The sequence below is a fragment of the Pagrus pagrus genome, assembly GCF_965226575.1.
Source record: "Pagrus pagrus genome assembly, chromosome: 8".
In the NCBI taxonomy this organism is placed as follows: domain Eukaryota; kingdom Metazoa; phylum Chordata; class Actinopteri; order Spariformes; family Sparidae; genus Pagrus; species Pagrus pagrus.
In genome coordinates this window covers 8,749,691-8,820,237 of record NC_140192.1, presented here as the reverse complement: position 1 = coordinate 8,820,237, position 70,547 = coordinate 8,749,691, and the positions used below count along the sequence as shown (strand labels likewise).

Sequence of the window (70,547 nt, the reverse complement as noted above, 5' to 3'; positions counted from 1 at the left end):
GATAGGATCGTTTATTTATTTTTTATTTTGACAGTTTCAGTCCTGCACATCATTGATTGCATCCCCAAGATGAAAAACTGAGCTTACAGGTTTTCTTCCATTCCTTCGTCGATGACACTGCACGAGAAAAGGTCAGTCCGATTTATAAAAAGTTTATTATTATAATAGAGGTCCAGACATGTATTATACATAAAGAGTTCAAATGTACAGAGGAGCTACAATCATTTAAGCATATTTACATTCCCTTCTTGGACTATGTCAAATGTCAGTGCATTTGTTCAACATGATCAACATTTAAAATCTCAAAAAGCAGTTCCAATACCATTTCGATTCCACAGTAACGGAAGAAATACACAAAAAAGGAACAAAAATGCCTCACTGACAAAACAGGTCATTACATTTTTGAGTATATTTTACTGCAACACTGTTTACTGAGCATATATCAAACCCCTTACTCTGTGCACAGGTGTGAAGGTATTTCAGACGTGTTTATAAAGGTAAGAACTGTCCCGTGAAGTTCAAAAAGAGGAGACTGAGGGGTAGACCGGGGTTGGCTAAAGCGTTTTGTTCTATAAGTTTTTTCTTGCTTTACTGTACAACATAAATACAAAGCATTCCAATAAAAATTAAAAAGGAGCATGGATACCCTTGTTACAAGGGGAATACTAACAAACTTTACAAGTCCTCTAAATGGCCAAATGTCCTGCAATGGCTTAAGCGTTACGTGGTCAACCACTTTGATCAAGCTTCATGAAAAACAAGCAGCCTATCTTCTACTAAGCAATGGATGTTTCTGGCTAGTTTGCTGTGGACTACTTCGTCTCACAATAATTTACCGTTGGGGAGTCATCCATGATCTGCTGGAGGTAATCAGACAGACTGGAGTCAAACAAAGCTCCCCCTAGAATTTGGCGATAAATAAAAATGCTTTCAAGTCATCTACTTCCGGGTCATTTTAGATCCTCCTGTGGTGGTGCCCACACATTTTGGTAAATGGCACCACTTTGTACAATAAGGTGAGAGCCTTCAGTGCTAAGCAGCATGTGGCTTACACTGCTGAAATATGGAAATCTCTCTCCAGTTCGTTTTGCCCACTGGAGGAAGGAAATCAGGAAAAAGTGCAAATAAAGTAACAGTAGTAAATCAGAGGGCAGTTAGAGGGGGAAAGTGGGGACAGACAGACGATCATATATCTTGATTATTACTGATATTTTCCCTTCCTCCTTATTTAAGCTTCCCTGTTACCTAAAAGATTAGGAATATGGCTCCCTCTGCTGGTTATATTGTTAAACATCTCCCTACTACATCTCATCTGAGCGGTGTTGCTGTAGTATGACAGACGGGGGGTTTCGATCTATCCAGTTATCCTTGGATCCTGCGACCTCGTACGCTACAGCAGACGCCACTGCAGCGTCGATGGATCCTTCCTGTAAGGCCCCGGCCGGTCCCGGTGCTATCTCTTTAGCCTGAGCGGGACTGGGGAAATCTGCCGAAGAGTTGCTGTTGACTCCTGTTTCTGAGTCAGCCTGCTCCACCCTCTGGTAGTCGGGGGTGTGATTCTTTTGACCGCCGGCGAAGATGGCTTTGTGGTTCTCCACCTCTGCTTGGGGGACTAAGAGAATCTCCTCTTCAGGCTCAGGGTAGGATATGGCATCTGTGCTCTCTGGTCGCAGCGAGCGCAAGTTCCGGGAGACAACTGCGAAAAATGAACGACAAACGAAAGCTGAGCCGAGAAATCTACATTGTTGATAAAGAGCTTCATGAAATCACACAATAAAGATAAATATACTAGCATCACAATGACAAGTGTTTAAGGGAAGCTTTTCACCTAAAAAAATCAATAAGACATGAAGAAGACAGGCTGAAAAATAACAAAGGAGATAGTTGTTTTTATCTTTTCAGATAACTTACAGTCAGAGGGTGTGTAGAGTTCCTTCTGTTCTGCGTTTCTGCCAAATGGGTTGACTGACGGGAAGATGATGAGACAGAAAGAGAGCAGGAACACCTGGAGGACAAAGCCAAGGAGAGAGTGAATCCGGAGAGAAAAAGAAGTACACATAATTTTCGTTTCCATCTAATCGTCAAGTGAATTTGAAGTGAACTTTGGAAATATCGGAAAAAAGAACCAAAATGCAAATTAGGCACTTTGCCATCAATTGATTTGGAGCAAATAAATTAGACCACGAGAAGTGTAGTTCCATCAGAAGATGGCGGTATGGGCTACATTATGCATGGCTGTGAAACAAAAAGAACAGTTTGCCAATAAACCTGAAATAAGAAGAACAAGAAGAAACAAAACCAGTCAACTGATCTATGAGGTAATGAGGAGTGTAAAGTCCACTTAAAAATATGTTGACAAAAAAACTTACCATAACACAAGTGCTGGTTGTGCTGGCCTTCATGGTCGACATCTTCACCAGAGCCTGTAGTTTCCTCAGTTGTTCTATCAGGGACCTGTAAGAACAAAGAGGAAGCATTTAGTTTATAACACTTCATATATACACGTTGTAACATATTAATGTAGACAATATCTCAGAGTGCTTACATGTTCTGTTTCTGAAGCAGTTGGACTTTCTTCTGTAGTTCCAGGTTGTGTGCTGTGCAGATGGCGACCCTGCAGGAGACATTTCATCAGTGAGTAATAAGTACATTTATCCAAACATCGTAGATAGTTTGACCAACCGTACAAAAATGATTTTTATATTTTCAGCTACAGTTATCTGAGATGTCTTGCTATACAGGGTACAGTAGAAATAGACTGCTGTCTTGAAAACCGATAGACATTTCTGCATCTATTTTCAAGAATTTAATGGAGAGAATTAATCTGGCGTCTTTAACTCACCTGTTTTCCAGTCCGTCAACATACACCTTCTTCTTCTTGCGGCTCTCCTGAGCAGACTGCTTGTTGCGGATCTTCCTCCTGACCCTCTTCAAGGTCCTCTCCTCTGCCTGTTAAACAGAGAGGAGGCTTTCAGCAGAATGTTGACATGACGGATGATGATGTGTATATAACAGCCCTCAGCAGCTGCGTTGCAGAGAGACCAAGTAGAAAATCCATTTGAATATTCATCAAGCAAAAACAGGGTTGAAGGGCCAAAAAGCTATCATGTTCACATACTAGAAAAGACAGTAATTCTGATGTATCAGCAGCATGTTGTTTGATTATGCTCATACATACATAAACATTTACAACATCTGGCAGATGTTCTTGGCCTGTGCAGCTTACAGCATCATGACAAGACCATCATCTCAAGTAAATAACAATTTGTAACCATCAGTTACCTTTGTGAGAGGCATGTGCGTGGGAATAGTTGCTCCCTCTTTGTTCAAGAGCCGCTTCTCCTCCTCAGTGAGCACTATCTCTTTAAACTGGAACTGCAGCGAGAAAAGACAAAAGTACTTTTAATCTCCTGTATCAAAGTGAAACTAATTCAGTCTTCTTCAAGCAAACCCTTGGATTGACCAAAAAAGCTTAAAAAAACGGACCTGGTCTGTGTAGTTGAGTTCAGTTGAATCCTGTGTTGAGTCTTCTATGGCCAAAGTGCAGGGCAGTTCACTGGTGATGTCCTCCTCCATTGCCTCAGTCACCAAGTCATCTGACACAAGAGAAATACATTTGAAATAAATTGTATGATCTGCTTGACAAGCAAGTACCACTATTTGATTATGCATGCAGCATTCTGCCTACAAAATGTCCACTAAATCCGAGTGTTTTGAAGGGATTTAAGTGGATAAAGAGGTTCAGTGAAGTTATAAAATATTCAAGAACCTAAGCCTATAAAACTCACAAATTACATCAGAATCACAGAGTTCACGAACTACACATACCCAGATCAATGAAGACATCTGTATCTGGCTTCTCTGCCCTCACACTCTGCAAGATATCCATGTCTCTGTCTCCACTCTGCAGCAGAGAGTAGCTGTGATCCGCCTGGACAGTTAAAGCCTCCAGGCTCTCTGTCTGCACCTCTTCAAGGCCCAGGGCAGGGTCAGAGTGCACCGGGCTGGGCTGGGAGTAGCTGGGACTGGGCACAACGTCAGTATCACTGCCCTGAGGACTCGGGCATCCCAGTATGTTGTTGTTTCCAACTCCAGTGCTGCTGTCGTCTGAAATACCGCTGTCGCTGCCTGAGGGAGAGTGAGAAGGACAGATGGTCCCCATGTCGTCCTCTTCCTCTAACAAGCTGGACAGGAAGTCTTCAGTATCCATACCTTTCAGCATCTGGAAGAGAAAAACAACTGTGTTACACTCCAATATGCACACATAATTGTAAAGTAATCAGACTCATGTGCTTTTAGATACTCTATGGTGTTTATATAATTGTGTCCAACCCTGAAAATTTACCATAACAGCTGAAGTTAGTAATATAACCATATATACAGATGAGGGAATCCCCATTTTAAGCAAGTGCTTTAACACCAAGATTACATAAAGTTTGAAAATACACAGCAGTAGCATTTTGAGTCATCCAAATATAAAAGAGGAACAATATCGTTAAATGTTGTCTTTGACAGAAATCCAACCAATTGTGTCCTGAGTTCTTACATCTTGTTCAGACAGCCAGGATTCAATGAGCCCGTTCCCATCAGGAAAGAGAGGCTCAGCAGACCCGTCCTCTCCGCCGTGGAACAGCAGCCCCAACAGCTCTGCTCCATCCATTTCTGGAAGTTCCTCAGTGACCGACATCTGGAGCAACACAGCAGCACACAGACAGCAGCAGCTGTTTAATATTTGTCAACAAAGGCATTAATGTTCATAGAATATCAGTATGATGTTGATGTAATACAAGATGCATGATGTCAGGCAAGACTTAGTTTGGGATGATGTCATTTTGTGGGATAGCTTAAATGCCACATTGCATATAATGACCTATTGATTTATAGATGAATCAATAGGTCGTTTTCAAGAAATCTACCTATTTTAAAGACATCTATCTGGCTGTAACAATTATTGTTATTATCCATTATTCGGTTTGTTTATAAAATGTCAAAAGATTGTGAAAATTATCATCACGACTTCCCAGAAACAAAACTGACATCCTCTAACAGTGCAAAACCCCCGCACTCTTCAGTTACTATCATAAATGACAAAAAAGCAGAACATCCTCAAAATCGCGAAGCTAAAATGAGCAAATCTTTGACATTTTTGCTTGGAAAAATGGCTGAAACATTAATTCATTTTCTTTTAATCAACTAATCATTGCAGCTCTACCTGATGGCTTCTCTTTGTTTTTAAATCAATCTAAATGAGCAATTTAAAAGAAGTCACTCTTGGAAGTTATAATGAAAATGAAAACAGACTGACCAATAATGAAAAAAAGCGGTAGTCAGCTGTGGAGTCACTGGTTTTCTGAACTAATCTGACTAGCTGACTGACATGAACAGTGAATTCCTCTACATTCCTGACTATCATATCAAACCGCACACCTCAGCAATGACTTGAAATAAAAGTCCCAGTAGTCATATGAAATTTTAGATATCATGTCAAAGTATTGAGCTGAATGTTGCTGCAGTGGTTCATGTGTCACAGGACAACAGACAGGTTCAGTACTAGCCTGCCCCCCTCCATGTGGAGGCTGCAGGTGCATGTGGGATACTATGTTGACTGGAAGCAGTATCATGACCTCAGCAGCCAAAATATTAGGTGTAAAGCACGACAGATTAAACTTCCTCATGAATGGATGAATGAATAACATGTATACTAACATGCAGTGTAAACAGCCTCTTATTGCATCATTGCCACACTCCCAGCATGACATCATCTTGAACTGAGCCCCGCCCCCCACACGCCTTTGTCACGAGATCTGAATACAGCATCCAGTGTCAAAACAAATAAAGACCTTTAGCCTTTAATTCATTCAAGGAAATGATCTTTTTTTGTGATGCATTGCGTGTAAAAAACACCAAAAAAAATGGGAAAACATGAATGCAGTCTGGATTTAGGGTGCCTTCGTTGTCTTGCAAAATAAGAGCATTGTCTTGCAGTATAGGCATGTAAGTCACAATCGACCTGGTTAACGTGGCAGTGAACACAACAACAAGATTGGTGAGCTTTTGATTTAACAGGCTGCGAGACAGCATGGCAGGAAGAAACAAAGAAATGTCTTGAGGCCAACATCCACGAGCCAGCTAGCTAGTTAGTTAGTTATCTTAATACTCCTGTCACAATGTCGAGAGGGCGTGGTCCCTCGTGGCATTAAACACACTGAGAAACATTAAACACAGTAAATGTTGATATTAATGTTCTTACCATTAGATGACAGGAGATAAAATACCAGTCGACTGAGTCGTCCGGGTGTCTTTTGGTTTGTCTCAGCGTTTCTTCGCTGCTGCCGTCTAGCCGTCACAGCACTTCCTCCTGAAACCACCTTCCAACAAGGCAAAAATTGCGTCATAGCGTAAAGGCGGATGTGAGTACGTGGTCTTCTTGGGTGCTTCTGGGAAGTGTAGTACAGCGCCCCGTGTACTGATCTCATGATCGCCATGCTTTCTACATGCACATACCGTAGGTGGCAGCAGTAAAGAAAGCTAATTACAATTCAAGATGAAAATGATTCATTATCATAATTAATATCATTATTATTAGGCCTTTACATAATTTTAAAAAGCTGCCAGACTTAAGTATCTCGAGTATAGTAGCTCATTTCTGCTAGTTAAACAATAAATAAGATTAAAACTAAGCTTGATGAAATAAAAATATTCCCATGGTTAGTCATTATTATGAGACAAAAAAGTCAAAATTATAACATTAAAAATTCATAATATTTAGTTTATGAAATAACAGTCAAAATATTGGATTAAAGAGAAAAGGTGAGAATTATGAGATAAAAAGTCAAAATATGGGATAAAATGTCACAGTTATTAGATACAAAAGTTATAATTAGAAGATTAAAAAGTTCATTTATATCCTAATAATTACTGGTGGAAATGGGCTTCCATACTTATGATACACTGGGGTCTGTATTGTACTGTGATACTATTTTGCTGGCAAATATAAGTAAATCTGCCTTTAGAGTGTATTTAATGTTTAACGTCTGTTGCACATAATATGGCTGTTCATTTACAAAATATATTCCTTTTTTGAAAGATTGCATTTCCTGAATACGTATCAGTGATCAAGCACATACACTGCATTGATCCAAATGGTTTGATAAGACTTCTTTCACCCATATAATGGATATGTTCCTTGAAAAACACTGACCAAAACCCTTATTTTAAAATTTTCATTTGAGCGCAAATACTTCTCAGAAAAGTAGCCTAACTGCACAATGTTGCCTGATGACGACAAAGAGAAAACCCCTTTATTACATGTCAAAAACCTATCAAATGTGTTCCTTTAGGGGTTCATACACATGTGCATAATTCTTAAAGTTATCTCTATTTAATTATGCAAAAGAGTGAAGTGTATCTAGCACTTCCCAAAAGAAGCTAATGCATCACGCTCAACATAAGACATATCACAACACAGTGCATGTGTATGCATGAAAAAAAAAGCGGTATGCAGTACAAACGTACACAGAAACACAAAGGCATCATAATCTTCATGGAAAAGACTGCTGGGTTTCAATTTCAAATTTATTTGGATTAACACATGAGCGTTAAAATGGCATCAGATAATTAAAAAACCTAATCACTGAAGCTCAGACTGAAACCGCCTGAGTCTAAACTGAAAACCGATTTTGCCACATGAACAGCTATAACTTTGGTGATAGGTGTGTTGGTTTTTTCATAGCTTAATGACATTTATTGGCTTTTTCTTCAGGCCACAAATAAAACAGAGTGAGGTCATTCAGGTCAATCAGTCTAACATCTCATTGAGATACATCACACTGAAGTGTGTGACATTTCTTTTCATCCCATCACAAAGGTTAAGGAGTATAATGAAACCAGTTTGATTTCATAACATGATAGAAAACTAAGGCATCCGAGAAAAGTGCAATTAAACATTTGAGACACCGTATTGTATGTATTGACTGCATGTTCCAACACTTTATCCTCTCAGCATAACGTTGTGTTTGTGAAGTCTTTTCCTTAATTTATGCTACATTGATTTCTCATAGGGCTTATTGGTGTTCCAGCACAACTAAGCACAGGATGGCTGTGGGCTACAAATATCTGGCCTGCACGACCCAAAATAAAATGTTATGTCTGCCATCTATCCGTCATTATATGTACTTAAATAAAATATATTTCATAACATTTCCCATATCTCATGAGGATTACAGGTCCCTGTCAAAAGAGGAGACAATAATGATTCACTGGCAGCAACATTCTCACAGAGACTAATTTTACTGACTAGAAGAAAGATAGTAAAGTAAGAAATCCCAGATTTCAGGAGCTGAGTGGGGTTATACGCCATGATTTCAATTTAAACTGCTGGATTGAAAAGCACTTTTTTGTTATTTGTAATGGAATCCATGCAATCTCATCCCAGGATATCAAGTCGTTTAATTTCCAGAGCGAAGGGAAAGCATTATGTCACAGAATCACGCAGAGTTTAGATGTGTGCCTCAAACTACGGTACACTTTTAGTCGTTCCTTTTTACTCGTAGATGGTCCGACTGCCTTTGTGACTGCGGGTATGCTCTCGACAGCCCGTCTCTTGTGAGCACGGTGTAGCAGGATCCTGTAGACCCCTGTGATGGAGCTCCTGCAGTCTTTCCCCTGGTTGTTGAGGATGTGTTCTGAGGTGATTCCTAGTGTCTCCAGCGCCGCCTTTACCTCCTTCTCTTCCTCTGCCAGTTCAGGCGGTTCACTCTCTGCTAGGTAGGACGGGTCGAGTTTAAAGGGCTCCATGGCACGCGGCAGGTCCACAGGGAGAAGCCACTCACAGCCCATCATCTGCTCCACTGTGCAGCGGTCTGACGGTATGGGTTGGAGGATTCCCCTGATCAGCCTCTGGCAAGCCTCTGGCACCCACGAGGGCAGGACGAAGGCCCCGTCCAGGATGCATCGTTTCAGTTTGGCCACAGTGTCAGCCCTGAACGGCATGGTGCCCGTCACCATGAAGAACAGCATCACCCCCAGGGCCCAGATGTCTACAAAGATGCCAACATAATGCTCATCCCGAAAGAGCTCAGGTGCGGCGTAAGGCGGTGAGCCGCAGAATGTGTTGAGCGTCTCGCTGCGGCGGCTCAGCGTGCTAAAGCCAAAGTCCCCCACCTTGACACAAGAGCTGCTGGTGTAGAAGACGTTTTCTGCCTTCAGGTCGCGGTGGATGATGTTGTTTTCATGCTGTGTTAGAACAAGGAGAAACTGCATTATGAAATCTACTTTCAGCATCTGCTATGGCATGTAAATACTTGATCCATCAATATTAAACATAACACATAGAATTTTCTGTCAGAAAAAAACAACTTAAAAACAAATTTTGTTGGTGATTCATTCTGGTAGTGAGGACACGGGGAAACTTTTTGCGACTTTGCAACATCACAACAAGCTTAGAGATGTGTCTTTAAACATGTCTGGCTTTAAGAGTTAAATCTTAATCATCTTAATTGTCAGTATTGCAGTTATTTGACTGTTCAGACTATAATTAAATCTTATATAGGTTATATTCAGATTGAAGTTAATCATACCACTACAATCTAAACGTACATGTACTGACCATGTGTTTAACAGCAGAGAGGATCTGAGCGAAGACGATCTTGCTCTCAGTGTCAGAGAGTTTCCCCTCTGTAGTAATCTTGGTGTAGAGCTCCCCTCCCCCTGCGTACTCCATCACCAGGTGTAACCGTGTCAACGTCTCCACCACCTAAAGAAAAAGTTACAATGCATGTCGGCTGGATGTATCCATCATTAAGAAACCCACTTGGCCTCAGATTGAGTTTGCTATCTAAATCGATATGAGAGCATGTTGTGGGTCAAACCTCATAGAGGCGTATGATGTTGGGATGGTGAAGCTTCTCCATGCTGGAGATCTCTCTGGACAGCAGCCTCTGGGTCTTCTGATCCAGCTTGGTTTTGTCTAGGATCTTTATGGCCACTTTGTCTGGTGGCACAAAGGAAGAAGATTAAGATCAATGCAATCATTTGGTAAGATAGTAGATCCTAAGAGCTACAGAGTTGCAGCACAGGACAGTATGAGAAAACTGATGTGTTTTTTGAGCATTAAAGCGTCAACCTATTGTAGGAGTAACCCAAACTAAAATTATGAACCTTAAAATTAGCATATATGTCTCCTTTGAAAGCATGCAGAGAAAATACTTCAAAGTGGCCTTTCATTTCAACGGAAGCTTGATGGGGAGAAAGAAAGCTAAGAAAATTAAGATGCAAGTGCTCCCATTGTGTCAGTCATCATTAAAATAAAAGTCCACTTTACTCAGAACTAAAGCATTAGACGTGTTACGTCAATCTTCAAGTGAGCCTCGTTCCTCCTTGCACACGGAGAATTGCCCCTAAAGTGACCAAGCCTGATTCTCTGCTCCAGATAATTTGATGGAGGATTAGCTGCCCTGAGAAACCAATTTTCTTGATTATGTTCTCCCAGGAGGTCGATTCCCACTTTTAGCCTTATAGTGGAAAGAAATCTGCTTTTGCAAAATGAGAGAAAATGGCTCTTTTTCTGTCATACTGCAGTGAAGATACGGAGGGTAAAGTCAGGGACACGGGGTGCTGAGTTAGCCACACTGACCAGGAGTCAAATGTACCCTACCACCCGATGGACTGAGAGGAAAATATATTGCACATTTCAAAAAGGTTTTACAGTCAGCAAAGATCAAAATACTTCACGTATATCAAATTCGAACAACTGATATCTTTACTGTATTCTGTTCAATGATTCATAAAGCGAAGCAAAATGGAGCGGAGGTAACTGAATACAGAAAAGATCTTAAGTGGCAAAATGGTGTTGAGATATCTAATTGTGCGTCAGTATGCATTATTCAGGCTGGCATTAGGCTCCCTTTCAGCTGTGACATAGCTTTCAATAGGAGCATTCAAAATGCATCGCAGCTCAAATTGTTTTTTGGGGCACTAAATGATACCACTTACATGCACACACACACATCATGGAACAGACGGGCATACAGTAAAGTATGCCACGAACAGAGCACACGCACACACGGAGCTACACACTCGTTCTCCTCCCTCTCTCGAGCCTTTGATGAGGCATGCAGCAATTTTAGCCGTCGCTAAGGAAACTGGAGATCTCTAATCAATCCATCTGCTCAAGGGCAGCAGACAGTCTGTCTCTTTGTGGCTGAATCAGCCCCCTGGCCGGGCACCCATCGCCTTGTTAGTGAATTGCCACATAAGGACACACTTGTTAGTGTTGCAGTCCGCTGATGGAAACCAAAATCAGCCAAATCATCACTTAAATCTAATCGAGAAAAGACAGAGTAGAGGGAGCTTACGGAAGATGTTTATCTTTAAAGATGGATGTGTTTACACTTTTGTCTGTTATCTTTGCGGGCTGCAACTAATGATGATTTCCATGGTTGATGAATCAGTCAATTATTTTCTTGATATAACCGATTAGATGTTAGAAAATGGTGGAAATTGTCCATCGGTGTCCAAGATATTCAGTTTATTGTCAAATGGGAGTAAAGAAACCAGAAAATATTCACTTTGAAGAATAGCCTTTTCCATTAAAAAAATACTCAAATCAATTAATTAATCATCAAAATAGATGGTGATTAATTTAATAGTTGGCAATTAATCAATAAATCGATTAATCATTAATGCATGTTTTCTAACCGTGTCAGTGATTTCATTAGCTTACCTTTTGTGAGAGCATGGATTCCGAGCTTGACATGTGAAAAATTCCCACACCCGATCTCTCCTCGAATTTTGTAGAAGCCGATCCTTCTGCCCACTGTTAGCTCACGGACCACCCTGTGACCAGATAACATAACAGAAGATTGTAACACTAAATATTCTCTGTGATATCCAACAGAGGAGCCATAATACGACTTTCACCTCCTGCCTGGTTAGTCAAAAAGCAACAAATCTTGATAAAACAGAGCTCATTGCTTCATCTCTTGACCCCTACCTCTCATCCTGGCACATGTCCAGGTTCAGCCTTTCCAGCGGAGTGAGGCGGCGGATGGTCGCCCCCTCATCGTCCGTGTTGATGTCTGAGCTGTCCTGGCGGCTCCAGCGGCTGTACCGTTGGCCGGCGACCACGGCTGTGCCTCCAATAGAACCCCCGACAGAGTCCCCATTGGACTCCCTGGACTCTGCCCCAGAAACTGAGATGCTCCCAGCAGTGCCTGCTGCCCCCGACGCCCTGGAGCCTGCTGTTGCGGCCCCAGCTTCAGCCCCTTCTGGGCTGCTCTCAGAGGGGCAGACAGCAGTCATCCTGCAAGGGACGCCCAGGTCGGCATGGGCTTAGCTCATGGCTGGTGGAGGACTGGATGCACAATAAGAAAAAAAACGTTATTATATTTTTGGTTTGTTTCTTGCTTTATATATATATCCATATATATATATATATATATACATATATATTTTATCATTCATGCATGATAGCAACAGTAGTAACATCAGTAACCATCCTGATCATATAAAATGTGCTATATCTTCATTGTGAGTTGTATTATAAGCACAAAAAATATCCCCCATTTTTACAGTGTGCACAGAGTGGCTACAGTATTAGCCTCTCACACATACAGAGCAATATATAACAACAAAAACAAAAACCTTGACTTACCTTCAGATATGTGAGCCATTTAGAGGGTAGATTCTTTCAGTGTCCTTGCCAAAATCACATAGCTATTTATAGACAATTTAGTCGAGAAACAAATCTAATGAAGAAATGTTATCCTCTATTTCAATGAAACAGGAAAGAACCTCCAGTCCGTGCACCAAAGCACATGCTGCATCCACAATTTCCCCAAAACTGTCCTCTCCACGATGAAAGATCAGGGACAATTTGTCATCTGAAGCTTGACGCTGTCGCAGTCTTGTCACATCTCAAGAATTTCCAGCGGTTGAGGCCTTAGTTTTTCTTATTTGTAGCCACTGAAGTGAAGGTGAGGAGGCTGATGATCAGATCGACCATGTGTTATCGGATTCATGCTCACTGTTGTCTCATGCTGAAGAGGTCTGTGGAGCTTTAATGGGCTCTTTTGAGTCTCCAGGGTATAAATAGGCCACAGGTTGAGGAGGAGGGGAAGAGGAACTGAACGGGGGGGTTGGAGGAAAGAGGTTGAACAGATGATAGTGTCAGGGCACAGCCCAGGTGCGTTAAGTGAGACAACCTGGAATGAAGCACAAGAGAGAAACAAAAATGAATGTAATTTGTCTTTAGTGCTCATGGTAGCCCTCTATGGTAAAGAGTTTGTGCGCCGATGTCAACACAAGTGTGCCTGCACAGTATGTGTCCGTTAATACGTATCTTAATCCTTACTTAATTCTGTGCTTGAGTCCGGCTCCAAGGGCACCGCAGGCTGAGGTTGTTTTCACTTTCTACCAAATAGAAGATACTAACAACCCCTGATTAACCTGTCAGTTCTAATGGAGAGTATGAGTGATGACTAGCACTCCCTTGTGTATGTATGTGTGTGTGTGTGTGTGGGTGTAGCACAGGGCGTGAGGGCAAATAAGTAATTGTAATTAGGTGATAAGTGCATGCTGCTCAGAAAACAAAGCTCTAACAACATCCCATGAGCGTAAACACAAGAGGTGCATCTGAGGTTAAGGTGAACCCTGAAGAAATATATGACATTTAAACTCAGCAAAATGAAATGAACAAACTATAATGGTACTCAGTAGAGCGCATACCTCTGCCATGGCCAAACATTCCCCTTTTATTCAATCAAGCCCAAACCAATTCCAGACTGCATAGCCCTGTATCAGTCTAAATTTTACACCACCCATAACTGCTCACCAGATCTAGGATCTGCATCGAATTGTATGCACTCATAGATCAAGATCCACGCATTATTCCCCGAGAAATCAACAAAAATATCTCAGAATGTTAAAGAAAGTGAGAAAAAGTTCCTGGATCTGTCCTTTTATCCAGATTCACACCAAAAATGAAGGAGGTCTATTCTGGGGCGGAGACCCGTCCACCGTCCAAGTTTGGTGGAAATCTGCTCAGTTGTCTTTGTGTAACCCTGCTGACAAACCAACCAACAGACGGACAGTGATGTCACTCAGTGGCAAAGTTGCATTGTGGGTAATGTAGGCACCAGGTTTGTGTAAGCTCTGTGATCTGATCACAGCTAGACTGGACTGAACTGGATTGGCTGGTTCGCCATCATCTCCTTGTACACACACTCAATACTAGCTTAAGTCAATTGTTCAACACTCAACCTGACACCTGAATTGTCTTGTGAATGACAATGTACTTCACCCAAACAATCTACATGAGCTGTCGTAATGTTGCATTAAAGGACCACATTATATAAAATACATAAATTAGTCACATCATTACACTGGATGTTTATGTTCCTCGTCGCTGTAGTTAATTCCAATTCAATCCCAAATAAACAGCCCTGGTGCTGTAAACTCTAGATAACGTATTGACCCACAGCTGAAAATAATCCCCAACATATGCAATAATTACTCCAGTTTACTCCAGTATTTCTTTTTATAAAAACTAGTGTCCAGCTGTATTTGTATTTGTTATCTACAAATAAAAAGACAGAGATATAGAAAGATATAGCAAAGATGACTTAGACATAATGACATTACATGTTTTGTGTGTAAAGCAGGAGTAGAAATGGTTAACTGTGTGATACATTAGCAGGGGTTCTCTCATCCCTGTCTATGTTAAGATAAATGAATCTATGTCGAAGCTTCGCTTGCTAATCAAAGCAATTCTCTTTTCTCTACCAGCCTTCAAACACCTTCCTGCCATCGCACCATGAATATCTAAGCATTGATCTCAGGCGGCCTAAAAGGACTTGCTAAGAGAGGAGAGGCCTCTACTTTACAGCACAAAGCGACAAGCCATGAAAACCAGCCTTTTATGTATGTAAATAAAAAGACTAGAGGACAATCATGCATGAGATAAACACATCAAGAACAAGAGGAGAGCCGTAAGAGTTTTAGGACAAAATCATCATCAGGATATTGAATTTTCAATTGCGGATGAATGTTTGCTTGATGGTATAATTTGCTGAATAATACTTCTGATCTTCACAAATGTATTCCTCAAAAATCGCATTAACAGGGAGTACCAATGAGTTTAATAACCAACTGGCTCTATCGATAATTACTTCAAGTGGACAGTATCCCCGCGGTGCGTCTATAGCTCAGTAATAGTTACCCAGATTGCTTTGTGCTTTGCTTCCTCTGGAAAACAGATCTACCTGGTTGCTTGGTGATGGACGCTGACCGAGTGTGCTTGTCTGTTTTTCATGCTGAGGATTAGGCATTAACCGGCACTGATTGTCAAGAAAGAGAGCACACAGTGCCATGTTTACAGTTTGACAGTGCTGCATTGAGTGTAGAGTCAGAGTATCCCTGTCAGTTATGTACATAAGCAGACTGATGGATGAATACACTAACACAGAGCACAACAAAGCACAAGTGGAAGAGTTGGAAACATCTGATCTTTCTTACCTTAAAGGCTTATTGGACCTTAAAAGGGGCATTATGTAAGAATTTTAGCTGAAAACATTAAAATGAACTAAAATTATTAACAGAATTTGAGTAAATAGCAGTTTTGAAATTACAATGTTTATGTATGTACAGTATATGTATGTATGTATGTATGTTGCAGAGATACCTACTGCAGTTAGCATGCTAAACAGGTAGCTCTAGCCTGTTCTGGTCCAAACCTCCCGTGCTAGTGATGTAAACATTAACACTCCCCTGATCCTTGAGCTCCCGCTAGCTGCATGGCTAACTGAGCTAACCAGGTAAGTGATATACGGTGATATGCTGCCCCCTATTTGTTTTCAGTCTTAATTTTACAGGTGGCCAGTTCTTACATGTTGATCCTTTAAGTCACCACAGAATAACTGGTCCCAGTTTAATAAAATTTTTCTCTTTTCTTTTTGAAGTTAAGGCATCTATGGTCACGAGCTTTGACAAGGCCCTGAAAGAATGAGATTGCGGCTAAGTGGGATTCAAATAAGCTTCCTCCGTAGGGTAGCTGGCCTCATCCTTTGAGATGGGGTAAGGAGCTTTGACAACTGTAGGGAGCAGCTGCTCCTTCATGTCAAAAGGAGCCAGTCGACATGGTTCGGGCATCTGATCAGGATACTCCCTGGGTGCCTTCTTGTGGATGTTTTCCGGGCACATACAACTGGGAAGAGTTGCCAAGGTAGACCCAGACCAGGCTGGACAACTTATATATTTCATCTGGCTTGGAAACACCTCAAGATCCCCCAGGATGGGCTAGAATATGTTACTAAGGAGAGAGACGTCTGGACTACCTTGCTTAGCCCGCTGCCAACAGGAGCCAGCCATGGAAAAAGTCAAAAAATGGACGGATTGATGTTTGTATGCAGTCCGGCCAACTTTGCTTTTTCAAGTTCAGATTACAGACAAATGTACCATTCACATACTCACTCAATTAATACGGTGCACTGCTTACCACAAACAGGTTTATGAGTCTGGGAACGGCCAGCTCTTCATCAGCAAACACTATCAGCTTTGCCAAGTACGTGTCCTTACTCACCACACAGTCAATCATTTGTCTGAGGATCCCCAAAGACAAGGAGGAGGGCTTGCCCGGCGCACTCTGCTGTTGATCGCGCTGCTAGCATCAGCTGCCTCTTCACACACTTCAACAACGGAAAACCCGAGAGCCCATCCACAGCAGCTGTGGATCAAGAATTAGACACTTTTTCCGAAACGCCACTCTGTGCCCGTAGTTAGGGGAGCTAATAAAACAGAAGAGCTGTTTCTCACATCACAAGCTATGAAACGGTCTCTCTGTAAAAGAGTTCCTCCTCTCTGTTTTCTCCTCACTCTGCCTCCTGTTCACTTTACGTCCATCCCCTCATTCTGCCTGTGCTTGTGGCCCATTCTCTCTTTTTCACTGCTGTTATGCATTCAGGCACAAAGACAAACGCACACACACATTCACAGACCCTTTGCTTCAAGCACACTCGTGTAAATACACACACACACACACACACACACACACACACACACACACACACACAGGCAGCGAGCTCTCTCCACACAAAGCTCCCCAGTGTGTTAATTGAGACGCACGGCTGACAAGAATAAAGAGCTCAACGGTGAAAGAGCCCCGACAATGAAGACTGCGGGCCTTAGGAACAGAGAGGCAGGCCTCTCTGGAATCCATGGGGCAAATATTTCACATTTCCAAAAAAAAAAACAAAAAAAACAGACTGACCTCACACAGTCCAAACCAAAGCTGCACAGGCCTCTTTGGATGCACTAAAACTAAACTAAAGAATTCCATCACCTATACCTATTTTGCTGTAGCTATAAGTAAAAGTGTTATTCCCCATGCCTGACAATAGTGCTAATCTATAGCTCCCAGTACATGTCAGAGAGAGACAGAGAGAGTCTCTGTGGCCTTAACTAAGTTACCATGACACTGTGTTCAGGGAGCACGCTGACATAATGCAGAACACACCGTAAATCCATGCATGCATGCGGTGGTTCAAATCGAAATCTTCTCGGTCAATGATTTCCTCCTGCTCTAAAAAGCCATCCGAGTTCACGCTGTTCACTGTCAGCGCTTCAAAGAGCCTTGCATCAAAGAAAGAACATGCGGAGCAGCAGTGTTTCATGTGTCTGACTGATTGACCATCAAAAGAATAGAAATCAGGAACACGTTTCAATCGGGCGGGTGTAAACAGACGCCGAAAAGGGCTATTTTTGCTTCAAAAATATGGAAATACATTCAGCGTCTAATCCAAGTCTACACTGAGAAGAATGGTGAACGCAGGCTTGAAAAGATTACATTTGTACTGCAATACATTAAAGGCTACCTGCTTCATTTTGCAATTAAGAGGGTTTTTTTGTTTTATTTTTACTTCTTGATATAGGCCAGATGTTAAAGGTGCATTATGTAGTTTGAGGAAGAAATTTTAATCAGAAGAGAAAGATCTTCATGGACTTTATATGCCTTTTGTGACTGAATAAACAAACTGGCAAGACAGTTACATACTGTTTTGTTTTGTTTATATATGCCGGACCCTGCCACCTTTCTGGCATCAAACCTTATTTTACCCTGAGAACAGCTTGTTTATTCACTTATGGAACAAATAAATACTTCTAAGCTTGCATTATTAGATCATTAATGACGCAAATATTAAAATTCTGAGTTTAAATTTCTTCTCCAAAACAACACAGTGCCCCTTTAAAGGCACAATATGGGGCATTCTGATGGTTCAGTTTGATAGGACGTGTGATGTAGGGTATCCAGATCTGGCTGCTGAGTCATTTAATTCTCTCCCCTTGCTTTGCTGCTGGCAAAGACAGTAAGCGTACGCTGTAAACACGTCAGTCGAAGTGTGTGACCACAACAATCTGACCACAGATTGCTGTTCTTCTTCTACGTAGCCTAAGCCTTTGCTGACTCTGTGATGTAGCCTACTGTAAGATGTACAATGTATTGCTCCCCAGTCTTCAGCACAGAGCAAGATGTTAGAGATGCCCTATACAGAGACAGGTAAGCCCCCATCAGAGTGCAACAGGTGCTGCAGCTCAACTCCTCCATTCTCCACCTGATTCCATGAACTTTAAAGCAGCCAAAGAGGTTAATGAGAGTCTCAGAGCTCCCAAGTTTATGTCTTAAGCATTGCGTGTGCGTGCGTTACGTGCGTGCGTTGCTGCCAAGCGATGCATTGTGATCCTCCTGACAAGTGATGCATTGAATCTTAACGGTCGCAGTCACTGCAAAATAGGACTTAAGACATAATAATCATAAAAAAACAGACCTAGAGATTATAGAAGATGAAATATCAGCCTCATTCTCGAGGCTGCAGGTCTAACACCTTCAGAGAACCTGCTGAGTCGCCACCCGGGATGTGTCCATGGTGACTTGCAAGTTTTTTTTCAAACACCAACCTGCTTTTTGAGTGAATAAATCTCGCAGTGCATCGATTATCGGTGTTCAATGACAGTCAACAGTTACCATCTCCTCGCAGCGGCAGGCCATTCCCTGTGAGCCGGCGCTTTTCTCATGTAAACCCCATCAGACACAGCAGAGATGGCACATTTGTGAGTCTTACTTGGGTGAGTGTCTTCACGGACCCGCGGCGACGATCTTTACCGACCCCGCCGTGGAGCCATCCTCTCCGGTGCCCGGTGACATTGAGCGGACTGGTTCTTGCTGCAGCTGCTCCCTCCTGGTTCAGTCTGTTGTGGAAGGAAATCCGCTCGAGTGGCAGGTGAGGCGACCAATAGGCGGCGGGCTGAGGATTCCACCGCGCGTCGCTCAACCAATGAGAGGGCCAGGATTGCAGTTTTACTTTTGAGTTCAGTACCACAGGAGCTGTCCAGAGCGTGAGACGGCGGGAGTCACCAGGTGGGTAACCAGACCTGTGGGTGTCACGCACCACGGTCACCAGCCAGTACAGCAGAGGTTCAAGGTGGGGTCAGAGGGTGCAGGAGAAGGCCTCGACAGGAGGGGTGTCATTTCACTATCGTCACTGTATGTCACCTTATGTACAGATAGGGTCCCCTGCACCAACACTCATGAAATTGAGGTCCACTCAATAGCTTTGTCTGAGTCTTCCATCTCCATCACATGGTCTTCCTCGGTTGCCATGGATATTAGTGCCCTCTACTTTTTTTTTCTTTATCCTTTCTTAAAAAATGATCACTTTCATATTGTAAATGTCTAAATGTCAGATTCTTGACAATTATATGCGTGTAATTATATGTATATATATCCACTAGTCAAGACACTTCTCTATTTTGTGTGTCTCTACGCATTTTCAATGGGGTTGAAGTCGAGTAACTGTGGAGGAAAGTCCATGATGGTGTGCTCTCTTTGGGTCCGCCTGACTGCTTTGGAAGCAACTAATCCAGTTTGTGCTAAAGCTACGTGCACAGCTCCCTTAGGAGCCTCTAGTCCAGCCACGATTTAATGCTGAGAAAGAATGCCCCCTTTGCTTTAAAGAACTATTTGACTACTTACACTTTAGTACAACTTTCAATTTTCTCATTATTTCCAGATTTACATGACAATATTAAAGATTTTCAATGTGATCTCAGATTTATGGAGCACATCGTATATAGTGCAGTGAGGCAATCTATCCAGGTGGCAGGCCTATAATGTAAAGAATTGTAGTTTGACTACTTTAGTGTGTATTTAATGTAATGCAGCTAGTTAGTTTGACATGAGCAGTGGCATATTTGAGATGTTATAAGTAGCATAGGATGCAATATTCTGGGAATACAAATACATTTTCTTCTAAAAGTACACGTGGTTAAGGAGCATTACATCAACTTCCTCAAATCTACACTGCTTTTCTTCAGCCACTTGGGGGCAGTGGAACAAAGATGTAAACACAACACTGACATTCTACCATTAGTCATTTTGTGGCTTGTTTCCTAACAAATCCAGTAGATACAAAGCAACTTAATTTATTTTGAGTTGTGTTTTTGGCCACCGATGAATGCAGTTTCTGGTTAGTTTCCACCCACTCTTGAGAAACTGTCTGCTAAATACTCCTTTGTCATTTAGTGCTGGGTACAGTAAGTTTATCAAAGCTTTTTCACTGATAACAGCTGTGTGGTCCATCTGAATCAATGAGAGAAAAGACGCAAAAGTCCGTAGCGCTAAAAGGAGATACAGAGTTGGAGGATAATTGCCTGAGGATTCATAACTATTAGCAATTTCTTTCACAATGCAACAAAACATTCTGAAGGTGTAATAAACTGAACAGCATTTCTACATGTATCCATCTCAATTTTAAGATTATCAACAAGACATGTAGAACCATTCTGGAAACCAATTTTTATTCCGCATCTGAGTTTTTCCTACAAAAACACCAACAGTCAATATGAAAATAAGCTTGAACAAAACTGTAGCAAGACAGCATTAGCACTGATGGACATCAGCACCAGCTGTTTAATCAGCTGCAACGAGACATGTTTTTCATTCATTGTCAAATTGTCTTGGCAAGTGACACAAACAGTACATCTGAGGTAAATTAAGGACACGGGGAAAAAAAAAAAAAAACATGAAACACAATTGATGAAGCACTGATGAGTCACCATGAATATGTGATATGGTGGCAAACAGCTTTGAAATAAATACAGGATCATAAGCAGGAAATGATACATCTCCATAACTCTGTCCATAACTCAGAGTTCCAAGAGTGAGGGTGGCAGGAACAGAGTCGTCCATTGTGAAGGCGCACAGCCGGACATACGGAGGTGACATGCTTTATCCCACATGCAGTTTCCTTATGGAAAATAACTGTCTGCTACAGATTAATGCAGCCGGTCGGGGCTGACAGAGTCCTCTTCACATCCTCATACGACCACTGCTTGTTCTGTCTCTACAACGTTCACCACTTCACCCTCCATCTCTACTTCCACCTGAGAGTTCACCACCTGCTGCCCGTCTACTTGAGTCACGTGCACCACCTGGATCTGCACCCCGGCCTGCTTTAATCTCTCCACGTCCTCCTCACACATCTCTGCCACCCCGCCGTCCTCCACCACAACTGTTGCAGTCTCCTCCATCTCCATCACATCCACGGGCTCCACTGTGACGTGCTCCACCTGGATACCGTCATCCAGCAGGACCGTTTCGGTGCCTTCTATGCTCTGTGTGGCGACGGCTAGGACGGCGGCAGCGGCAGAGTCAGCGACGACCACTTCTTCATTTGACTTGTTGTCCTCAATGGAATGGACCTGCTTGAGGTGGACCTTTAGGTCTTTTGGGTGGGTGAACCACATGTCACACATGGTGCAGTGGTTGGGCTTGTCTCCTGTGTGGCTCACAAGATGGTCTTTGAACTGGTCCCAGCTGTTAAATACACTGCTGCAGACCTGATGGAAGAGAAAATAGATAGGTAGATAATGGTTACAGAAGGACACAGAACGTTTGATCATGATCATATGCACTATTTGCAAGACTTGACTCCTGACAGGAGCCCTCTCTCAGAGTATACTCCCTCTTGTGGTAAAGGGGGGTAACAACATATGTCTTTAACTGTACCATGAGGGAAGAAAACTGGAGCACACTATTTAGTTAACTACACCACAACACAAAACAATACATGACAATCGGACATTATATCCCCCAGACATTGACTCTGTATATGCTTATATCATGGTGCTATAATGAAACTGATTGAAAGGTTTTTAATCAAAAGCTTTTATCAGTCAGCATATTTTCAAATAATCAACGACAGACATGTGCATTGCCAGACCCAATTAAAAACTTCTATTATTATAACAGTGGAAGAAAACTCTAGCATGGAATTTAAAGTCAACAACACACCATGATTAACTTAATACTTAGGTAGAGTCCTGGATAAGGGCCTATAGCTTTAATGATTCATTTGGCCGCAGCATGTCTTGCATTTATTCTGTGTGGGTCATTGTGTGCATATTTATAGACTTGACACAGTCCAAGTATAACTAGACTGTCAATGTTGTAGCTTCTGTTGATAACACTTAAGTGTTGGGGTTAACAATAACTCTAGATAAGGGGTTCATGCAAATGAAAAAGCTGTCAATAAACAGGCAGGAGCATATATGAATACAGTATCTCGTTTTATATACTGTAGCAATAACTGTTCAATTTTAACTACATCTACATCTAAGGTAACCCACCACCATCTAAGAAACTATGACAATACATCAGATCATTCATTAGTATCATTCATTGTATTAGTATATTATTCAATACATCAGTCTTTATACTAAAGGAGGCATACATCAGACGTCTGGGCATTATGTCTTTCTGCATTAAGTGAATTAAAACATCGACACAGTATGGGGGAAAAAAGACAATCTTTCTTTTCTACAGCAGACACTGTACTGGTAGGGGAGCATTTTATGGCCTTGATTCAGGACAAACTGTACCTGGCATTCATAGAGTTTCTTGCGTCCTTTCTTGGCTCCGGCCCCATTCTGACAGGCTGCCATATGGCACTTCAGCGTGCTGTTCCTAGCAAATCGCTCATGGCAATCTGGACACTCGTAAGGTTTTTCCCCTACAGAGAGAAATACAAAATCAAGCTAGTATTTCAATGTCAGACTGAACAACATCATTTTGAATGTACTAAATTGAGAATTTGGGATATTAGTCTGAACAAAACCAGCTTTGTTTTTCATTCTCACCAGTGTGCTTCCGTAGGTGCTCCTTAAAGTGGCCGAAGTGGTCAAAGTGTTTTTTACAGTATTCACAAATATGCACTTTCTTTTGGGGTTTCTGGTTTCGAGACAGCTCTTCTGCATCGAAATGAAACGTGCTGATGTGCTGCTTCAAGGCGCCCTCCCGCGTGTAGGCTTTACCACAGTGGTTGCACACGTGGGGCTTTTCCAGTGAGCCCAGGTGTGTTTTCAGGTGCTGTTTTAGGTGGTAGTACAACTTGAAGCTACGGTCACATTTGTTGCAGCGGAACATGTTGTCCACTTGGGAAATCTGGACCTCTACGACCTCAACATTCTCCAGCACCTTGGAGGCAGTCACAGTTTCTTCCTGATACACCACCTCCTGCCGAGCACGAACACAGACGAGGCAGAGTTAATCCTTTCACATCTAGAACTTTTACTGTATATACATAATTTACCAACCAATAAAAGAAAATAACAAGAAACTGCTTGAACCAAGACTTTGTCCAAATACAACTCAATGTACCTCTTCTATTCCTCCCTTCTTAATGACCTGAAGTGTTGATTCCCCATGCTGATATTTGCTGGTTATGTCAGCAAGAAGAGCCAAAGCAGAGTCGTCTGACCCCGTCTGAGCATTCTTTGCTGCGTCGACCACCTCCTCCAGTCCAGTCTCCTCCACCTCCTCAATGGCTCCTTCCCCGATCACCTCAATCTCCACCTGGAGAAAATTGACGACATTCAGTCTTGAAGAGTAAATGTGTGGACAAAGGAAGGTTCACTTAATGCTACCACTCAGAATTAATCTTGAACATGCTGACCTGTTCCCCTTCCACTGAAGGTAAGGTTTCTGTAATCACGTTAGATGTCTCAGCAATCTTCCGCTTTTTACCTTTCCTCTTTGCTGTCAGCGACGGATTTTCATTTATTCTACAAGTGAAAATGGGTTCTTGATTAGAGGTAACAATACTGCGGAATCATGACGGTGACACAAGCAGAAATAGGTGACATGTAAAGTGTATGCAAGTCTCACTTTTTGTTGTCGAGGGCTTTGATGGCTTCTTGCATCTGGAGGTACTCGGCAGCCTTCCACACATCATAGGCCTCCTCTTCTCCACTTATGTCTAGAGTTGCTGTATAAGTGAACTCCATCAGCTGGCGAAAGGCTGTATTACTCACTCCTGTCAAGAGTACGACAGAGTCGTAGTGGTAAGTTAAAGCTGTTTTACATAACATGGTGACAAACACAGGAAAATGTGTAGCTGCATTTATTTTGCTGGACATTATTGGAACATAAAAGCACATCCAGTATGAAGCTTAAAGGATAACTACCGTTTTTTACAACCTGGACCTTATTTCCAGCAAAATATATGGTCATTTACTCACCCAGATAACTTTGGTGTCATTCGGCGTTGTTCGGACGAAATTAGATCCAGTGTAGCGCCGATATATCTATATAATGTGAGTAACGGGGCATCGACACAGCCTCTATATAACGCATTATCTACCACGAAACTAGTTCATTTCACCAATATTTTGTTATGATACGCTAGTGCTACTCCCCTCTGAGTCCGGGCTCGTCTGTTGTCAACATCCGGGGTCTGTAGGTTGCCCTACTACCTCTGACCTGGAAGATGTCGTCTCTGAGCTGCGCGCGCACCCGCGACAGCCCAGCTTGTTTACCTGTAGCTGCAGCTGCTAGTTTGACCCCGGATGTTGATACGACTTCAAATGACACCAAAGTTATCTGGGTGAGTAAATGACCATATAGTTTGCTGGAAATAAGATCCAGGTTGTAAAAAACGGTAGTTATCCTTTAACAACAACTAGTAGACTGAAGATGTTTAGTTACATTTACTGTTCTAATATATAAGATTAGATGGTGATTTTTTAAAAATACAGTCTTACAATATGTTTATGATGGATAATGGAAAATTGGTCACTTTAGTTTCACAAAAACATAATAAAAGACATTGACAGTTTTCAACCTGGGTTGAAAACCTGTTAGAATCTAGCGGGTTTACCCATGTTTAACAAAAACACACATAGGTGCCAATTTTGGTGTAAAAAGGTGTTATGTACGCAGAGAGTTTGGGTGGTGAAATAAAAATCCACATTTTTTTTTGTCTTGCAAGCAAGAGGTTAACAGTCTCCCTGTATTTCCTCCACCGGAAGAGCTGTCTGACTTTTCTTTAATCTAATTGAAGCTCAGGTTACCTTCTATCTCCACCAGAGGCTCCTGGGTGAAATCCTGGAAGAATTTATGGAAAAACTGACTGCATGCAGCCAACACTGCTTTATGGGCTCTGAACTGGTGTCCTGCAAGACACAAGAAGCTGGATGAATAAGATCTACTGAGGAATGTTATAATGATGACCTATGATGCATGCATACTTACCATCCACAATCAATGTAATGTCTGTGAACTGGTCCAGCTGTCGTTGCTCATTAAGTTTGTCCATCATGACTTTGTAATGTGCTGGGTACTCCTTGCCTCCCTCCAGCTCGACCTCCACCTCAGCCGCCATTATTGACCTTATCCCTCTCTGCATTGAAGAGAGAAGATGAACATACAATTCTTATTATAGCTCAAATCACTTTGCTAAACCTCGACTCCTGGTTACAAATTCCTCCATGGAATTGAGAACTGAGAAAACAAGGTGTAAAGAAAGAATAATTGACTGGGCTGGGGAAAAAAACCTCTCCAAAGCCTTTGCACTACAGTCTGATCAAATCTCACATTGTCCTATATGACACAGTGAGAAAAAAGCTGACCCTCCATTCATATTCCTACGTTGCATCTTCAGACCCCTATATCACATGTCCTAGTCTCTCTGGTTTCACTGATTCTGGGAAGCAATAGGTACCCAACCTAACATGTCCCTTTGCAAGTAACTTCACAATAGAGAATTGTGTGAGGAAAACCACACATCATAACATGTTAAGTAAATGCATTTAAAATTTTGATCACTGAAGTTTGAAGTTTTGGTGCACAGCAGGCAGACCTGCACCTGGGCAGTGAAGGGAGGCTGTAATTACATAGTACAAGGTTTAAAGAAAGTCAAAGAAAGTCAGTTTATCAGCCTCAAAGCAAGAAAGGGCTTTGCATGACAACACTATTGCACAGAACAAGGAAGTCAAGTTGTAGGCCACCCGAGAACCACATCACTACTGTATCAAGATGGACGTTGCCAGAACCTCCGAAATAAAGGGAATAACAAAGAAAATACAGCCTGCTAAGTTTCCCTGACGTGCCATGGGAGGGCATGTACTTCAACCAATGACCTGACACTCCGTTAGTCATTTGGCTAACGTTAACGCTTTGCTAGCCCAGCTACATGTTAGCTCAACTAGCAAACATACAGTCCTTCCGCCCAACGACGAGCAAAACTGGTCATTTAACATACAAAAGAAATATACGTAACCAAACCCCAACTTACCAGGTCTACTCATATACATATAATCCTTTCGACACAGGCACGTGAGGCAAATATTCATGGTACAATCGCGGAGTGTTGCGCGTAACGGGCCTCTTAGCACGCTCGCCATTTCGCGTTTGACAATCAACATTACGTCATCAAACCGCGCATTAAAATACACATTTCCCAGACAGATTTCCCGATTATAACCCCCGAGCGTCAAAATACACGTTGCAAACAATCGGTATACGTACCTCAAGTCTGGTTACGCTGTTTCAGAAAGTTGTTTCGCGATAATATTTCCCTCGACGCATGAACTGCTGTTCTACTCTCGTAGCTCCGAAAAGGGCGGTCGTTCAGCCCTCGGGCCTCGGATTCCCAGAAACCCTTGCGAAGTCCAGGACGCCGAGGAACGTTGCCTAGTGACAGCGGTGACTGACATGTGTTCACATGTTCTTCTGTTCATACCTGTGTTATCATGGCTGCTCTGAATCAAGCAAACAAACAATTACAAAAACAGGTAAAAGTGTTTTTCCAGATTCAAATACGTTGTCAGCTGCAGCTATTTATTTGAAAGTAATAATAATGCCAACACCAAGTAATTTCATAAGCTAATGTTTCTGTTAATGCAGAAAGTTACAACTTTTTATCATAGCCTTGATTGAACATTCACATCAAGTAATGTATTATGTTAGCTTTCATTGTTACTGATAAACTGTGGTGGATGACTTATCAAGATCTTCTATCTAAGATACCAGATTATGCAAGAGTTAAAGTCTTAAAAGAGATAAGATACAAATGTATTCTTTCGAAATACATCTTTGTGATAGAGGATCCTCGATATGCATTGTAGAATAGATCTACGCAATCAAATAAAGTATATGGCTGCAGTAAAACGAATTAAAAGTTGATGAACATAGACATGGGAAATAAAGGGAGGTGCAAAGTACAAATGATGATGCACCGAATGAAGGAAAATGACGGTCAGTGAATACAGCGTTATAAATTACAAAGGACAGAAAGAAAAGACAAAACTGTACACAATGATGTGTCTGTTTTACTAACTATGTTACAAATGTTACAACTCAAAAGTTCGCAAACAGTATGAATGGAAAACATGTATGAACTATATGAAGTGTTTCATCATAGAGTGGTGTCTTATGATAAGAAATCAAGTGCAAAGGAGTTAACAACAGCAGATTGAGTGTGAGACATATACTATGATGCATTTTTAAGATACTGCGCCACCTGTATCACCTTTCAGTGTTAGTTATTTGGTAAACTTCAGTGTGAATATTATCAATCAGATCTCTAGAAATTTACTGATATGCATTCTTACAGTACATGCAGGTCACTGTGTCCTTTACACTGTAAATGAGTAACACTGGGTCATAGAATAAGCAAGTCTTCAGGACACTAGGTAACATTTCATGTTCTGCTGTATCAGCTGCTACACCACAGTCACATCTCATGGGTGGTGTTATATAATGATACCTACTTTTACTATGCCCACTGATGGATGTTTTATGCTGCAACTAATTCAACACAGCCTCCATTTGTTTTGTTTTTTGCTGTACTCTGTTTGTTTGTCTTCATTTTTGATTTAGTTTCCACTTGGGGGGTATTTGCAGTGCTTCCCTCCATGTCAGTATGCATTTAATGCCGCTTGTTTGTTTGGCTGCAAGGTGCATTCCCAAATGTTAAAGCGTACTGTGTGGCCAGGTCAAGGGGCAGGAAATGAGCTCTTCCACATGTCTGCACCACTATCTCAAATATTTAATTGAGAGGACTTACAGCTGTGGCTGTTGCGGAGATATACAGGGGGTGGACACAGCACAGGAACACTTTTGACACATCGCAAAATACAGCCTTAAGATCACATGGAGAAAAAATAAGCACATCTCGGATGCAGATATAAAACAACCTGCAAATATACTTTCTGCAGGACTACTGTATTAGATAGTATTAGATTAGATTAGATTGTGCAGGTGTCACATTTGTTGATAGTGTGTTTGAATGAATTTTATTCTTTGCTAGAACACAATGTCACTGACATTTGCTGGCCTAGTTAAAACTGGCCTTTGACCTTAGTGATCTCGTAACAGTGATGTCACTGCCCTGACCTGCATGGCTTGTATCTGCAGACAGACAAGCACCCACCTGATCGGACTTTGAGACCGTTTACACTAGTGACGTTTTGATGTAAGTGCAGAGAGCTGTACATTAGCTTGAGCAGCCGATGGATTTTTTCTTTCTTTCTACTGTCTTGTTCTTTATCCCTCCTCAATCAGTGTATAGTTAATCTTTTCAGCTTCCCCTGTTGCTTCAGTGAGTTAAATCCCGCTTTTGTAATTAGTTACTTATTTTTCTGGCCTGCCCTGAACTGTAAGAACATAATTTGCTTGCTTTTACTGTCTGTGAGTGTACAACTGTTGGATACTTTCTATCAAGGAATGCTTAGATTATTCCATTTGTGCATATTGAAGGAGTCCTGTCCAGCTGTGTTTGTGTGGGACATGTAGAAACATGCTGGACACAGACCAGAGTCCCGCCCTATGTCCTTTTCACTTCCCCTCTCTACGCTCAAAGTAAAAAAACATGCATTGCACAATGTTCTTCCATGGTCATAATACACCTCTATTATATACTTTAACATAGTAAAAGTGTGCACCATCAAATGCAAATGCATGCACCATCTCCAGAGCTGACATATCTTAACCAGCCGTTAAAGGAGGTCACTTTTACTCCTCACACTGCTCCCCTGAAGGAATTTGTCAGACTGCCAGTTGCTACAAAACATTTTCCATGAAAAGGGTTTTTGTATCTTGTCACTGAGGAGGATGCATGCACTGTTTAACTTGAGGAAAGTGTAGACATCAGCATACAGCCGTGAATGAACTTTGTCCTCCATCCAGATAGAAAAACAACAGGCAGAGTATAAAAGGGGGGAGCAGGAGAGGAAGAGACTTGTTTTTTTGTTCGAGGAGTTGCAGCCACACAGAGCTGAGCAGAGAGAAGGAAACTTTTTATCCATTCGGTAAGTGAGAGAATACTTTACATCTGAGAGTGAATACTCAGAGAGCATTTGTTTATTGGTGTTTCTCTTTGCAACTATGCTAAATGAATAGATAAATGCTTAAAGACAGGATATTAGGGGATTTTACAGTATACTTTTTTTTACTTAACTTTGGTAAATGCAATGTTTTCATGGTGTTGAAAATGGTTTTCTACATTATTTAACTTGTCACACATGTGGTGATGCACTGCAGAAGTTCTAGACATTGAAGCGTGCCTCCTGTTCACCTATATGCTGTTTCTTTGTAGTTACTATGTACCTATTAGCATAGATTTGCACAAAAACAACAAGAGCACAGATTTGGGAACTACAAATAGTGGTCACTCCTTTCGTGCACTTGAGTGAAAAGAGTTAACAGTTTGGGAGGACACCTCTTCTGGGAATGTAAAAATGACAACCCTTCTTGAGAAATGTTTGTGCAATCCTATTTGATTTTGTAATGAGTTTTGCCAATCTCCTCCCTCTGCCCTCTCTGCGGCCCTTTCCCAACTTCTCCCTTCTCCCCACCGCTATCACTTCCCTCTCTGTGCTCAGCAGATTGGTGCAGTGAGGAGGCGGCGCAGGGATGTGGGCGTGCCTCAGCCTGCTCCTCACTCTCTGCCTGCTCCACGGGGGCGGTGCAGAGAGTGACGGAGGCGGGCCTCGCTGTCAGCTGCCACCAGCCTGGAAGATAGGGGAGGTGGATCCGATGAGGGAGGCTATGGGTCGGGTGACGGTGGTGGCCCTTTTCCAGGCCAGCTGATTGTTCTGCTTGGTGCAGGCTGCCAGGTACATGGCCTTCATGTGTTAGCCAATATGACCTCTTGACCTTTGGTTATGCCAAACAGTCCTAAATCTGTGGTAGAGCATGGCATTCACACTGCTTAGTAAGTAAAATATCAGATATATATATCATGCCCATTCTGCAAGGCTTGCATAATTGGCTGCCAGCAAGCTAAGACCTGTCCTTTCTATGCAATTATTAGTTCACTTTTGAAAAAATACATCCTGTTCATACTTAAGCAGACAATCCAGGAAAGCTTTATCAACAATTCAGATTTCTGGCAACTGATTTTCAAACTCCTTTTATCTCCCTTTTTTCCCCCTCATCTGAGCAGAATGGATGGCCTGCGCCAGAAGCTGGAGAATCAGGGTCTGAGCAATGTGGTCTACATGGTCGTTAACCACCAGGGGGAGCAAGCACAGCGCCTGCATGCCATGCTGGGACAGCGACTGTCAGGGAACATCACACTCTACAAACAGGACGCCCAACAGCCTGATGTCTGGCAGACACTGAGAGGAGAGAAGGATGACTTTTTCGTTTATGACAGGTTTGTGACCTGTAGTGGACACACCTCATTCACATTTTGCGAGTTTTGTATTTTTTATTTATTTTTTTATTTCACTCACCTTTCTTTTCTGTCTTTTTGCCATCAGGTGTGGCCGTCTCACCCACCACATTTCACTTCCATACTCCATCATTGGACAAGGCCATGTGGAGGGTGCGATCAAAGATACATACTGCAAGCGCATGTGTGGCGAGTGCACGCATGAGGTACAGACCAAGCATAACTGCCCAAAAACAGAAAATTGTGTTATGTTAATGTGAAAGATAATCTCTTTTGTCTCTGTTTTCATTTCTCTTGATTTTTCCACAGAGTGCTGAGATCCCAGAGGAGTGCAAAGTGAAAGAAGATGCACAGCCTGACGCAGACGCAGCCCCCCCTGCAGAAGAAGACACAGGACAGGGTCACCATCATGGACATCACCATGGTCATAATGGGCAACAACACCCTGATGGCCATGGCCATGGCCATGATCACAACCATGGCCATCACCATGGCCATCATGGTAGACATGGCGGTGACCATGGACAAAGTCAACAAGGTGTCAGACAAGATCAAGATCAAAGGCAAGATCATTTAGATGCAGGCCAGGTGCAGCAAGTAGTGCAGATGCACCAGATACCACAGGAGGCCAATTGAGCCCCTGTGAGGCCTTGAGTGTCGGAGAAGGCGAAGTGAAAGTCAAAGCACAGCTGACAGTGGACAGCAGTCTCTGACAATGAAGCTTCTCCTAAGGCCAGCTGATGCTGACACTGACGCAGGCTGTTTGGCGATGCAGGGAGCGATCAGCCCGTCGGTCTCTGACACTGTAATGAGGCGCTTCCCGCCTCCTGACAGTGACACGGACTGATAGGCGATGCAGCCAATAATGTTAGGGAGACCTGACAGTGACGCTCGCCTCCTGCTGAGTGACAGCAGCCTCAGCCAACCCAATGAGCCTGACCCCAAGGTGTGAACTGAAGATGAGAGCAGCTGTAAGCTGACTCTGATATCAGCCTCACACCAGAAACACCAGGGGCCAAGCGCTCTTTTTACCAACAAGTATTACCCTGAGAGAGGGCAGGGCAGTCCCTGACAGCATGGGGTAGGTAAACAGGTGATGAAGACAAAATATGGTAGATGAATCAACCAAAGCAAGGCATTGGCAGCTTGTTAACTCGTTACATTTGGCAACAGATACAAAAAAAATCTGGTTAAAGATGTCACATTTTACCTACCTCAGTATGTCTGTCAGTGGGTTGCTCTCATCCTTTCTCAGGAGTGTGTGTGGTTGCCATGTTCATGAATTGCCTCCTCCACTTTGCTCTCTCCTTCCTTTATGAAACCAGGCGCAGAAACTATGCTCTAGTGGCGTCTGTTTGAAGTCAGGCAGGAGAGAGAGGAGAGGGAACTTTAGGAACATGACAAACACTGGAAACCTTTTTAAAGTTCGTAATTGGAGGATATTTGAGGAAACAGAAAATGAGACAGAATCTGCAAATACTGCAAAAACAAATGATTAAAGAAGAATAGCTGAAGATATTATTACAGGTCATCAAATTCTGTGAATTACCCGCAATCTTTTATGGGGGAAACCTAAAAGCACTGGCCCGTTAATGGAGCAAAAAGTCCTAAAAAACATTGAAAAGCAAACCTAAAAAAGTTTATATCAATGATGTGTTTGTCTGTAGGGCATGCAACTGATCACGAGCACATATAACAGCATGACTTCTATTTTTTACTTTGCACTGCTTGAAGTCCACAAGCTTAAACATATATCAGGTGTATCTTCTACCACAAACATGCACATTATTTTCTAGATTTGCTGTAGGTTGCAAATTGCACACATTTATACAAGCTTGCTTACAAAAAAAAACAAAACAAAACATGACTCAGGAAAGTTGAGAGGGAAAAAGAGAGCGAAACAATGATGGAATACGCTCTGTACTTAATGAAGGCTTCTAGGCGGAAGACGCAAGTCACCCTGAAAACCTGATGCTCGCACAGTGGACTGTATTGTGTTCAAGATGTCAAACATGGAAACTGAGAGTTGAATAAAGATGGTTGAGTTAGTTTCATAGCTTGTGTGTGTGTGTTCTTGTCCAAGTTAAAACAAAAAAGTTGACCATGAATGTATATATTTAAGCACGCTGAGCAGTGCTGCGTAAGAGGAATTGTGGGGTCTGCCGTGGACTGTGCATCTGAGGGGAGTGTCTCTTGGTGGTATTTGGCAACTAGCCTGCACGTGCCTGAGAGGTTGGACACATGTGACTCCAACAAAGCAGAGGAATCATTTTACGAACAATTTGTACATTTAAGATCTTCGTAAGAGTGTGTAGCATACTATTAAAGTACAATAACACATACGCCCTTATACTGTTAAGTAGATTAAACTGTTTTCACTTATTTTGGAGTTATTTCGTTTACAAGGGGTGCTGTTAACCCAATATCTGTCAGCAGATGGCGATGAAGGTCCAGACAATAAAACACAACCACACAGCAAACTGGTGGGTTTACTGATGGAGCCTGTCCTCCTTACTGACCTCATGCAGGCTTACCACATTCTTTGACAACTCCACCCAAATGAGCTTTTAACAGAGAGGCTCTTCACTTCAGATCATTAACCAAAGTGGCCTTTTTACTCTGACGAATTACTCATGCTTATTAGCCAACTTTCTCCATTGTGGTCTGTCATTCATGTGCAAACACATGCAATTTCAATTCCAGTGGTTCAAGCTATCCTGATTTTTTGCATGCACGTGAGCTACACATCAATCGCATGTCCAGTACCAGCTTGAAATATGTGCAGGAATAGTTTGTACGGGATGAAAGTGAGCTCTCGTCATTTCAGGAAATGCTTTCAATTTTAATGGAGCTCATTTAAAATTAAAATGCAAATACATACACACACACACACACCTATATATATATATATATATATATATACAGTACAGACCAAAAGTTTGGACACACCTTCTCATTCAATGAGTTTCCTTTCTTTTCGTGACTATTGACATTGTAGATTCACACTGAAGGCATCAAAACTATGAATTAACACATGTGGAAATATGTACTTAACAAAAAAAAAAAAGTGTAAAACAACTGAAAATACGCCTTATATTCTAGTTCCTTCAAAGTAGCCACCTTTTGCTCTGATTACTGCTTTGCACACACTCTGCATTCTCTTGATGAGCTTCAAGAGGTAGTCACCTGAAATGGTTTTCACTTCACAGGTGTGCCCTGTCAGGTTTAATAAGTGGGATTTCCTGCCTTATAAATGGGGTTGGGACCATCAGTTGTGTTGTGCAGAAGTCAGGTGGATACACAGCTGATAGTCCTACTGAATAGACTGTTAGAATTTGTATTATGGCAAGAAAAAAGCAGCTAAGTAAAGAAAAACGAGTGGCCATCATTACTTTAAGAAATGAAGGTCAGTCAGTCCGAAAAATTGGGAAAACTTTGAAAGTGTCCCCAAGTGCAGTCGCAAAAACCATCTAGCGCTACAAAGAAACTGGCTCACATGAGGACCGCCCCAGGAAAGGAAGACCAAGAGTCACCTCTGCTGCGGAGGATAAGTTCATCCGAGTCACCAGCCTCAGAAATCGCAGGTTAACAGCAGCTCAGATTAGAGACCAGGTCAATGCCACACAGAGTTCTAGTAGCAGACACATCTCTAGAACAACTGTTAAGAGGAGACTGTGTGAATCAGGCCTTCATGGTAGAATAGCTGCTAGGAAACCACTGCTAAGGACAGGCAACAAGCAGAAGAGACTTGTTTGGGCTAAAGAACACAAGGAATGGACATTAGACCAGTGGAAATCTGTGCTTTGGTCTGATGAGTCCAAATTTGAGATCTTTGGTTCCAACCACCGTGTCTTTATGTGACGCAGAAAAGGTGAACGGATGGACTCTACATGCCTGGTTCCCACCGTGAAGCATGGAGGAGGAGGTGTGATGGTGTGGGGGTGCTTTGCTGGTGACACTGTTGGGGATTTATTCAAAATTGAAGGCATACTGAACCAGCATGGCTACCACAGCATCTTGCAGCGGCATGCTATTCCATCCGGTTTGCGTTTAGTTGGACCATCATTTATTTTTCAACAGGACAATGACCCCAAACACACCTCCAGGCTGTGTAAGGGCTATTTGACCAAGAAGGAGAGTGATGGGGTGCTGCGCCAGATGACCTGGCCTCCACAGTCACCGGACCTGAACCCAATCGAGATGGTCTGGGGTGAGCTGGACCGCAGAGTGAAGGCAAAAGGGCCAACAAGTGCTAAGCATCTCTGGGAACTCCTTCAAGACTGTTGGAAGACCATTTCAGGTGACTACCTCTTGAAGCTCATCAAGAGAATGCCAAGAGTGTGCGAAGCAGTAATCAAAGCAAAAGGTGGCTACTTTGAAGAACCTAGAATATAAGACATATTTTCAGTTGTTTCACACTTTTTTGTTAAGTATATAATTCCACATGTGTTAATTCATAGTTTTGATGCCTTCAGTGTGAATCTACAATTTTCATAGTCATGAAAATAAAGAAAACTCTTTGAATGAGAAGGTGTGTCCAAACTTTTGGTCTGTACTATATATATATATATATATACTGTATATAGCAAAAGATCCACAGAGGATGCCATATCCACTGCTCTCCACTCAGTGTTCACACACCTGGAAAATAGGATTAGCTACATCAGAATGCTGTTGATTTCAATACAATCTCACCCATGAAGCTGATCGGACAATTTACCACTCTGAGGCTTGAGTTCCACAAAATTGGAAATTGGACCTCCTCACAGACAGACCCCAGACAGTTTGGATTGGCAGACACTGTCACTGTGTGCTCAGCCCCCTCCTGTTCACACTGTACAGCCATGAGCTCTGTTGTGAAGTATGTGGACGACACCACCATCATTGGCCACATTAGAAACAACGATGAGAGCTCGTATAGGAAGGAAATCAACAATCTCGCAGAGTGGTGCACAGAGATGGTTTGTGGAATAATAAATTAACCTTGAACCTTGAGCCTTAGCTGGTCTGTGACATACATGCATACACATACTCTGGATTTATGAAACACTTGTTCGCATCTTTTACCGTTCTGTTGATACTAATGATGGACTGTAGAAGATAGAAAACACAATAAGGAAATAGCTTTTGTTCTATATATAATCTGTCCGTTTGTTATTGTTTGTTTGTCTGTACTTGTATTAACGAGTGTGCTATGGAGACTGAGCATCTCAAGCTCATTTCTCTATGCCAACACTTGTGCAAGTGCAACACCCTCTGCTCGGCCTAATGTATCTGAATTGCCTGTTGGACTGTGTGTCTGAAAAGGTCAACAAGCAACCGGAGGTAATAAATGAGGCCGAGGTGGACTGCTTGTGTGGGCGTAATTGGGCTGAAGATCCAATACAGGGGAACAGTGACTTATGGGTAATTACCTGCAATGTCCTGAGACGAAGAGCTGTGAGTGTCTGTCTCTCTGATTCAATCAGCCCCACACAGAGCAGTGCAATACACAGCCTCTGTCTTAATTGTCCGATATGCTTTCCCCACGATGCACAACTGTTTCTGCGGCCGTTTCCTCTCCACTTAGTCCAGCAGCGCCAGAGAGGGAGAGAGAGACAACCACACACTTTGTGAACTCATTCACACACACAAAGTGCCTCTGTGTTGCTCACAAACAAGTGCGCTCACTCTCCACCCTAGAGCCACCGCACAATTCCTATTTTGCCTTCTCTCGTACACAAATCCATTTGCATTTGAACTCTCCCACCGTGGGCTGTACATTTTGTTCATTAGCATCCTTTTCTGTAACTGAGCGCTGATCTGGGCTGACCTTTAATGTGCAGCGTGCTGCCTCTGCGTACGTTTATAGACACTGTTGGCAGTGAGTTAAGGAGATCATGTGAACAAAGTTTGCCGAGTTGCATTTAAAACTGAATTGAATTTGCAATCAGTAACAAGATCTTATTAAGCCAGTCGAATCGAATCTGTTTAATTTACCTCTGCATTGACAACACCAACACTAGATTATTTGTTTAATTTAAATACCCGGGCCAAACATGAGGGTAGTATATCAACACAGTAACAGACAACTGCTGATCTCTGCTAGCTATCCTTGGCCGTAGCCAGCTACCGTTAGCTAATTGGCTCATGGCTCAGTGGGATAGAGGGGATACAGTACAGAGGCGATTTACAGCAGCGGGAGAGAAGCGACAGTCGGGTGTGAGCAGTGGTTGAAAAAGGTGCATAAAGCTGGAACACTTTCACATCTTTGAGGACTTTCGACCAAACCAGAGGTGATTATGGAAAAATAAAAACAAGACTTGGTTGAGTTGGATTTAGTTCGTGAAGAGTTTGAATGAAGTGTGTTTTACGATGAGTTAATCCACGGTGCCCACATGTTCGAAAAAACTCTGCAAAGTGCCCTCTTGGATTTGGTAGCCAAAGCATGATAAAGTGCCCTCTACGGTGCCTTTCAAAATAACAAAATGTGATAAAGTGCTCTTTAGGGGGTCCTTCCAATGGAGAAAATGTGGCAAAGTGCCCTTTAGCGTACCCTCTTTACACACTGGTGCACCACGAGGCACAGTTGGTGCCCTTTTAATTTTTTCCGCCCCGGCCGACATCCTGAGTCGACCATTGACGTCAGCACTGCTGTCTCTTCACACTCTGTTGATAATGTTAGTTCATTTTAACATTTTTTTTTTTTTTTGTTTTCAGCTAAAATTCTGGCCATATTACAAATCGCTCCTTTAAACCTGTAAGCAACTGATGACAAAAAACATGGACAAGAGGATTGAGATGCTGTATATACATTTATTGTGTAACTTGTTGCAAGCTTATACAACACCAGAAAGGCTCAGCTGGTAAGAGAGCAATATCAAATCATCAAAGATCAACACAGTTCTTGGCCTTGAGTAAAACAGCAGCCAACAGGGACGAGGACAGTGGCTCCAAGGTCAAGAGGGTCTGAAAATATGACTGAGGCACGAAAAAATGAAGCCAAGTCATATCATTTTATGACAAACTGATAAACTATGGTGTTGCGTTTTTCCACAATTGCAACCACAATGCAGCTGTTTCCAGTTCTGACATGTATCAATATATAGACATTTTTGTTTTTATAAACGTGAATCACACATGTCAGAGAATAACAGTGCACACATTGCTCAAGCTGCCCCATCCACCGTTGTCAGCTCAGGTGGTGGGGTGATCTGACGACTCTTAAACTAGACAAAAAATAACCCGTGACAGAGCGGAGCCACTGAACTTAATCTTTAAAAAAACAGGGATGTGTACAGGCTGTACTCAAGTCAAGAATTAAAGTATTTTCCCAACAAGCTGAAAAAAATGTGAGGCTGAATGCTCTTTGTTTGATACAGAGTTGCAACCAGCACAAATTCCAGCACTCAAGATTACTTCCAGGCTTAACAGAGCGACAAAAGCCACCCTTGAACCGATGCAAAACCAAGAAGCTGGATGCCAAAATAAATCATTATAAAACACTGTAGCCCATTCACTTTTTCAACAATAAAATCACATAGTGGGAGAAATGTAAGAGTGTAGAGTTACAGTATAACTATTTCACTCTGCCTATATTCTGATATGACTTCATAAAAGACTATATCTATCTGCTCTATTCATCCATAAATCTTATAGCAAACATTAAATACTCCATTACAGTACATCATTCTATCAATCTGGTAGTGTAAAATATGTCCTGTAATAAACATAAACTCTGTAGAAACAAAACTGCAGCTTATTGATGTCGAATGATCCTCATTGTCTGATTATTGTGCTGAATAAAAAACATAATGCTGTTTTTTTTTTTTTTTTAGAATAACAGGTCATTCATAGACTTGATCAAGTCCAAAAATACAAAAAAAAAAAAATCTGAATACTATTTCAAACATCAGATATACGTGTGTACAAAGTGCTTGCTCTAAAGTGTCTGTAACATTTATAAGCTTGAAATAACAGTCGCAAACCTTTACACCACATTAAGAATGAGCTCATTGTGAACTGGCAAAAAAAAAAGAAGAAGAAATGAAATCGCAGACACAATGTAGTAAACACCTGTACAGTAAGCTTGAACACAAAAAAAGCACCTCCCAATTTATCTTCCAAGCTGTAACCTTAAAAAAAAACACCTTCAGTGATTTACCTCTTTTTTTTTTTTTTTTAGCTTTTACAACTTTTCCTCAATATGTTAATTGCATTGCATATTCCAGTTTGCACACATTCACAATCACCACGGTACAACTGAAACACAACCTGAACAGTGCTTTTCCATAATCTGCACTTCCTTCATATACACAGAGAGCCGTCTGGGGGATCTTTGGATGGGTGTAAACACTGTGAATGCTGGATGAGCACTGCGAGGCGACTGCATTGCTGAACGACTTTGGGGGCAAAATTGTTTTATCGTCGCTACTGATGAGTAAACAAAAATCACACCGTTCCGTATCTCCCAGGCAACGGGACATTTTCAGATATCGGTATCATCCAATTTGCAGGTTTTTATCACAAACATCTACACTTGTACACAATCATGATCGTTGCACTCTCTTGAATGACCCCTTCCCACCGCGGTAAGGCCAAATGCAGGAAAAATACATGTACCGAGCAGCAATACATCGTGATTAGTAACATTAATGACATAAAAATATATACTTGTAATCTTACAGCACTAGTAAATATATTAAGACATTTCCGTAACAGCATTGACTTGCTGGTATCATCAGTACTAGGCAACAACAACAGAACACTGAGCTTAAAAAAAAAAAAAGAGAGACAAGGAGAGAAATGGCACATATCTGTCATATTCACATTTATTTTTTTTAAACATCTCTTTTTATGGCTCTTGCTTTGTCTCGCTTCATCAAGGGATTGTCTTATACAAAAGACCTACTCTGTCTCACTTCTCCATTCACCTCCATTCTGTAGTCATCCGCCTGCTTGCTTATCTCAAGGATGATTTTCCAAACAAGGTGATTCAAAGCTTCCGTAGCATGGTGCGAAACACGTTTTGTTTACGGTGCGACATGGCTATTCAGAGGCTGCCTTGATGTAAGGCTGTGATAATGCTCTCGACACATTCATAAACTTATTCAAGAGAAAATTCATTGTGTCGTAGCACAAAACCACACACGTAAGCACAACCTCTGTTGACCTACGCTTGGGTAGCTTATTGTATGCAGCATGCTATGCTTCTGCGTGTACGTCACAGGCATATTGTCAAAGCCTTTATGATAGAATTCACCAGATGAACACACTGGAGGAGCGTCTCTTCAAAAGGTCTCCGCTCACCCACACAGGCCGCTATGATGCAGATTTCAAATTATTATGTTACACTGCCAATAAACCAAGGGTGAGCTCATGCTACAAGCTAATGTGATTAAATAATTGATTAGCTACATACCTTGCCTACACAATACCTAAATATAGTTATCGTAATAAAAGTATGCGGGCAGAGTAACAAGGAATCAACGCCTCATTACACACATAGAGTATGAGCAGACTCAGGTATTCTGGGGGAATATACTTGCATGTATCTATGCATTTGATGCTCTGTCAAACCAGATCTTCTGGATCTTTAAGTACTTGCCCCGGTTAACATTTTTGGCTCGGAAACAGCAGTCAGTTTAACAAGCAAGACTGGAAATGTGTTGTAATTACGGTTTAGTGGCCTCTTAAAATTTTCACCCTTGCAACTGATTTTTATGCTCATAACTTTAGGACGATGTCAAAAAGGCCAAACTGAATATCAATTAAGGCGAAACACGTGCACTCTTTGCACGCAGAGAGGCTTTACACCAATTCACTGATGCATAGCAGTACAGAGCAATGCAAAAAATTACTCTTTATGACGCACTCTATGGCACAGACATGGCAAGCTGAAAACGCAGGCACAGATTGCCAACGCGGTGTGTTTGGCTGATAATAAGTATAAAATGTAAGCTAATTACAGCTATTACATACTTTCACAGTCTCTCAACTTGTTCCAGTTGCTGTCTTTAACAACATGAGAAGAATGAACCCCCTCCTCCTCCTCCCTCCAATAAAAAGCTTACTCATACAGGTTTGGTGAGTGAGTGCTGGTTTGTGAAGGTGAGACCTGTGTGGACTCTCTTCCCTTCGGCTAAATAACTACATCAACGTGAGGCACTTGGTGGTGCTCGGTGTACTACACTGCACTGTTTGTACTGAGAGGCTCCCAGCTGTGAATGAATCCGAACAAATATTTCCTTGTACTTGTACGACATGTATAATAAGTCTGTCATATTCGATGTATTCTCGGATTAGTTTATGATGAAATGTTATATTTTCCCTTTTACTCCCCGTCTCTTCTTTTTACTTCAGATAGTGATTTCCTTCATTTCCGAGAATGCCTTTCAATGTCCCCCTCAAGGTGGGAACGAGCTATAAAAGTATTACTCTATGTTGGGAGGCTGATGCTATTTTTGCCTCTCTGATTTCTGATCAATCGCAACCCCCATCTGTCGCATTCCCTGCGTTTATACGACTTGCAACCAGAAACACGGCCACAGGACACTTGCGCTTCCCATCCCGAGCGTGATGGCCACAAGATGGCTGCCATGCGAATATAGTCTACGACTCAAGTCTCTGTGTGTGCATGTCAGACGAAAGTACACGTTCTATTAAACTCTGTTGTGGCGCTGGATAAAAAAATATCTTGACATCATTTAAATCGGCCATTGGCCACGCATTAAGGAAAATTTGACGAGCACACCGTTAAACAAAATGAAGCCAGGAATGCAAGGTAAAACTGCATAGTTCTCAACTGTATCTTAGGGTGGATTTTTTCCTTTAGCTAATGCCTTTCTGTACAAAAATATATCTCTAGTTAAGTACTAATAAGATGACACGATGAGATAAGAAATGTAAGAATATAAAATAAGTCACAATCGAGCGGCAAAGCACCTCTGCCAGCAAGAGGTATGAACAACGACATCAGCTATTTCTTCTCGATGCGGTGTGAAATACATGACTACTATGTGCTTGTCTTATCCTAATCAATCATACGCTGACATCTCTGTAAGATTAAGACTCCAAAAATGCTCTAAACACAATTAGCCACACGTGTAATGCGATCCAAGGCAGCTTAGCAGTGAGCTAATGCTTTTTTTGACTCATTGCAATCACAGTCTCGGCCTGTTATGTGTGTGTGTGTGTGTGTGTGTGTGTGTGTGTGTGTGTATGAGCCAACTGTGCATTTGGTTTTTTTGATGTTTACGTTTGACTGCCTCTGCATCAAATTAATTGATGGGGCAGATGTAAGCTTGTAGCTTTTCACGTCTCCCTTTCACCACCTTCTGAAAACAACCACCTGTACACTCTCATCCACACTGTGTGCTGCGAGTTATTTGGTTTCCAGCGGGAATCAGGTAGAAACAAGGCTTTTGTGACCGCAGGGCGACTTCCTGGTCAATCAACCTTAAACCTAAAGGCCTAAGTGGCATTGTCATTTCACGGTGAGAGGTTCCCCAGCAGGTCCGGGGTGACGTACCCTACAGGCATAGCAGGTAGGGCCTTGGCGGGGTGATGTGGCAGGCAGGGAGGGGGAGACTGGCGGGGAGGCGGGTTGAGGAGCAGACTGTGCTGACTGTCCACCTCCTGTACCACTGTGTAGTCTGCGACAGGGGCAAAGAACTGGGACTGGGGAGAGTCAGGAAGTATGTAAGGTGATTGATTATTCTCAGCTGTGGCTGCAGGTTTGGTCTCCACTGGCTGAGGGTGTATGGTTTGGTACCCACTGCCGGGCATGGGGGTACTAGGGGGAGTGCTGATCTGCCGGGCGTTGCTCTCTGTGGTGTAGCCGCTTCCTTCGGGATCCACGACCAGCAGCTGAAACTGCAGCTCCTTCTGCTTCTTTTCCTCACTGTCCTCGCTGACTTTTCCCTTCTTTTGTGCTTCCTCCTCTGTGGCTGAGTTGCTCTCTTGGATTCTGAGTTGCTGGCCGGGAGACAGCACCACACCTCCAGAGGGCATGACATTGCTGACCTGGGCATAGAAGTCTGTGTTGACCCAAGTCTGGGGCCCCCCAGTTTGGGTTTGGACGAGGGGCCTCTCGCTTCTCTCCACGACTGGAGCTCTTTCTACAACATCGAAGGAGTCTTCTCCATCCTCTGGTTGGCCTGGCAGCAGGGTCGCCATCAGCATTAAGGTGTCCTGGTCGTGCAGATCTGGGTCGTAACAGCTGGCACGACCTGAGTCATCGTCAGGGAAGCTGGAGGAGAGACAGGAAAAGAACGGGGATTCATATTTTGAGAACCATTTGGCAGCATGAAAACACGCTTTATGAGATCTTATGCAGTACCTGACAGCGTTGGTGCACCCTATGTTCATGTGGTGGCTGACAGGTTGGGGCAGATCCAGCAGCCTCTGGGTGTCTGAGCCCTGGTTTTCCTCCTTCTCTGCAGCATCTGCATCCTCAGCATCCACCTCGATGAACTCCACCCATGGCTCGTCTTGGTAGAAATCCGGTGCGTAGGTGGATAGGCCACCCATACCTCCACCGCTCAAGATAAAATTCAGCTCATCCAGCTTCCCCTTCTGCAAGAGCACAAATGTGTATGTTGTGAGTCATGTAATAATAAAACCATGTCTTGTTCTCGACAAAACATTGTGACTAATGTGCATATTTCAGCTGCAAACCCAACTCTCTTTGTGTTTCCCTTTGTCTGGCCATGAAACAGCAGCATCATTTTTCTATTTGCTCCTATCAGGACTTTTTTCCCCTGAGGTTCAGGGGTAAGGTTGTTTTCTAAAGAGCAAACAGGCTGCCTGTTAAATGCATCCCACATCATCTGGCAATAATACACCCACAACACAACCGAGACCCTCTTCACATCTTATTATCCCTCGGCGGTCCTCGTGTCCTTGTTTACCGACACAAAACAAGAGTGTTTGCTTTCAAATTATTTCGGGACATGTTTTGCTTTTATTTGATATTTGACACAAATGGTAAACAGGCTGCGAGTGTGAGAGAGACAGTGGGTGATGTGACGATCACGTGGCCCGCAATGCCTCCGCCAGCTGAGACAAATGGATGCCCAGCAGTGTCTGTTCTTAATTAAAATTACAATGGAAATGTAATTAAAAAAAAAACTGCGGTTACGAAAGACTTCATAAAATGAATAAACAAAGCACAATTCCACATGTTCGCTTCAATAAATTATTGATGTTTGCAATATAACTCACTGTGTCTTTAAAGTAGGGTATAATACGCACAGCTTTTAAGTATTAGAGTCTGACTGGATGAAAAAACTAAGATGAGATTTAAAAATAAGCTGATATTTGTTTTGTTCAATAAATAGAATCCAATGAAAGTGATAGTGTAAGATTTGTACTCACAGGGACATTTTATAGTTGAAAAATAGACTTGTCATTGTTCTGTGGTGAATAAACTATGTAGTGGTGACACTGTTGACATCTTTGGTAATGTTATTTCACTAACACTTTATAATAACCATCACTAATAAATGGCACATTTCTCGGAGGAGGCAAAGAAGGTGTTAGAAACCAAAGTATTCACTCGACTGAGGGCGCTCCGGTGTTGTTATCTCGCTGATGTGTGTTTCCCCGAACCACCGGGACTCGAGACGGATCAAGACCGACATTCTCTCCAAAAAGAAAAACCTGCCTACTTATTAATACAATTAAACAGTGTTTAACTGTCTTTTTTCATAGCACTGGGATTGGGGTTTCCAGGTCAAATCGGGATTCATTTGGTTGTTTTTCGCTTTGGACAGTAGCCAGGCCGTTAGTGGTAGCCATGTAGCCAACAGTATTACCACAGGGAAATGCTCAGAGGGGGGAAAGTTGAAAAGTTGTCGGTTCCGCTTTAAGCAGCTGTAAAGGTTAATAAACATCAGCTGCGAATTTAATATGGCCATCCAAGTAATGTTTACAGATGAAATGCAGTTATATTAACCATTTAGGTGGTTTCATTCTTCACAACAAGCTGCAATCCGCTCACACATGGACTATAAAAAAAGTGATTAACACATGTAAAGTACTACAAATTGTTACAAGGAGCCCCTTTAACTATAAAATGTCTTTATACATGACAAAGACACACCTGTGAAAAGCTAAGACCGAGTATGCAAACGTGTAGATTCACCTAAGAATAATCACAGTCTGACAGCAGAATGACAACACAGACATAAATGTACCTTTAACAGATCTGGATCGATGCCTTTAATTTTGGGTGCAGGAACCGGTGGCAACAGAATTATCATTAATCTGCAACGACAAGGCAGGCATGATGAGGATAATCTGTTCACAGTTGTCAGTATTAGCACTGCGCAACCCGCTGTGAGTTTTGCAGAGAACATGTCCCGCTTGTTACCGCCATTGTTAATGCAGTGGAGGTTCAGTATATTTTTGGACAGTATCGGTGTGCGTGCACGGAAAGAATGAGAGAGTCCGTTCCTACCTGTGCTGCTGAGAGATGACAATCAGCATGATGAGTATGAGGATGCCCAGAACCCCGAAGACGAGAGCCAGCGTGAACGGGAAATTAGAGTCTGAAAGACAACATAAAACAGAACCCCATCCTCATCATCCACAACTACGATGTTCAAGGTGGTGAACCCAGTCTGCCTGCCATTAACAAAGCAACAGGCCAGCCATATTTATTTACTGCATCGAACCAAAAGATTGTTTGCTCCACCCGTGACCTTACCCTTGCTGGGGATCTCAGTCACTTGAATGTAGATGGAGTCACTGAACTCTCCAAACTTTGTGAAGGCCTGCATCCTGCAGCGGATGTGCACTTCGTACTCTTTTCCTATTTGCAGACCGTAGATTGTCTGCTGGGTGTGCGGCTGCATCTCCAACTGAAGTACAGAAGGACATAAAGGAAAGAGAGGGAGAGAGAACAATCACCCGGGGAAGGAATTAAAAAATGTGTTCATTAATCACAGAATGATCGAGAAACAGCTACAACTGAAGCTACCGGGAGCTGAACAGTTAAGAGTCCATGTTTATTTTTGGTACCTGTAATAGTGACCTTTCCAAAGGTACAATTGTGGAAGCATTTCAGATACATTAGACAGAGGACATACTGTTATAATGAAGCGCTCTAAAACGGTTTCCAAGGCTGCATTTGTCAGACAGCGAGGCCAGGCTGTAATGAATATGAGCCTGTTCAAGGTCCCATGGCCTCTGACCTACAGATCCCTCCCTTCACTTCCTTCAGAGAGGCTGTGTTTTCCCACAGGGCCTGCTCAGACTTCTACCGCCTTGCCAACAAAGCTTCACTGCATTTAAGCCATGAGTGTCCAGGGGGGGAGGGGAGAGGAAACAAGACACTGTTCCTGTGCGACCTACCTACAGTTTACTTTAAAGAGGGTGCAGGGGTGTGAGCTTGTGCACGCGCACGGAGGCATTTTGTAAAGCTTTAAGGTGCGTGTTGACATGTGTCAGGACATGTCACCGTGTGTGTGTGTGCACACAACAAAGGAGGAAGAGAGACATTTTAAGAGCAAGTAAAAGACAGACGACTTACTGCTTCCCAGTTTGTGGTGTTTCTCTCTGTGTACTGGATCTCATACTCGATGCGCATCCACCCCGCCCCGACGTCTGCAGAGGGAGGGGGCTCCCAGTTGACCATGACATCATAACTTAGGCCAGAGGGGCTTATATTCAGAAGGGTCCAGTTAAGAGACACTGGTGGGTCAGGACGCACTGCCAGGAAAAAGGGCAAAAGTTCGGTTTGAACAGAAAGAAAAAAACTAGCGATTTCTATCTCTAAACATCGTAAATTAAGTGATGGCTTTGAATGCACTTTAAAATGTCTAGATTCACAAATAAATAATTATAATTACACAAAAGAATCTTCTGTGTATGTCTTATAAGTTGATGAACCGCAAAAAATGTACAGAGCTACTGTTCAGTTTCTTTCTGATAGCAATCATTTTGTAAAATCAAACTGGTACTCACTAGTTTTAAATAGAAAAAAAGACAAAAAAAATAGGGATGCATAATACAATTCTGCGAACTGTTAGGCCAATGTGATGACTTCAATTTGCTACCTGAACTGAAGTAGTTTTCTTATTTTGCCCAGAGTAAAAATAGGCAAATATGTCATTTCCACTACAGGAAAAAACTTGTGCATATACTGGTTCCAGCATTCGAGTTCTCAAAAATGAGTTGGAAAATATTGGAATATCAGATCTCGGCAGAAAAAGTAAAAAATGGATGTATTGTTCATTATAATCCACAGTTATTAAAGGGGCTCTATGTAATAATGTGTAGAAAGCCTGTGGATTGTCTAATGCTGCTGGACTGTGGATTTCTTTGTGATGCACTGGTCAGATTTCCTGCAGCAGTCTATGTTTTTTCGAGGGGCTCATCTCAGTGCCTCTCTCGGCTCTGCTAACAGAGAGCAACAGCAGCTATCGTTAGTTTAGAAATGGAGTCCGCTAACGTAAACTAACGACCGGCTTCAAGCACAAGTTCTACAGAGCCCCTTTAAGTGTCTGTTGAAATAACCAACATATTTATGACTACACTAGTCGTAGCTCTACCGTTTGTGGAGCTAAACATGTAAATGTTGCCTTGAGGATGACCAAACTAAAAGGGTGTTTCTCCAAATTTCACGGAAATTTGCTCAATTACATTAAAAAATGTGTGCACTTATTCACACTTGGCTGATTCCTCCATAAGCAATGATGGAGTGATTATAAATGGATATTTCTTGGGTAGAAGTGGAACTTTTTGGCCCAGTGTTGGTCACCAAAAACATTAAGACAGATATCTGGGGACTATGAATGTTCACACAAAAATTAAAAAAATCCAAACCCATAGCTTTTGCACTTTTGCTTTGGACACCAGTCCTCCATGAATGGACAGACCATCCATCAATAGCCTCTTTACTCTACACCTCGCTGTGGTAAAGAGGACATTATCCATGTAATTGAGATAAAAACATGCTGATAATCAATATGTACACGTGAGGAGCTCTGATCACTAAAGGTTTCTTCATGGAAGAAATATCAGCAAACATTTGAGATTGCCGTGTGATAATACGGCGCATCAGCATCTTCTACCGGCCCGCTTGATAAAGACTGACGGATCAAAATACTAAAACACTGTTTATCTGACACATGTTGACAAGCATGTGACATTTGCTGGTTTGGCTGATATGCAGCAGGAAGCATTTCTTGGAAATCAACTATCTCACATGGCGTTCTCTGTGTGAATACATTTACTCGGTAGTCTGTAAAGATTCTGAAAAACACATGCGCAAAACAAGTGTGAAACCACAAGTTTCCAATGGAAATGCAACACAGAATTCCCTTTGTTTATATGAGGATATGTGGCACAAACAGTTGTTACTGACCGATATTCTCAACGGTGAAACAGTAGTCCTCTTCCAGATAAGTGACATTGTTTTGGCCGCGGAGCTGCATGCAGTAGGGGATCCAAACGGACGTGTGATTGGCATCGAAGAAGCACTCCCTTTTTGAATGGCTATACTCTGGACACTCTTTCCATTCACTGTTGGGCGAGCTGAAGTGGAAGGAGAAGAAGAAGCAAAGACAGAAACAACAGTTGGTTGGCGTTTTTTATTGGGACTTGCACCACACGACTTCTCCTGGTAGAGCGGGGCTGTCACACTCACTCTTTCTTAAGGTAGAAGACTCTGAGCGCTCCAGGGGAGGTCAGGTTGTGGAAGCTGCCTGGACTCCACCAACATCGGAATGTCTCCTGTTCCCTCGATATGCACTCTGTGAAATGTGGTTCAACCGGAGCTGAAATACAATGAGAAGAACAAAGAAAGGTAAGGATCGTAGGGAGGAACTGATATCGAATTAGGTTGATTGATCAGCTTTATCGATGTCTACAAGCTACAGGCATTTCGATTTATCAATAACACTGATAACACCTAAGCCTCATTATCCCCACTGACTTCTGCTCATGGACACAAACAAAAAACATCTGTTTTTCACAGCTGATACGAGCAAGTACTCAGTCTGAACAAGATAAGAGTGAGGAAACATTCAAGGTGACTGTCAACATAATGTTTTCGCTGTGTGCTTTGGACATTGTGCGTATTGTTGTATTTTTTTTTATGCACAAAGAGCTGTTACATAAATTCATACGTTTCATTAGCAGCACGTATTCTCAGCGATGGAGGTTACGACCCACCTGTAGCTGCCACCTGCCACGAGAAAAACACACAGCCCGGATGAGAGCCATGTAATGTGCAGCAGCGGTGACACTTTGTGCTGGCGGCGGACGAGGATAATTTTCCGTCTGCAGCTTACGTTAAATCTAAAATTGACTCGTGCTACATGTGAAACCTGTGACTCACATGCGAGCAGAAAAAAACAAAAAACAACTTGCTGAAAGATGGAGTTACGTTGCATCAGATTTCAGTCCCCGTGCCTTTATAACCTTTAGATCTCACCACACAGATCCATCTCCTCTGCCCCACCCCGAGGCCCTGACTCAGCCCTTTCCAACTCTCCCTCGGCACCCTGTCACTCCTCATTGCCAATCCCCCGCCGCCTCCCTCCGCCTTGTCGGAGGGCCAGTTTCTCATCCAGCTAAGAGTCCCAGGGTTTGGTGCAACCATAAATAAGCAGCTGAAGGTATCATTGATTTCTGCTCTAACCGCCCTCCTCCAGCGCTGGCTGCAGCATAAATCACACACAGACCCAGAACATAAACATGCTTCACAACACAAGGCGAGGAATTAAAGCCAGACTGGAGCAACACTGTCTCCACATAGATTCACTGCTTAATCCTCCTTTAAAAAACGATGAAATACTACAGCCACATCTGCATGTGAGCAACATTTGCGCACACCCGGCCACCATGCATCCCTCGTTAACATAAACACACTTCTAACCACCGCAACAAAACAGCCTAACAAACAAGCCCCAAAACTCCAGGCTGCAAACAGTCATCATTTATTCACACAGACTGTGCACCATTACTTTGATTACTTTGCTCGCTTTCTATTTGATGCCAGTGTAACCTCATAAGTCATTGCATTCCTACACCATTGTGCCTCCAGCTCTCAACCCCTCCCTCCCTCCCCCTTTCCCACCTTTCCCTGCTTTCCCTCCCTTCATCTTCAGCACACTGTCGTGGTTCCCAGAGCTTTGCTATTTCAACCCGGCCTCCCTCCCTCCCTCTCTCCCTGCCCCCATCCAACGAATTCCAGCTGCCACCATGAAAGAGCTTTATGCAGACGCTGGATGCAAAGGAGAGCTTTGAAGTACAGCAGGAGAGACTGCACACAAAGTAAAATAACACCTTGCAACCTGACATTCCAGACAGCGCAATCCCTTTTTTTGCATTTTCATATCACTTTGTTCCTCGTGTGCAGCGTCAGTCGGTCGATTTTAATTCTCCCATCATTTGCTACGATTTCATTCGCTCCTTTAAACTGTTGCTCGTGTGCAATTATTTGCATAATGAGACGTGTCTGAATGTCATCTCACAGCTGTTGTCCTATTCGGGACGGAGGAGACGTGAAAGCACACAGGCGGTGTGTTCTGACAGTTAACCTCTCCATAAAGAACTAAAGGTCAGAAGGTGCAGCCATTTAAAGTTTAAATCGTTTTCATCGCTGAAGACGGTGACGGATGCTCGCGAATCTGAAGTGTGTCAGAGGTGAAAGGTTTGGCAGCTCACCTGGAGAGACTCAAATTCTCACCCATATCTTTCTTTTGTCTCTCTGTCGTTTTTCTCCTCTTACTTCTTCTCTGATATCCTGAGGCTTACTGCTACAACTTGCTTTAATAATGTCTTTTTGAGACATTATGGTGAGAAAACTGTTCAAGTTGTAACCGGTTCACATGCCAGAGGGCAACTTCTTGACAGATAGATGTTAATTACCTGTCATGCATAGGCTGGTAATTTTGTTGCAGGGCCTTACCCCCCATTTTCTACATGTACTTATATAAAAACAAGTTTAACTGAAGCTAGATCCTGCCTGTACCTGCCAGCTGCCATCAAATGATCAGCCGTTGAGAGCCTCTGGCTGGAAGAAGAAACCTAATTGTGTGTGTGTGTGTGTGTGTGTGTGTGTGTGTGTGTGTGTGTGTGTGTGTGTGTGTGTGTGTGTGTGTGTGTGTGTGCGCGCGCCCTTATCCTGGCTGTCCACATGTATCTGTTGGTCCTCATGCGCTGTGTGTGCAGCTGAGACTGATAAACAGCTCTTAGCTTCACATCCTGTCTTCATCAGTCCATACTGAGGAGCTAGGAAACCACTTATCTACCTCAATGTCAGCTTTAGCCATTAAGGTTTAAAATCCACTAAAAAGCCTAAATAAAGCACTCTTCTCCCAGGCGCGAGCGCCATCTGGCAAACAGCACTAAAAAGGCGGCGAGAAAAGGTGAGACCGGGCTTTATCAGTCACCGTATTGTGACATGCTCGACTGTCATGAGGGGCGCGAGGGAAATGACGGCTATGACGCTATGAATTACCACCTTTTCCGGCTCATTTGTGGATTTAAGTTAGTGTTGAGGTTAGTAACGCTTCAAAAGGCTGCTGTGAGGAGAGAGGAGATGTGAGGTAAGGAGGAAGAGGAGGAGAGAGAGAGACATAGATGGCAACAGAGGGAGTGAATGTGTGATTTCTTTGGCTGCAGAACAGAAATGTCGTTGAGATGAAAATTTATGTCGGCATGTAACAGACAAATATTGGAGGACATTTTTCCCTTAATGAAAAATGTTGTTTTTAAAGCAGACCACATAACAGCTCTAGACATGAGTCATGTTGATATGTTGCAGTTCATCTAAAACTTGTTCTGCTCGAGAAAAATTTCACAGCCTCTGGAAGAGACCCGTTATCTGTCCCAGCTATCACTGTCGATGGTGTCCCTCAGGGTCCAGCCGTGGGTCCTTTACTGTTCTCTTTATGCATGCTTCAACTAGAAACAGTCACTGACAGGCACAAAATCAGTTGGACCTGCTATGCTGATAAACTTAATTATGTGTTTCACTGATATTTCACAACCAAGCAGAGCTCAGCACATTGACAGGAATACCTGAGGACATTAAACGCTGGATGACACATAACTTTCTGGATTTCCAGGAAAATAACACTTCCATCTCGTCCATCTGGTGAATTTAGTTCTATGAGACAAACTCAGTTGTGAAATTTAGACCTTTTTAAATGTATAATTGCATCTAAAGCTCGGCATTTCCTACCCTCATTCAACATGTAGAAAGTTCTTGGTGAACTAATAACCCCACAGACTTGACTACTGAAACTCTGGTATTTCACATCTAAAATGAGAGCAGAAGGATCCAATCGGCAGAATAAATGTGGGCAGTGTACACGATGCCATGCAAACCACGGATTTATTGAAAACTTAACATTTCTTGTTTCTTTGGGTTCAATTATAAATTTCGTCTTGTGACAATGCTGTGCTCATGGTCTGGTTAGATTATAATTAAAAACACTTGGTTTTGTTGCCACAAACCAGGTTGGAGACATCCCAGCTTCTCATTAAACATAACACAACAAGAAATTTGTACTGAGGTCTCATTAAAACCATCTACTAGTGTCACGCTTCGAATATGTTGACATGCAGTCTTGAACTGCGGTCAATACCTTGTCAGCCTTCTCGTCTGTATCTCAAACCCCATCCTCTCCACCTCTGGTTATGAAAGTCAGGTCATAATATGACACATTTTGTAGAAATGTCGATACAGAACGTAGCCTATGACGCGTACAAATGTGAACAGTGGTTTGCAGAAACGTTAAGTGCCAACCTGCGTGTTTGTGGTTAGTTTCCTGAGTGTAAAGCACTTTTTCACAATTTTGTTTTATTTTTAAAGGCATTACATAAATGAACTTGATCATCCCTTACATCTGCGTGTACCGTTTGTTTGCAGGTTTTCACTGAGTTTTTACACACTAACAGAAAGACACATGAACATTAGGAACATGGGCTGGAAAGTGTCTCTTCGTCCTGGTATTAGCAGATAATTGATTTGATTGCCCTTAGCTTGAGAAGAACACACACAGGGCGGCTGAACAGTACAACCTGTTGTCCTCGCTCACTTCACCTACATAGCTTGTACTGTGCTTTCTACGGACACGGTAAACACAATAACAAGGCAATCAAGGCCAAATTGCGGCCGCGAGCCTCAATTTAATCCCAACAGGAAGGGTTAAATGAAGCATTTTTTTAAGGTAAAGCTGTCGTGTCGCTTCGTCTCTTGATGAGGCAGACAAAACGCTTTTAAACAGTTAAGTATACTTATTTGGAACTACTGTTCAGCTCCAGCTTCTGACTGCCATTGCACAACACGTGCCAGATGATCCACATCGCCATCAGTGTGTGTGTGTGTGAGTGTGTGTGTGGGTGTTTCTGTTAACCAGATGGAGAAACTGGCAGCTCGCTCTAATGCTGTGCTAAGAGTAAAAGTGCCTGTCAGTCTGCACATGCCAAGTCCTACATTATGTCCCTGCTCCACTGCCCGTACACACACGCACGCGTGCACGCTTCTGCAACACACACTGATAGAAGTGTTAATGTGAGCGCAGCGGACGGCATCGTTTGTCTTCCACAGGGAACGCTTCTTGGACGATGGGGGAAAATAAAGAATGATGAGATGAGATGTAATGACAAGAGGGCCAAAAGTTATTTCACAATTCCTCTTTTTACTTCTTCATTATTCATATAAAAGTGTTTCATTTTTTAAAAGGGGGGGAAAAAAACATTAAACCTTTAAACTGAGCTCAAGAGCTTAACAGTGGAGGTTAAATGTCGAGCCAGGAGGCAATGTGGCATTCGAGAGAGCCGGAGAAGGCGGCGAGAAAGTGGGCCAGAAGAGAGGGGGAGAAAGGTGAGATACTGCAACAAGATACAAACAGGGGAATGTAAACAGGTGATATAAATAACTGCCAACATGCACAAGCATTCTCACACTCGCGTGCGCGGATGCACACAAGTGCGCACACATTGAACTTGCACCTCCAAAACAAAAACCGACAAAGAATATCAAAGTGCCATTGTCCAGATTCCTTGAATACGTTCTGCCTTTCCTCCCAGTCACACAACAGGACCTATGGCTTTTCTCCCCGTGTAAAGTTTGGGACAATCGCTCGCTCCATCTGATCCTCATGACTCCTATCAGCGCTCACGGCTTTGAAGTCTAGTCAGACACAATCTGCTGTGCGTTAACCATGCAGTGACCCATCCAGCTCTTTCTGGTCCCAGCGATTTATTAGCCAGAACTAATGATGCTAATCTCCTCTAATAGCATTACAGCCCACAGGATTGGCTTAGTTATGTCATATTATGTCCAAGTGAGAGGGAATAAAGATGAGCACGGGCGTCTGACCTTATGCTTTCTATCCTCACCCTTCCATCAGTGTTGGCGCCGCTGTTGTAAAGACAGCCTGTTCATCTCTTAGTAGCAACTACCAACAAAACCGGACAAAACATCAGTTTATTCATTTATTAAGACTAAAATGGAGATATGAAAGTGGATAGCACCGGTGCCAGGCTGCCAGCTTCAATTTCCTGGGAGATTTTGTGCCCGTGGCAGACAAAATTATTAGCATAGTAAAAGTGACAGTTATAGGAAATTAATCCAAAAGGTCAATGGTGTCTTTGGCCATTACATTGTACAGTCAACAAAAAGCCTAAATAGACTTTTGTAATGTGATCATAACTGTTTCTCCTTTATACTTCTTTATCCGTATCTTCACTTCTGTGTTTCTGGGAAGGTAAGCAGGGTTTTCTGCAATGTTTACAGTGGAGAAAACCCTCCAACAGAGAGCGCCTCCGTTAACGTATAGAGAATTTACATAGTAAGGTGATTGTTTCAACAATCGTCTGAAAACTACCTTGATAACAAGATCACAGTCTGATTTTGCTCCACTGGTGATTGGTCGGTAGCCAATCAGAGACAGGTGCTGCAATGACAAGAAGGAAACTCTTGCGATTTTTAAGTCGGGAAAAGTCGACAAATAGCCCAATCAGCAACAATCAGGTGCTGATGTGTGAGAGAAGAAAGCAGCACTGCAGGTCACTGCTGGATTTTCCTTCTTCTTCTTCTTTCTTACTTCAGAAAGTTCAAGTTTCACATCGCCTCTCTATGACTTCTTCTGTAATACTCATCAGTCAGCACTGCTGCTTATAAACCTTTAAGAATCAATTTAGTTAAACCAAGGATGTGCGTCTGTGGAGCTATCCTTCCATTACAGACACCACTTCCCATACAAGGCCCCAAGTACGCTGCTCAGGGCTTAGACACTGACTGTGTGTTTTTGAAGCAGATGAAACTGCCAGATGGAAACCAAACCTCTGTACTTCTACCACTGGTTACCACCTCTGTGGTCGAGCACACAGCCTCACTAAGCTGGATCAATTTACGGGCCTGAGGAACAAGTCCTCCTGAGACACATAGACAGCCACACAGGAAATGCTGGAGGGGGGAGAAAAAGAAAGTGTGTGCGTTTGTGTGTGAGGACAGAGCAAGACAAACGACTACCACTGGCTATAATCGCTCTGGTAAGCCTTTAAATACATAGGAGCATCTCCAAACGTCTACTCTGGGCTTGTTATGTGGCTGGCTCGACAACAGACATAAAAAGAAGAACCCGCAGAATTTCAGGAAGGCTCTATTAGATCCCAGAGTGGAACAGCAAAATGGTTTTAAGCAACCTCAGAAGGGCAATGTTTACGGTTACTGACCTGATCAACAAGATCGGACATTTAGGGTGTACAGGAAGCAGGTGTCAGGATCGGAGTTCATACAGGGGTATAAGCTTCAGAAAGGCACAGACTGCGTGTGTTTGCTCGTGCTATCAGTGGCTGCTTCGTGTTTACAGATGTTTTAACGGTTGTTGAGGAGGACCAGGGCTAGATCACCACCAGAGGCTGTTTTAACGAGAGGAGGAGGCAGACCAGTCCGAATGTTTGATGGTTTGCCTATCAGCAGTTTGTCTGAGAGCTTATCAGAGAGGTAATGTAAACCCAAGGAGATAAAGACATTTGCTACAGTCTGTGAACAAATACAAAGTCGAAAAGCCTGAGGGCAAAGACATGGAGCTCAAAAACTCGGTGTGGTTTACTAATTAATTTACGGTACAGTTCAGACACCTGGTTTTTTGCTTGTCTGATATGATACAGTTTTATTCGTCTCATTTAGCAGCACACTGGTTTCTGGTTTAGCAGCAGGATAGACTGATGTGAAAAGAGCTCTTCAGCCTGTTTTGTTTAAATCGGGGGACTCAAAAGCTGTGTGTTTGAGTCTGTGTTTCAACATTTGTAAGCATCACACCACTGGAAATTTTTGAGGAGACCTCGGGGAAATTGTCAGCTGTGTTTGTTGCAACAAAAAAAAATTATATTTAAGACAGGCCTGTTTTTTTTGCCATCTAAAACACAAAACATGACACAAATTGGCTTTTGTGCCTAAGACTAACCAGAGCAAAAGCACAGCGTTGTGTCAGCAGAAAAATTCAACCTAAACAAATGTAACGTTGGAACATAAAGAAATGCAAAGTTTAAAGTTTGTGTTGTGGTTTTGCAGAAACTAGCATATAAATCTGAAGTTGAACATGGCATCATAAGATAAACAATAGCTGTGCTGAAATAAGTCTTTGATGTGTGAATATTATCAAAATGCTTCCCTAATTTAGTTATAATATCGCTGTAATCGATCATGTAACCGATCCAGTTTTCACATGTTATCACATAGCTGTGGCAGCATCTTATCAAGACACGCCGATTCTGTGGTGTGATTCTCACTTAGTAACGCCAAACTAAACAAGAAAACCACTTACCGTACCCAGACTGCTTCCTCGCCTCTCCTCATCACAAAGTGCAACAAAACCATGACTTGAAGGCATAGCACTAACCGAGAATGTATGACAAACGGCTAAAAAACTATTGAGGTCGTAAATTACTTATCAGAATGCCAAAATGGCTGCTGGCCATGATTGCTCAGGCCAAATGGGATGGCTTGGATGCACTTAAGTCCAAATTACTCTCCCAAAGAAAACAATCCGGGTTGATTTAAACCCAAAATCTGTGTAACATAATATTTTGGCTGCTTTGGTACCAGCACTGGCACCAGAATTACTTCACTAGGAAAAGCCAAAATGGCTTACAACACTAAAAACAGCAAGACAGAAAGAACAATATGTTCACACCACATGGCACTTGAGCCAATGCCCTCAAACCAAACTTCTCTGCCAAATCTACCCACTGAGTTATCCATTTCCCCCAAAACTTAACTGATTATTAACTGGTGAAGCTTTGATTTCATCATTCCCTAACCAGTGCATTTTAAAAAGCAGCGGACAGGACAATTAACTATTCTGACCTAAGACAGAAAAGAAGAAGGGTGTGGAGAAGACATGATGAGCTGGCACTCTCACTTAGATGCCAGTGGTAGTATTTACAGCTGCTTTACTCTAAACTAGGGTTGGGCTGATGAACGATGCCATCGTCCACAGTCGACAGCGGCTACAGTGGTGAGCTAATATGCAACTGCTGCCTTACGACAACAACGAGGGGACATGCTGCGTCAAATTCGTAAACAACGGTCGCCCAACCCTACTCTAAACCCACTCAAAGAAAGAAGAAGTGCCCTAATGAGGTGCCAAACAATGTCTCTGACAGGATGCCATGAAAATATTGCAGAAATACAAGTGAAAAAATGAAAAAAAAAGACTCCTATTAATCACTGCTCATCAGAAAAATATTTCATATTTATTTGATCTACGTAAATCAAAATGGCGAAACCCCCAGAAAAAAAACATGCATTAAATGTCAGCTACATCAAATGTGTTATGAATGTTTGAGCTGCTAAGCTAATGAAAATAGCCAATGCTCGACTATTAGCAACTGAAATGGCATTTCATTCATGTAATAGCTTTCCATAACCAAACAACGGTTCTACAGAAATGCATTTAAAATGATGCTGAGAAATCATTTCATGTGCAGGTATCCAGTATGTCCACATGGATAGGGCTTCAGTAAGAGCACGTATCACACAGCCAAAATTCCCCCAGTGTTTCTCCAGGTAACACGCGAGCTGCGCATTCTGGCAACAGGTGCTGCAGCAGCCAGACTGACCGAGACGGTTTGGAGATGATCCAGGTCAAATGCTGTCCGGCTCACTTCTTAATCGCAGTGAGCAGATGCACGCTATGAATGTTCAGAGGTGCACATGCAAGGACGAATTTTCACCGTGTTGCCAAATAGTTTCAGTGCCAGTAAGTGCAGGCAAAATTGGATGTTCCTTTAAGTGGAACGGAGAATGCTTAGACAAGTTGAAAAGATAAACTAAATTCAAGTTTTTCAAAAATTCAAGCAAAACCTAACTAAATTATAGGGATGCACAACATGTTTATTTTTTAAGCCGACACTGAGAACCTACAATAACCTGCTTTTCAGAGCTGATGCTATAAGATTACCTATAATTTAACATTTTCCTATTTTAAAAAGAAGTTCATAACTTGTAGTTTATGCATACCTGAGGGTAAGAACGGCTCAGATGTGGCGAGGAAAGATGGACAATTTAATATTTTTCTTGTATTTCCTCCTCTCTGTGTTCATTGGTGGATCACAAACAAACTGTAAAGGTGCTTGCCCCGACCTACTGTATCAAAAAGGTAGATGTCGTGCATTGTAAGTCCATGAAAACAATTTACTTTGTACAATTCAACAATACAGATAAAAAGCCAAAAACACAAATTTACCAATATTGAGCTCATGTATTGTGCACAGCTACTAATTTCATGAATTAACAAATTTGAATATGTTTTTAACAAGGTATTTTTAATATTTTTACTTGATAGATGACTTAAATGATTAAACAATTATCACAATATTTTTCTGGCAGTCAAAGCCCACAGATCCATTTGTTCAGTAGTGTTTGATGTTTGATTTTATCCAATGTCCCAAAGGCATTTGGGTAGGCTGCTATATTTATTTATTTATTCATCTATTACTAATTAATTAATTAATTTTACAGCACTGTAATCCTTACCAAAACCAACACCGTCTACACTTAACACATTTCTTTTTAGATAACGGTGTGTTATCCCACATCCAGACGTAGACTCCCTCCTAATATGAAACCCAGGAATGCAGACACAGCAAAACCAAACGACAGACAGCAACTTTTTCTTTTCAAGAAGTTCAGAGACAAAGTCAACAGCGGCATTGATCCGCTCATGGGAGCTGCTGAATCTTGGCTGTGAGGGCTTCATGTGCTGTCCCAGCATCGGTAGACTTTAAATAAACAAGAATCTTTTGGCTGAGGTTGCAGGGCTGCACACTGTCACCTCATTCCAGCTGCAGTGGCTTCAGCCATTACAGGAAGATGACAAATCATCATTCTCAGGCGATTTTGTGAACGGGACTCCGAGTATCAAGTGTGGAAATCAGAGACCGCATAGAGACCAACTATTTAGGAAGTTCAAGTGGTAAAACTATATCAATACTCATGTCTGGTTTTTTCTCAGTCGCAGCATGTTTTCACCTAATTATTCCACATAGTTCAGTGTCAGCTGGATGAGCTGGCTGAACATCCTACGTGGTCCTGTCCCTGGACTTTGACAGAGAAAGCCCCAGCCGTATATTTACCCTAGCTCTATTGATCAGCAGCCTGTTTGACAAGCCAAACCAGGAAAGCGTTGCGTTGGCTCAACAGCGAACATTTCCACATGTATCTGAGCAAACACGGCATTCTGCAACTGATGTCTGACATAAGACGCGATAGCAAGTGTCAACAGCGTGTTGTGCGCAGATCCTAAAAATCACATTTGTTAATGTTTGATGAGCTCCGTGTAGCAAGATTGACAGTCTGTCTGGTCTTGTATCAGTGCATTTCTCCTGCGCGCAAAGCAGAGAAAAAAAAAACCGGCAGTAACCTACCTGATGATGTCATGTGGTCCATCAGAAACGCAGATCCTGAAGTGGACAGCCAATCCAGGGAGGAAACTAGGAGAAGGAGCAGGAGATTGGAGGAGGAGGACAAGACAGCCATGATGCTGTGGAGAGAGACAGATGGGAGAATGAGAGGAAGGGACAGAGACACAGTGATTATAATTATCAGTTGGACTCCATGATGACATGTCCATGTGAAAAAAAACCTTTTCTCCCTCCCTCTTTCTCTCCCTTTCTTTCTCTCTGCCTTGTGAACACAAACTGTGGGTGCCATTTATTTTCAGCTGGTGCATGTGAAACCTAACACGGAGCATGTCACAATTAATTATCATGCCAGGGTCGTCGCTGCAGCGTTTGGAAGAGTCGAACGTATGAAGCCTGTTTTTCAGTGTACAGTACATGTGTTAATAACCATTTAAAATTATTTTCTCATTTCGAGTAATAATGAATGAAATATCACGGTAATTAAACCCTTAATCAGCGATGCCAGGCCGATCATTTTTGGCCTGGCATCAACACTCGTCCATGTTACACGACTCGTCACTACTTTATCAAAAGGTAGGGTAACTAAGACAAAGACGTTATTTTTCTTTCGACAGCCACAGACAAGTTGGGTTTTGCTACTGCCATGTTTCTGTCCCTCCTGGAAGCAACGTCACCCGACGTGCGCAGGCAGAACAAATTTATTCCGACCAGAGATTCAAGGAGATTGTTGTCAATCTAAGAATAAACCTTTTCCCGCACCCCTGGTGGTGAGGGGATGAAAGGTGTAGGCTGTGTAACCGAAAACAGCAACACTAAAGTGTTGCGGAGAGTTAAAAACTGACGACGAGCTACAATTTCACATTTACAAACAGCCATTTCATTCAATTGCTAATACAAGAATATCGATTATAGCAGCTTTGAGCTTCTGAATCCAAAACTAAATCAACTCCACATGCTGCAGAATTTGTACCACACCTACGCAGTAACACTACCTCCCCCCCTCTACAAACTAGACTTGAATTTCCCAACAAAACCTTTCACACAGATAATGTGGTGACTGCCTCTCTCATCCAGGCCAGATTTTGATTTCCAGATCACCAGATTTTTTTTCTTTTTTTCCCCAATGCTATACAAAAAACAACTTCCCGGTCTATAAGCTGGTGGACACACTCTACCAGTCAAGTCCAACCTCTAAATATAGGCCAAACTTTCTGTCCGCACCCTTGGCTATTTACAGCTGCGTCTCCGCAACTTTACTGGGCTGCCAACAACCCTAAACGTGGAGACTGTGTTTCTGAGGGCGACGCTGCCAGTGTTTCCCCCCCAGTTCTGGAGTAATCTGAGAACAGAGGATCTTCATGCCGTATAACTAGTGAGCTATACAGCATCTCAAATTCTCTCGTTTTTACGGGAAAAGAAGTTTGGGCTCCGTGCCTAGAAACAGGAAGCATTCCCAGCATTTTTACATTCATACAGAGTGACAGCTACTGAGCAACAATGTGGCAAACTGGGGCACATTTTCAAGACTGACAAACTTGGATCGGGCATTGCGAAATCTACTGGCAGGAGGAGTGTTCATATAGCAGCACATATCAAGCACAGATTTAGAGTAAGGCCAGCAATCCAGTTACTGAGGATTAGATATACTGCAAATTTAAAGTCCCACCCTCCCCCTTTCTTCTTCTTCCTACAGTTGAATGTGTAGCTTCACTGTCTTGCACGATGTATGTGCAGAGTCTGACACCAGAAGGCATTTTTCACACTCATGTGTGGAAAGTGTGCCTTTCTCTGCGCTCAATGAAATCTGATTTTAAGAGGCGGGAATACGAGGATGATTTGTGACATCACAAAGGGTTTGGAAGCCAATCGTGGTCCAATAATCGGCATACACGAGTGTGATGAGGAAATCTGATCCTCCTGCACACAAACACTGAGAATGGACTTCAGGAGGCATCTTGTGAAAAGAAAAATCTTTGCATATTCACATATTTTGGAAAATTTGACGAGTTTTCATAGCCTACCGATCCTGACCAATGTATCAATTCAATGATCAACGATCCAACAGCATCGGGCAACGTGAACACATCGATTCTTATCGCCGCCAACGATAAAATGCGCATTTATTTTGAATTTCCCATAGCACGTCTGTGTCACTGTGTCCGTTCATGCGCAACTCCTTTCTAAACAGTGCTTATTTTTTATTAAAAAGTAATAAAATTGTCAAATCATGTCTTTTAGGTGCTTTTTGTGAGTTGATATAAATGTAACTGATTGTGTTCAATGGGCATATGATATCATCTTATATCGATCGCAGGCCGTAGTATCGAATCAAATTGAAATGGTATCGTGGCAGACTTTGTGTAAATGTATCGTTCTTTTAAAAAAACATTTGATTATGTGGTCAGTCATGGTTGCCCACGAGGACAGTGGAGCTTCATAACTTCAGAAATAGCAACAGCTTGCACACGTCAAAACAAATACACCTCTGCAAAAACAAAGCAAACGACAGAAACAACGCAAAAGAGAATCCTCTACATCTTTGCAAAATCTAAGTTTGTTTTTTGTAAGCTGTAAAAACTCACAACGACTGATTTCCCAGATTCACAGGCTGAAAAATTGAAACATTAAGTCGTGTGTGTGTGTGGATGAATTCCATTTGTTAGAGGCCATGCAAGGCCAAGTTATACAATGCAAGAATTTATGGCAGAGACCTGTCAGGCAGCAGGCTCTTCTGGCCCGACTAAAATGCTCCATTTACGTTGCTCATTTTCTGCAGCTTGTCCACAGATTTTCCTTTCCCTTTTCAAAAAGTAAAAGCCCAATTATTAGAGTGAACTTCACAAGCCTCTGATGAGCACTTTCAAACCACTTTACGACTCTGGGAAGGTTTTTGCTCTTCTTCTCTTTCCACATTGTCTTTTCCTTCAAAGTCTCACATTCTCTGATCAGTAGAGGAACCTAAAAGGGGGCCAAAAAGCGCCTCCACCCCAACATGTGGCCTCATGTTAACCCTAACATTAGTCCCCCCTCTCTCTCATGTGCAAGCGTCTGTGAAAGCCCTGGCAAGGTTAGTGCTCCATCTCCATCTCCTGCACGTTTCCCCCCCTATTCCTGTCCTTCTCTCAGCCAATTACAGGCTCTTAGACTCGCAGGAAAGCTGCCTGAGCCAATCAGAAAGGAGGGAGGCTCAGCCAAGCTCTCCTGGGGTCCCTCCGTAAACATTTAGGGCCTCCTTGGTCAACCCTCCTCCCACTACCTCTGCCCTACACACACACACACACACACACACACACACCAACACACATACACACACATACACACACATGCAACATCTTGGCTTTGGCACCCCACTGCCAGCACCATGCCTCTCCCATGTTTCCTCAAATCTCTATCAATCATCTGTGTTTGTCCAAAAGGAGCTGACAAGAGAGGGAGGAGGAGAAGATGTGGTGATGGTGTAAGGGTGCAGCCAAAGACAAAGAAAGGAGAAAGGTTAGGGGGTGAGAGGTCACACAATCTCTGTGTTTAGTCTCTTCTAAAGCTCCAGAAGTAAAGCATGCACACACACACACAAAGACACACTGAGAGCGATGTTGCAAATCCAAGTTTAGTTTTGAGGTTTCTACAGAGAGAAAGCAGAAAGACAAGTCGCCGGGGGGGCTAAATGTTCAAATTTTGTGAGGTGTGGACATTCAGTCGCATTTCAAAGATTTATGAAGAAACAAACAAGAGTGCTCTGATGTTTGCAAGTCAATAAAGACCGAGGCAGATGAGATCTACTTTGATAGGGAGGACAAGGAAACGGGTGATGTTTACTTTCTGGTGGGAAAAAAGGTAAACACTGACATCATACATTCGTTAACATGATAATACAATAACTTTCGAAGAATGAGGTCGCCCTTGAATGGGATTCTGATCCCATGTTGCGATGGACTCTCTATACATTCTCAACGCTCAATGAGCTGTCGACCTCAATCTGTGTATGACACTCCCGTAAACACACACTCGTTAGTCATATATAGAAGGCAGGGGGGTTTCTCTCGCAGCTTAGGGTTACGATAAATAACTTCAAACTTTAAGCTTTATCTTTCTTTTCCTTATCATTGTTTGTCTCTCATTCCAGTAATATCAGACAGTCGTAGTGACTGAAATGAAGTGTAAAGCAGGCAGAGAGTGCGAGAGAGGTGCTCCTGGCAAAGGTAAAATCAACATGGACAAAACTCCCTCTGTCCCCGTCAAAAGTTGCGATTTTGGGCTGCTCGAGATGAACGGAAGCACCGGCACTTGATGTGTCTGCCGCTGGCTGATTCAAAGCTTTGGCAACTCAATATTTAGAGTTCAAATTCTCAAAATGAGGAGTTAAATGTTGAGTGAGGAAAAAGACAAAATGCATTTTCAAGCACCGCAAGCCGAGAGCCACATAGTTCCATTATATTCAGGAGAGGGCTGACGTAGGAACTCTGCAACTCACACAAAAACAATCCGGATAGATAAGTAACGCTTTAGGTGAGAGGTAAAAAGGTGTATTTCTTCAGAACTTTCCCTTTAAGGGCCTTTAAAGCATGGCACACCTACAGTCTACAGCCACGCTGCTGCTGATCCTGTGACATTCCTTTTATTCAGCTATATTTCTAATGGTTTCTCCGGATAGTCGGGGCCTCTGGAGCAATGCTGCAGCTGTAAAGACAGCGCCTGATGTATGCCTCGAGTCTGAAAGGACTGCATCAGCCTCTCGTGGACTTTAAGAGGTGTTAAAGATTGTTTGATTCTTTGAATGCATTAGTGTGAAGGTAATGTCTCCCATTATCTGATCTAATTACCTGATCTCTTGCCCCCTTACTATGCACTCTTCATTATGTGTTTCATTCCTTTCTACCTCTCTATCATTCATTGCAGTCACTGTCACTACAAATACCCCGATGCTCAAAGTGCTTATCTCGCTGGACTTTACTGAGAAGTCAAGGAAGATGTGAATCAATTTAGTATGACCTTGTTACTTACTTTGGTCACAAAACTTACCAGGCCTATATAACAAAATCTCAAGCTATTAAGCCTCTGATTTCTCAAGGACTTTGTGTGAATAAAGCTCAATGCCTTGATGAACCTTAAGGGCAGTAAAACCTCAAAGAGGAACAGCCGCTGCTCCCGTGTGGTGTAGCCTGTGGTGTAGCCACATACATAAAACTAAAGACCATCTTGTCTTCACTTGAATCTCAACTACACAGCCTGGAAAGTTTCACGAATGCATCTTGCACGGTAGTGACGTCCACAGACAGACAGTCAGACACCTGGCAAAGTACTCTGAGCTGCTTCCGTGGTAGCTCTCGACACAAAAGGTGAAGGTGTGGCCCGGACTACATATGTGGGTCAGGGGAGTAAAGGGAGGGGGCCGACCCCTACTTGCGATCCACTTGCTCGGACGACGCCCATCTTTGAGCTCGGCCTTCAACTTGATCTCAACTACACACCTGCCAAGTTTGGTGGCTGGTTGTGACAATATCAGGGTGATAAAATCTGCCCACAGACAGACACACACATACTAACAAGGTGAAAACATTACGAGCCAGCGCTGCTACAAACATTGTGATTTCTCAGGTCACCCAACTTTAAACTGCTACCTCCTCTGACATGCCATGCCATTTCGTGAAAAGTGACATGCTAAGTGCAGGACTTCTGAAAAGTAAAGTAAAAGTAAATAATCTGGAATTTTAACCCAAAGTACTTGAAAGTGGCTTTAAAAAAGTCAGGCGCCTGGAGGACACACATCTCAGGAAGCTCCTCTGATCACTTTGAGTTTCCTACTTGGTTTAAAAAGGTGCAATATGTAAGAATTGACACTCAAAACAAATAGGAGGCAGCATATCACTGGAATAAGCTAACTGCTAACTGCTGCCAAGTTTAGCTGCTGTTAGCTCAGTTAGCCGTGCAGCTAGTGGCCAGGGCTGGGAGATCTGAGCACCAGTGAAGTGTATAAACCACTAGCACAGGAGCGTTGGACCAGGAAAGGCCGGGGTTAGCTGGTTAGCATGCTAACTTCAATCAGTCCAGTCAGTTTAATCACTTTAAAGCAACTAAATGTGCCATTTAACAGCATGAGGAAAATAAAGTAATCCAAAACATAAACACAGTGGGTTATCTTCAATCACGCCATCTCAACAAGGTAAGATTATCCTTCGAGACAGTATGACAACAAATACTGTGGCAGACGTGACCATATTTCCTTTCATCATAATCATGTTTGAGCGTACACATACACAGAGTTGTCCAAGGTCTCCTGTTTGTTCTCTCAATAATTACACAAGAATCATGTAAATAGATTTTCAGCCTTCGCTGGACCCTCCCCCCTCAGCACTAACCTCTTTCTTTAAAATCAACAGAATCTGAGTAAACACGCCGCAGACTTCAACATGAGCCTGCACGTTACACCAGACACTGGTGAGGAAGAGTCCACATCAGCAGAGCCCCTCACACGAGAGGCGGGGCCCCGAAAAACTGCAGCTCAACCAGCTGCTCCTAATAGGCCTTCAACTGCTGGGTGTATTTACATGAATTCATTAACCTGTGGGGGGAGTGTGTATGTATGCAGACGCAGGATGCATTTTAAGCGTGTGCATGTGGGAGCTCTCAGGCATTCAGACCTGGCTACTGGATGGCTCTAATGTCTCCTGCTCTTATTTCATAAGAGAGAGTGGAAAACTCAGAGTCAGCACACTGGCATGGGACGAGCCTGTGCTGGAAGCAGATCAGGACACACATCTGCAAACACCCGGCTGCAGTCTGTGTGCACGGGAGGCGAGCGAAAGAGAGGGGAGTGTGTGCGCGTGCATGTGCAAAATCAAGTGTGCGTATCAGAGCGGGACCGAGCAAGGTAAAGAGTGCAAGAGTGAGAGACGGACTCGAGCCGGAACAGAGAAAGCGTGTGCTGAAAAGTGATCTTTGTGGAAAAGCTCTGCTTTGCAGCATTCCACGCGGCGAGTGTGCATGCACGGACATGCAGCTGTTTGTTGAAGATATTAAAACGAAAGCTGCCAAGTAAAATTGCGTCCACAAAATCTACACTTCACACGGTAAAGAAAAATACCTAGTTGGTAATATCAGAGACAATGAATTCAATCCAATCAGAACAGAATAAAAAAGTCTATCAAGCAACTTCTTGTTTTTGAGGACTAAGTATAGATGAGCAGCTTTTGCTCCATATACTCCCTCGCACACACACACACACACACACACACATCCTGACAACCATGCAACAACAACACTGAGGTGCACATGGATGTGTGTAAAATCTAATGGTTTCCAAAGTGTTGCCGAGCTGCCAAAGGGTATAGCACATTACAGCTGTGTTTACCGAGACAGAAACCGATGGAACTAATGTCTCTTAAAAACTCCTCGCCTCATCTATTGAAACATCTCTTACTTCAGCTACCTGGTAGTTATTATAATAGCTGCCATTATGCGTGTCCCTCATTTTTCTCTGCAGAGCAACCGTTTCAACAGCGAATCCCACTGAATACGATTCAGCAAAGTATGCCGTCAGCAGAAGGGTTTGCAATGGTCATAATCTCACACATATCATAGAGTCAGAGACAATATGAAAAAGTCATTGACCTGCCCAATATAACTGATTCCCGATATTATCCCGATAACATCAAAATATTCTTAAAACTCTTACATACTGGAATTACTCTAACGTTACATTTTGGCAAAGACGTTTTTTAGTGAAAATCAAACAATTAAAGAATCTCTAAAAAGTCATCATGACTCTTAAGTCCCTCCTGAACAAATAAAGGACACATAAATGGTGGTAACCTTTAGCTTGGATTCTGCAGTATTTACACACCTCCCATTTTACTTGTTTGTGTGTGCGATCAAATGGCTGAGGCACATCGAAACACATCAGGAAACCAGAACAGGACTGTACGTCAGCCAGCTAGACATCTTCTTCAAGTCATACACGTGAGGATATTCACGATTATCTCGATTCACGATTATCCCGATGATATGAATTCACCACGATCGACTTATTTTGAGCATTTTAATCGCGATCCACGATAAAATCTTTTGTCCTTTATGAGATTGCCGACGATTTCTAAATCGCTTCAGAACTAACGTCATCTGGTGAATATACATTATAATCATGCTGGATTTAATGCAAAAAAGCCATCGGAGCCATTATGCATGAACACTGTGATGGGAATCATTGTTGTCGAGTGAATAAACAAAATCACAACTCAACATATGAGACTCAACAGTGCAATAAAACCTTTTCCTTGAGGAGTTAACTACACCCCTGTGGTGACCAAGTGTGCATCATCACAGTGTGGTGTGCTCTCTAATTAAAACAGCAGAGGAGCAGTGGTGCTCTCCTGTAGTCAGTGCACCAGTCTGCAGATCAGTGATGAGAGAAGAAGTTGGCATGAGAAGGTGACAACTGTTTAGTCATCCATCCAGGAGGGATCCCAAACATTAGCTGGTCCCGGCGCCTCACAGACAAAAGCAGAATGTTTATAAAAATGAATGGCATTCCTTTGGGGGGGTTGGACTGTTGATGAAACCAATTAAGCGGCTTAAAGGCATCACCTGGTATCATCTGCTTACTTCTCATTAAGACCTGTCATCATGTGTGGATTTATGGATCAAGAGAGCTTAAAAGAAAACCATCAGAGTTGCCCTCCTCGTGTCATCTTAAGTAAAATAAGCAGACGTGCGAGGCTCAGTGAAGTGATCACTGGACACAAGTGACAAGCTCGTTTCCATCCAGGCAAAGACCAACACATGAGCTGCTGGTGTCAAGTCGAAGAGTCTGTCATTTTCAAATGCGTGTTGTCATTTCAAATCAGTCGCTTCTATTCCTCCCGCAGGATTTTACACTCATCAGCTGTCTGTGCTGTGTGAAACTCCCCAGGAGATGACTCCTCAGGTGTCCGACTGCCTCTGCAAACCCTCAAGTTGCTGCGGAATTTGCGTCAACTTCGACTTTCTGTGCTTTAGATAAAGTGCGCATTTACATCGCGCACTGCAGACCAGCAAAGCTTAATGTTTGCGATTCCCCCCCCCCAAAAAAGATGTTTTTGCAATGAGCAGCATGCAGTGTGAAAGAAAACAACAAAAAACAATAACGCAATTTCAGCAGAGTTTCCCGACTCGTGCGTAAGCTGCCAAAAACGTGGAGAGCTTTAGGGAAAAGGAGGAACACACACACACACACACACACCAAAAGAAAAGAAAAAGATGCACTGCACGTTTTAAAAGAACATAAACGCACTTACTTGGTACGAAGTCTCGAGGTGGGGGAAGAAAAACAAACTGCAAGGACAACGCAGATCCGACTTTTCACAACTTGGTCATCTGATGGCCAGCGTGAGAGCACCAAAAAGTCCTGCGCCTTCACTTCAGCCCCGCTCGGCCCCGGTGAAGTCTCTGCGACTCGGACTTCTTCACATCACCCAGATCATCTGGAAAATCGGGTTCGTGCCGCTTTCCCGTTTCAAGATTTGGGTCCACTCTGCCGCTCAGTTCATCATCCAGCTCACTTTCAGGGGGCTACACACGCTACGTAGCTGAGACGGAGCCAGTACGTGTGTGTTTCAAATGGCGGTGAAGCGCCCTCATCCGCCAACAATCCAATCTGCTCCATTATGGCCACACAGAGGACAGCCAGGGGGAAAGACTGCCGGGCCAAACTTCCAAAATAAAACCACCCGGTAGCTGCCACGCTTTGTGGTGGGAGCCAAACTTTAAATGAGGTCTAATAATCATTTTATTAGGCTATTTATCACGGGAAAGAACCGCATATTTTAATTTTAAAGCGATCAGCCTGAGACAGATTTTTTTTCACATAGGCATAAAGTGACTTTTTATTTTATTTTTAAGGACAAAAACGCAAAAAACGAAACATCTTAGTGTCTCTGTGTGGACTTATAATCACTACTTATACTAAGAAAGGAAGCAATGCGCTTTAATAATCAAGCTCACACATTTTTACACATTTTGTGTGTGTGTTTTATTCAACATGTTATTAATGATGTTTCATTTTCACTGCGCAAATGGTTTTGTTTGATGCTGAGGGTTCCCATCTGTGCCATGCCCAGTGCGTCTGGAGCGCGCCAAACGCCTGGCACACCTGTGGCGCGCTTGGATACGAGAGGATACTTCATCATACATTAAAGCCGGGTGTGGCAAGCGTTGCCAGTCACATTCACTACTTTCCTGTGGAGAGTTTTCTTCAGAGGAAACTTGTTAATGTCTGGCGAGAATCTTTGTGTGATTTGATCTTTATCATGAAGTGATCCACATCACTGCAGTGACTTTTACGAATACATCCCTCATTTATTTAAATACCACAGTTTTGTTTCTGGGAACACCACCCTGGCACTACCACATCTTATATCCCACATGCTCACCTGTATTATGATTAAAAATGTGGAAGCTCCAGGTGGTACTCTGGTCACTCAGTTGTTAAAATGAGGATGCTCTTTGCAGTTGCCCTGGTTACACGTTTTCACGGACACGTTTGAACAATTTTCAATGCTGATTTACAAAAAGAAACTTAACGATAATCGACTTGTGTTATGCAGCCTAGATGCGGACGCCTCTGTGGTGCATACATGATGTGCAGCAAATCCGTCGTGCGTAATTGTGGCAACATCTGCGCATGGAACAGCCTCC

At 42.6% G+C, this 70,547-nt stretch overlaps 5 protein-coding genes across 7 annotated transcripts; 1 reads left to right on the top strand and 4 right to left on the bottom strand.

Moving 5' to 3' along the window:
• Positions 1 to 136: 136 nt before the first annotated feature.
• Positions 137 to 6,336, bottom strand: creb3l3l (cAMP responsive element binding protein 3-like 3 like). The gene is made up of 10 exons (XM_084360356.1): positions 6,251 to 6,336; positions 4,547 to 4,687; positions 3,829 to 4,222; positions 3,487 to 3,596; positions 3,283 to 3,375; positions 2,843 to 2,949; positions 2,546 to 2,614; positions 2,370 to 2,454; positions 1,912 to 2,005; positions 137 to 1,696 (listed from the first exon to the last, which is right to left on the bottom strand). Exons 1-10 carry the CDS (start codon positions 6,251 to 6,253, stop codon positions 1,302 to 1,304), a joined length of 1,491 nt encoding a protein of 496 aa, XP_084216482.1. The 5' UTR covers positions 6,254 to 6,336; the 3' UTR covers positions 137 to 1,301.
• Positions 6,337 to 8,428: 2,092 nt separating this feature from the next.
• Positions 8,429 to 19,300, bottom strand: nim1ka (NIM1 serine/threonine protein kinase a). The gene is made up of 7 exons (XM_084359441.1): positions 19,113 to 19,300; positions 12,653 to 13,202; positions 11,993 to 12,352; positions 11,723 to 11,835; positions 9,870 to 9,991; positions 9,608 to 9,754; positions 8,429 to 9,234 (listed from the first exon to the last, which is right to left on the bottom strand). Exons 3-7 carry the CDS (start codon positions 12,298 to 12,300, stop codon positions 8,479 to 8,481), a joined length of 1,446 nt encoding a protein of 481 aa, XP_084215567.1. The 5' UTR covers positions 12,301 to 12,352; positions 12,653 to 13,202; positions 19,113 to 19,300; the 3' UTR covers positions 8,429 to 8,478.
• A 1,525-nt stretch (positions 19,301 to 20,825) lies between these two features.
• On the bottom strand, positions 20,826 to 27,040 carry znf131 (zinc finger protein 131). 2 transcript variants are annotated; one of them, XM_084359231.1, is made up of 9 exons: positions 26,855 to 27,040; positions 25,580 to 25,727; positions 25,399 to 25,500; positions 24,215 to 24,362; positions 24,003 to 24,111; positions 23,708 to 23,902; positions 23,188 to 23,563; positions 22,930 to 23,060; positions 20,826 to 21,888 (listed from the first exon to the last, which is right to left on the bottom strand). In XM_084359231.1, the coding sequence occupies exons 2-9, from the start codon at positions 25,707 to 25,709 to the stop codon at positions 21,367 to 21,369; spliced, it is 1,713 nt and encodes a 570-aa protein (XP_084215357.1). In that variant the 5' UTR covers positions 25,710 to 25,727; positions 26,855 to 27,040; the 3' UTR covers positions 20,826 to 21,366. The 2 variants fall into 2 exon arrangements, with proteins under 2 accessions (XP_084215357.1, XP_084215358.1); XM_084359232.1 differs by lacking the exon at positions 26,855 to 27,040 and adding an exon at positions 26,622 to 26,729.
• A 2,481-nt stretch (positions 27,041 to 29,521) lies between these two features.
• Positions 29,522 to 33,058, top strand: selenop (selenoprotein P). The gene is made up of 5 exons (XM_084359233.1): positions 29,522 to 29,637; positions 30,211 to 30,444; positions 30,774 to 30,986; positions 31,093 to 31,210; positions 31,314 to 33,058. Exons 2-5 carry the CDS (start codon positions 30,242 to 30,244, stop codon positions 31,638 to 31,640), a joined length of 861 nt encoding a protein of 286 aa, XP_084215359.1. The 5' UTR covers positions 29,522 to 29,637; positions 30,211 to 30,241; the 3' UTR covers positions 31,641 to 33,058.
• Positions 33,059 to 37,779: 4,721 nt separating this feature from the next.
• ghra (growth hormone receptor a) lies at positions 37,780 to 69,505 on the bottom strand. 2 transcript variants are annotated; one of them, XM_084359831.1, is made up of 10 exons: positions 69,149 to 69,505; positions 59,883 to 59,998; positions 48,637 to 48,766; positions 48,355 to 48,524; positions 46,519 to 46,697; positions 45,694 to 45,847; positions 45,445 to 45,535; positions 45,182 to 45,251; positions 43,324 to 43,559; positions 37,780 to 43,233 (listed from the first exon to the last, which is right to left on the bottom strand). In XM_084359831.1, the coding sequence occupies exons 2-10, from the start codon at positions 59,992 to 59,994 to the stop codon at positions 42,474 to 42,476; spliced, it is 1,902 nt and encodes a 633-aa protein (XP_084215957.1). In that variant the 5' UTR covers positions 59,995 to 59,998; positions 69,149 to 69,505; the 3' UTR covers positions 37,780 to 42,473. The 2 variants fall into 2 exon arrangements, with proteins under 2 accessions (XP_084215957.1, XP_084215958.1); XM_084359832.1 differs by lacking the exons at positions 59,883 to 59,998; positions 69,149 to 69,505 and adding an exon at positions 56,780 to 56,858.
• Positions 69,506 to 70,547: the final 1,042 nt, after the last annotated feature.

What these genes read in the sequence shown, in the direction of transcription:
- creb3l3l (XM_084360356.1), bottom strand. An exon ending in GTTGACGGACTGGAAAACAG is followed by an intron (nt 2,615 to 2,842) that starts GTGAGTTAAAGA and finishes TGTCTCCTGCAG; the next exon opens with GGTCGCCATCTGCACAGCAC. An exon ending in CTGCTTCAGAAACAGAACAT is followed by an intron (nt 2,455 to 2,545) that starts GTAAGCACTCTG and finishes TTGTTCTTACAG; the next exon opens with GTCCCTGATAGAACAACTGA.
- nim1ka (XM_084359441.1), bottom strand. Translation starts at nt 12,300, where the DNA reads ATGACTGCTGTCTGCCCCTCTGAGAGCAGCCCAGAAGGGGCTGAAGCT. An exon ending in GACATGTGCCAGGATGAGAG is followed by an intron (nt 11,836 to 11,992) that starts GTAGGGGTCAAG and finishes ATCTGGTCACAG; the next exon opens with GGTGGTCCGTGAGCTAACAG. An exon ending in TCTCTGCTGTTAAACACATG is followed by an intron (nt 9,235 to 9,607) that starts GTCAGTACATGT and finishes GTTCTAACACAG; the next exon opens with CATGAAAACAACATCATCCA.
- znf131 (XM_084359231.1), bottom strand. Translation starts at nt 25,709, where the DNA reads ATGGCGGCTGAGGTGGAGGTCGAGCTGGAGGGAGGCAAGGAGTACCCA. An exon ending in GCCTCTGGTGGAGATAGAAG is followed by an intron (nt 24,363 to 25,398) that starts GTAACCTGAGCT and finishes TACTCTTGACAG; the next exon opens with GAGTGAGTAATACAGCCTTT. An exon ending in AGAAGGGAGGAATAGAAGAG is followed by an intron (nt 23,564 to 23,707) that starts GTACATTGAGTT and finishes CGTGCTCGGCAG; the next exon opens with GAGGTGGTGTATCAGGAAGA.
- ghra (XM_084359831.1), bottom strand. Translation starts at nt 59,994, where the DNA reads ATGGCTGTCTTGTCCTCCTCCTCCAATCTCCTGCTCCTTCTCCTAGTT. An exon ending in TTTCACCGTTGAGAATATCG is followed by an intron (nt 46,698 to 48,354) that starts GTCAGTAACAAC and finishes TTTTCCTGGCAG; the next exon opens with TGCGTCCTGACCCACCAGTG. An exon ending in GACTGAGATCCCCAGCAAGG is followed by an intron (nt 45,536 to 45,693) that starts GTAAGGTCACGG and finishes GTTGTCTTTCAG; the next exon opens with ACTCTAATTTCCCGTTCACG.